Source organism: Rhinatrema bivittatum, chromosome 18 (genome assembly GCF_901001135.1).
Source record: "Rhinatrema bivittatum chromosome 18, aRhiBiv1.1, whole genome shotgun sequence".
Lineage (NCBI taxonomy): Eukaryota > Metazoa > Chordata > Amphibia > Gymnophiona > Rhinatrematidae > Rhinatrema > Rhinatrema bivittatum.
In genome coordinates this window covers 50,231,236-50,303,324 of record NC_042632.1, presented here as the reverse complement: position 1 = coordinate 50,303,324, position 72,089 = coordinate 50,231,236, and the positions used below count along the sequence as shown (strand labels likewise).

Sequence of the window (72,089 nt, the reverse complement as noted above, 5' to 3'; positions counted from 1 at the left end):
ATGCAATAAATGAAATAATAATAATAATAAATATAATGGTTAGATAAATATAGTGGTTAGAGCAGTGGGCTATGAACCAGGAGACCAGGGTTCGAGTCCCACTGTCGCTCCTTGTGACCTTGGGCAAGTCACTTTACCCTCCATTGCCTCAGGTACAAAAACTTAGATTGTAAGCCCTCTGGGGATAGGGAAATACCTACAGTACCTGAATGTAAACCGGTGTGATATCTCAGATCAAATGTCAGTATATAAACAACAATAAATAAATAAATAATACCGTTTGTTATATTTAGGGTAATATAACTGTCCATCCACAGGAGCATTTCCTGCCATCTGATATTTCGAGTTGCAGAAATAGAAGTTTATTTTATTACTTGTAAAAGAAAAATAATTTCCAAGAACTATCGAAACATCTTCTATAACATTTTTCAAAAGGCTGTTGTGCAGTGTGGATTAAGCCTATCCAGGGCTTTCCGTTTTAAACACCTTCACTTAACTGTGATGTTTATTGACAGTCTTTTAATGTAGTACATATCAAAGTATAACATTAACCTGTTTGCTTGACATGATTCACTTTACATTAGACAGAACATCTTGGGTGCTGGAAACGTATCCTGTTCTCCTCTGTCATGACGTGAAACCAGTATTCTGGTGACAGATCTTCTTTAAAGGCGTGTCAAAAGTGAAAAGCATTTCTAAACTTGAATATGGGAATTACCACTAGCTTTGTAATCAGATAAAAGATTCCATTCTGTCTCTTTCCCCTGCCGGCCTATATTTAAGCTTTTATCATATTAATCATTTCCTTCGGCATTGGTATCTGTGTGTATATATAAATTCGATTTAGTGTGGCTCAGACAAGAGCAGTTGTCCAATCTGAAATCAAGCCTCCAGCTTGGAGATCCACGCGAGCGTCCCAATGGCTTTCACACACATCTTCTTTCTTGGTTTGGTGGTGTACTCCTGCTGTGCCCCTATTCAAACAAATCTCAGGGAGACGATTCAGCTGGTCAAAGCGTTCCAGGTGAGCTGTTTTTGGTTTTTGTTTTTAATTTTTTTATTTCTCATGTCTCTTCTCTTATCACGTTAGAATTTCTGACCCTCACTGACAATATCTCCAATTCTCCATTGTTTGCAGGCAGACCAAACTCATCAAGGCCTGTATCTTAAGACACCAGAAGACGTGCACGATGATGACACGGTAGGAAATGAAGCTCCACCCATTTGTGTTTTAATAAGATTCAGATGCATTTTTAGCTTTATGGACTGCTGCTGCCATTAAAGATGATGTGCTCAGTAAAAAAAAAAAAAAAAATTAATTAACTTTAAAGTCTTTGTATCCCACACCCTCCAAAGTTCGAGGCGGGTAACAATAGCACATTCGTAAAAAGCAATATTAAACATACAGGACATATACCAATTATACAATTAACCTAGCGTATCATGGGGGTGTGTCTGTCAGAGGGAAAGCTCCAGTGACTGCAGTGTCAGCTAGTAATGTGAGTAAATATAGACACAGAACCATCTGATGGAAGATAAGGACCCTCAGGCCATTCTAGCTTGCCCAATTTCCTTCCTGTTCAAATACCACAGATTCTCCTCGATTTCTAAGTCTCCCTCTGTGCTTTCTTAAATTCTGTTATTGGGTGTGCCTCCACCACCTTCCTCGGGAGGCCATTCCATGCATCCACCAACCTTTCAGAGAAAAAATATTTTCTAATATTACTTCTAAGTCTACCCCATTGGATCCTCAGGCTCAGATCCCAGTGAAATCAACTCAGCATTTCACCTTCCTAAGGCAGATTAAATGAGGGTGAGTTGAAAATGTGCACTAGTTGTTTAACTTGTCTGTAAACTGTCACGGCCAGCCTTCCCTCTCTCATGTCAGGGAGGAGAGTCCCCTCCAGTGATGGTCCTGGGCAGGAGCTTCCTTCTGTCCTGTAGTGCCTGCCGCCCCAGGCGGATGCCCCTCTTGTCCAATGGCCTTGACTCTCACCACGCAAGGAGTTCTTAACCTTTTTTTTTTTTTTACGTGTGCTTCTCCTGTCTCAGAGTTTCAGCTTATGTATCTATTTATATTTTAGTTCTTGTTTTTAATAAAAATCATTGAAAAATATTCCGGAATGAGTTAAAAGTAATTTTAATCTTAGCATTTCCTCTTGTCGGAATGCTTTCCTGATTTTCTTTCCATTTTACTTTTTGTTACATCTCCTCCTTTCTGCATCGCTCCCTTCCTTCCCACTTCCCATACCAACATTTTCTCATTTTGCTCTTCTTCGCCTCTCTTTCTGCTGTCCAACCCCCATTCAATTCTTCCCACTGAATCTCCGGCTTTCCTACCCTTTCGCGTTCTCTCACTGCCATCCTTTTGTTTGCCTTTCCCATTTCTCCTCCTCCCTGGAACTCAACTTCCGCTAAGCTCTCTCTTTCCTGGTCTTCCGTCTTCCCTTTTCAGTCCCTTCCCTGCCTTTGCCCATCTGTTTTCCTCTCTCATCTTCTTTTCCTCATTTCCCTCCTCCAGTGCGCTCTCCCAGCTTCCCTCGCTCTTCCTCAGTGCACCCTCCCTATCTCAGCCCCCACTCATCCTCCCGCTCCCAGCAGCTCAGGCACGTGGGTTTGCATGAGCTGCTCCTCCTCCTCCTCGTCTTCTTGTGCTGGTGTTCAGAAGCCAGAGCCGAGTGTAGAGGTGACCGCTGGACTGCCTCACAGGGATGGTGAGCGTGCGCATGCGTGCCATGCATACCTTCAGTAACCCCGGGGTGCAAACTGTCGGCCATGTCCTGCCCTCTGAGAGGATTATTGAGGTTGGGCAAGGAGCACTAGCAACTACCGGTCACTGCAGCCACCATTCCTGCTGTAGGAGGAAAAGCCCATTGCAGTGGCAGTGGCATTTTGGGGGAAGAGAGAGAGAGAGAGAAGGTCTGGGGAGGCCATCCTGTGTGTACCTCCCATGACCTATTCGATTACCTCTAAGGGTACATCCAGTTGAAGACCCCTGCCCTACACTATCATCTTCATTAGAAATGAGTGAGAAGAGCAAATCAAACCCAGCCTGCACTATTCCTGCTCTTCCAGTGCTGAAAACATCTCTCCGGCAGAGACTGGCACTGCTGCCACCTTAGTGAGCAGGAAACTGATTTCACCTGAGTTCTGAACAAAAAAATTTGCATTCATGGCCTAATCATATCTTTCTTTTAATGCAGTGAACACTGCGCAGAGGACTTTGATTTATTTGCAAGCGTATAATTTTTAAAATCTAATAAATGTTCCTTTTTTACAGTTAGAAACAGAATTGCTATTCTAAAATGTGTATGTACGATGCTGTGTGTAACCAGCTCAGCAGACACATTATTCTGGCTTATTTACGAGTAGCCAGGCCGAGACGGCGACGTCATTTCTTCTCCTGTTAACATGGAATTAGCATAATCAGTTTTTGGTTATTATATTAATGAACACTGAAAGGGCCACTTGTACAATCAGGTTATTCCTTAGGAACTATAGGGATTTTGAGGAGGAATCAGCAACTTTAGCAGGAACAGAGCACAGACTTTCATTAATATGAGGATTTGCAACCATATGAAAAAAAATCCATCTTGTAAATGATTTGCAGCTGCTCTAATTCATTCCTAGACTCACCTCTTGAGTTCCCGATTTGGAGCTTGATTAAAATTAAAATGTGTGCATCTGACCAAATTTAAGCATCCTTTATATTTTCTGTATAGGTGTATTTTCATTGTTTAAAAATACTTGATTGTATATATTTGAAAATATTATAACTATATAAAAAAAACATGTTTTATTATTTTAGGTCCAGGCCAATTTGAAAATATTTACTGAGGAACTGGGGAGGATCGCTCATGCTGGACACATTGCAGAGAATCTGAAAATGTTATTAAACCACACTACCCATTTGAAAGTAAGTTTTGTTTAGAGCTTCTTTCGTTCTTTCTCTCATTTGACTGTTTAACATTTGACATTCCTGAGTGAAAGCAGAACTGACAGGCAAGGGGAACCTTCATTAGTTTCACAGCAAGAAATGGTTTTTTTTATAAAGAAAATAGCAAAATAAGATGCAGGAAAGAAGGAGGAAAGAACAAAGTTATCAGCACAAAAGTGGAAAACAAAATACAAAAAAGAAACAGTGACTGAATATTAGCGTTGATCTTGGTACCTTGGAATATTTATTCTAGTTCCAAATTTTGCTTTAGCCTTCAAGGCCTTGTTATACTTTTCTATTCTTAGCTGGTTGTAACTAATAGCATTTAGTGCAGTTGGCTGGAAATGCCGCAAATTGCTGTGAGCAATTCCTGGACAACTCTGAAAAACATTGGGATTGCTTCTAGTTGTCCTCGCTTGGATGGATTGCCTGCAACAACTAATGAGGCGCTGTCATTGTAAAATGACAGAAAAATATCAACGATATTTAGTATATTGTTTTGTGCATTTTCCATCAGAAATGACACAAAAAAACTAATGAAATACCAGTTTTGTATTTATGTTGATTTTATGTCCACTAGTTGCAAAATCTGCCAAAGTATGTACATTTTAAAAAATACAAGCTTTATAAAAAAAAAAATACTGCACATATTAAAAATGAAACGAATTGAAACAAATGATACAGATGGGAACAGGAAACAAATTGAAATAAATGATACAGATGGGAACATGAAACAAAAATGAAATAAATTGAAACAAGTGATACAGATGAAAGAAAAAATGTTTTTTCTTATGCTCTGTGTTAACTAATACATGAATCTACTATTTGCTTTAGAAGTATTAGATGTACTCAAGGAAAATGTGATTTATCTGTAACAATTCCAGATGTATTTATTTATTTAGTTGATTTAGATGATAAACTAAGGTTAATCAAATTCCTACACAAATCAGTTTACTTGAGACTTGCACAGGTTGCATCTATTGCCAAAAAAAAATCTGTAAGATAATTTTGCATATCCAAGTCAAGCACTGAAAATGTGCTGACTATCAAAGTTTGCATGAATGGCCTCTGAAGCATTTTATCTTTGTCAGTCTTTTCTGTTACATAAATACAATAAACTGGAGTTTCTGTTCTATGTGCTCTCATTCTCTCTGAAATCATTTCCACAGTAGTCATAAGCACAGAGTACAGCTAGGAAAGGATATGTCACAGCAGATAGCAACTGTGCTTGTTTGCTGTAAATTATTTTTAAATTTTGCTCTTCAAATTGAAGAAAAAGGCTTGCTGAGAAATAGCACATGAAAGATGTTCCCAGCTTACCTCTCCTGCAAGTTGGATAGCTCCAATTTTATTTTATTTGTGAAATTTTGAATTACTGCCTGTAAATCACATTTATCAAGCGGGAATACAATAAAGCATAAAGGAAAAAAAATTGTGCAATTCAATAAACAGGGGAAAAAAAGAAACAAATTACAATAAAGCATAATACCATTCTAATTAAAACAAAACTCAGTCATTCCTTAAAAAAAACCAACAAAGCTAATACAAATAAAATGGCAACTTACATTGTTATTTGGAGATGGTAAATGCCTGTGTGAAAAGCAAGGTTTTAACTGTTTTCTTAAACTTTGCAAAATTAACTTCAACACGAAGGTCAAACGGTAACATTTCCACAGCAATGGTGCCTGATAACTAAAAGAGTCTCTAGTTGAGTCAATAGTAGAACACAGTTGGCGAGGGTAGAACCGACAAACCTTTTTAGGAAGAACGAAGAGAGCCTACAGTTACATAAGGAGATAACAATTTAGCGAGGTATGATGGAGAACCTATATGTAGTGCATGAAAAGTGAGATATAACATTTTGTATTTAATAGGATAAATGATTGGGAGCCAATGCAAATCTGATAAAATAGGAGTAATGTGACCATATTTCTTGAGTCCATAGATCAATCTAGCTGAGGTGTTTTGAAACAGTTGTAATCTTTTAAGCTGATAATTTGGCCAGACCTGACAATAATGAATGACAGTAATCAATGACAGAACTGCCGCTGTGTGATAAAATCCCCATACATTTGAATTCCATAGGTCTTGTAGCATTGTATTCATCATTTGTTTTCTCATCAGAATTCTACCAGCGAAGTGAATGTGAATGGGGAGAAGTTTGAAGAATTCAAGAAGAAACTGCTGGCATTTCTACAAAGACTAGCCATTGGAGTTAGGCAAAGGTGATTCAAAGCCAGGTTCAGATTTCTGAATGTTTGACTTGACTTTACTTGGGTTATCGGAGCTAGCTTCAATCTGAATTTAAAAACCAAGCCCTACGTTTTTCTGATAAATTTTGATATATGCAAATAATCACAGCTTTGACGTCATGGAAGATACTTCAAACACAGTTATAAATGGATCGGATTTATTTTACACAAAACACCAGCATTCATAAAGTTCTTAACGCTGGGGGACTTGTTTGAAAGAAAAGCAACTAAAGGAAAGTCATTTCTGTTGCTTTTTGAAGCGCATTAGAAACTTAAAAAATACTTGGACACAATCATAATTCTGGATCGATGATTCTACCTGACCAGTTTATAAATTGGGTGAGCTCCACACACGTTCTGATGGTCCTTAAGAACATAAGAACTTGCCATGCTGGGTCCATCAAGCCCAGCATCCTAACCAGGCCATAAGAACCTGGCAAGTACCCTTCCTTTTGCACACTGATGTTTTGTTTAACAAGCAATGTTAAGAACTTAATGCTTGTGTTTTGTATATTGCATTTTTGGTGCATTAATATTTTTGACTCTCTATTACTTGGGTGGTTCAGATTTATTTTAGACAATTTGCAGTCTATCCCTGTTTGACTCTGATTATCCAGTGCCCCTGGTTCAGATTTCATCTGGTCTAGTTCACCCATGCTCTATCTGATACAATTAACATCCTCATATCTGTGATTAAATTACAGATATGATGTTGCTATGCACCTCATTGTTCACATTGTAGGTACCATCGGTGTAGGACAGCCTAAAATTAAAACAACCACCTCAAGTTTTTATAGCCCTTTATGCATCTGATACCTCTGTTAGAAATACTTTGAATTTTATTGTATTTATTTATTTATTTCTGGGGTTTTTTTGTTTTTTTTTATTTATTCACTGTCGATCTGACTCTGTATCAGTAAGTTTGGGTGGTTTAAGGCAGCGCTTCTCAGCCGGTGCGTCGCGTGCTCCGGGTCTCTCCCGCTGCTCTTCCTTCCCCGCTGCCGTTGCCGCCGGGCTATCAGCGCGTTCAAGCCCAGCGGGAACGGCAGCGGCGCTAAAAGAAGCTGTGGCACTTGTGGCTGGGCCTTTTCTTCTTCCCGCGCCCCCCCCCCTCGTGACCCGGAACAGGAAGTGATACGCGCGGTGCGCGGGAAGGAGAAAGAGCCGGCCCGTGCCGCGTGATAAAGTAGCAGCGGCAGCAGCGTCATCGGCCCCCGGGCAATGGAAGCAGCCGGTAATCAAGAAAGGAGAGAGAGAGCAGCAGGAGCCTCCCGCGGCCGATGGGATTCTACTTTCTTGGCCTGCGGGGGCTGGAGGAGGAGGAGGAGGAGGCTGCTGCAGTTTCCATTTGTGCTCCGGAGGGGGAAGGAAGTGAGTGAGAGAAAGAAGCAGCCAGCCTGCGTGTGATTGAGAGCAGGTGTGTGAGTGAGAGAAACTGGTCAGAGAGCTGATGTGGTGTAAATGTGAGAGACAAGGAAAGTGACTGCTCAGGGAGGTGACTGATGTGTATGTGAGAGTGGGAGACATTAATGACTGATGTGTGTGTGTGAGAGACAATGAAAGTGACTGCTCAGGGAGATGACTGATGGGTATGTGAGAGTGGGAGACATTAATGACTGATGTGTGTGTGTGTGTGTGTGTGTGTGTGAGAGAGAGAAAAAGCATGGAAGTGAGAAGTCTGGGTATGTGAGAAAGCATGGGAGTGAGAAGCCTGATTATGTGAGAGAAAGAGCATGGGAGTGGGAAGCCTGTGTGTGTGTGCATGCATGAGGGCGAGAGACTGGTTGGTAAGGTGACGGGGTGTGTGAGAGAAAGAGACTGGTGTGTGTGAATATGAGAGAGAGAATGTGATTCAGGGAATGAGAAGCCTGTGCAGTGGAGAGCGAGCATGGAAATGAGAGAGAGACTGGTGTGTGTGTAACAGAGAGAAAGTGATTATGGGAATGAGAAGCCTGTGCATGTGAAGAGAGTGAGCATGGGAGTGAGAAACCTGGGTGTGTGTGAGACACAGCATAGGAGTGAGAAGCCTGTATATGTAAGACAGAACATGGAAGTGGGAAGCCTGTGTGTGTATGCATGAGAGAGATCAGGTGATTGGTGTGGGTGTGTGTGTGAAAGAAAGTGATTATGGGAATGCGAAGCCTGTGCATGTGAAGAGAGTGAGCATGGGAGTGAGAAACCTGGGGGTGTGTGAGACACAGCATAGGAGTGAGAAGCCTGTATATCTGAAAGAGAACATGGGAGTGGGAAGCCTGTGTGTGTGTATGCATGAGAGAGATCAGGTGACTGGTGTGTGTGTGTGTGTGTGTGTGTATGAGAGAGAGAAAGAAAGTGATTATAGAAATGAGAAGCCTGTGCATGTGGAGAGAACAAGCATGGGAGACTGGTGAGTGTGTGTGAGACAGAGAAAGTGATTATGAGAGTGAGAAGCCTGTATATGTAAGTAGAACACGGGAGTGGGAAGCCTGTGTGTGTGTATGGCATGAGAGAAACTGTTCAGGAAGGTGACTGGTGTGTGTGTCAAAGACTGGGAGATGATTAGTGTGTGAGAGACAGAAACTGGTCATGGGGGCATGACTGGTATGGTGTGTGTGTGTGTGTGTGAGAGACATGGGCATTAAGGAAGAGGACCATGAGTATAGAGCTTAGCCTCTACTGCTGCTTCTGCTGTGTGCTACGGCCTGCATGGAAGAGGAGCAGGAGAGCTGCTGGAGGGGGTAAGTAAAGGTGGCTTTTTAAGTTTATTTTTCTTGATTGACTGCCATTTTAATTATTTAATATTATGTGAGGTGTCTGCTTTTTTTTGAAATATTTTATTGGTGTTTGGAGAATTTTTTAATAGTTTTTAATAGTTTTTAATTGTTGGATGTTATTCTGTTCATAGCTATTTAGAAACATTTATTCTGCTTATTAGTATAGTTTTACAATTATTTCTGTGTGGGGATCTATAGCTGCTTGCTAGTTCTGTTTTCCTAATAAGAGGTGTATTGGTTTTTAGGGCCTGATTTAATATTTATATTGTTGCCTTTTCATAGATAGGGTTGCTCCTATTTGAGTGTATTCCATAATACAAGTGTAAATGTGTGTGGATTAGTTTATGTGCATTACTACAGATCCTGGGAGTATGTTAGGTCGGTTCTGTGTCTGTTACCGAGATGAAATATTTTACTAGCATGTAAGCGTTTGTATCGGTCTTATTTGTTGTGTTTTCTCAAGAGGACATGCATTGGTGGTAAACTGCTGTCTTTTCATAAGTAGGGCTATTGAGCCTGGAAGTAGAAGGAGTTTGAGTTGCTGTTACTGAGATGACACCAGAACCAGAATATCTTTTTTGTAGGGTGAGTTGTATGGGGAATGTCATAATTCTGCTTTACATCCATTATTGTGGGTCAGGGGGGTTCCCGTGGATGTAAACTGAACTTTTATATCTAGCCCCGTGACGATCATGGGTCAGTGTGTCACGCATGTGAGAACCATCTGTCAGGTGTGTCCCGACAGAAAAAAGGTTGAGAACCACTGGTTTAAGGCATCAAGAAATCCTAAACTCTCTACTCACTGATTGGTGAGATATTTCCAGCTGCCTGGCCCACGTGAATAACTGATGCAAGGACAAATATTTCAGATTGAACTGGGCAAATACAAATGCTTGTACTGTAATCTCTTGTAAACTGTGATGTGCAATTTAGAAGGTATTTTGACTGGCAGGCTCAAAACACAGCAGGAGTTTAAAATACTTCCTTAGGTTGAATAGCATTGACCTTTAATGTGTTACATCGTCAAAAGGAAAAACATTCCTTCAATGGAAAGGAATTGGTTCCATATCTTTGGGAGAGAGGTTGGCTTCCAGGTGCCCCATTGCCCTGCAGCTCTATAAAGAGTGTATCAGGGAGCCAAGCACTTCTCCAGGGCTTAATGAAACTGCTTTCTTCTGGCATCTACCCAGACTCATATAAACAAAAATGGTTCATGGGAAGTTGTTCTCTCTTCATCTCAGGGTGTATAGTGCCATGTTTTTTTTAACACTATAAATCTGGACGTTAGCATTTCCACAGTCAACACCCTAAGTCTGTTCAGTGAAAACTTAGGTTTAATACAATATTTTGCTCAGTTTCGAGGACTATGTATTAATATTTTGATGTAATTAAATCTAGGTTCTTTCAATATTGAACATTATAATTTGCACATCTATCAATAGCCTTAGAGTAGCAGCGCTCTGAGCTACACTAGTGACATGGGTTGTATAGGTCTAGGACATTTTCAGCTGCGGTGCTGCAGAGGAAAACCTGACACATCCCGGAGCAATAGTATCAGGTCGCGTTTGCATATAACCCATGTCTCTGCTATATGGCGATGTGCACGAACTCAGTCAGTACTGATCTAGTCAACCAAAAGGCAAGCATAGTTTCACAGGACTCGTCTCCTTTTCTAGAGGTTTTCATTACGTAGAATTGAAATAATACTTTATTTTATAAAATGTGTAAAAAGTGGAAAGTTTACTTGTAGTGGCAGGAAAAAATAAAATTTCTATTAGCCCTGAGAGCTGAATAATGTGGCATGGAAGTGAATGTAGAACCAGAGATGCAAACAGTGAATGATGAACCATAATTGTAGGGGGGGTGTTTATGTACCAGGAAATGGATTAGGATCACAAGGTCGTGCCATGTGGGCCTCTAAAGAATGTCTAAAAATGTGAACAGATGGTCTTTAAGGGTTACTCCAGACTGCTGTCTAATGCCTTAAGGAATTTGTCGATGAGTCAGTATTTTCTAAAAGTTGTGTGTAGATTATTTATGACTATTTATAACTTATTTATTTTTATATTATATATTGATTATTTAAAATGCATTTTCTAGATTGTTACAATATTGCAATATTAACTGTAACATTAATTGAAATGAAGTCTATGTATTGCCAAGGCATTCCATGTGATATACAAAATCTTTAATAAATCTAACTTATCAAAATTAAATACATGTAAATCGTTTTCTTTGAATACATATTTAAATGTTTTGAAGGCTTTTATTCTGTTTCCCGCCTCCCCAAATGGTTGGAAGAATGTTTTCCCTGGCGCTGTGTCATGTGGGTTTTCTATGTGGACTGATGAAAAGCTGTCATACGGTGCTCCATGGAGGCTGTTCCCTGGTGTTATACCTGTGCTGTAATGGCCAGGTACAAGCATTCAGGCCAAATCATGAAGCAATAAATAAATAAATATCTCTCAAAAACATATTATGATCGGACCAAGACACTCCTGTCCATGATGTTACTTGGGTACTGCAGCACATACTTAAGGGGAGTGTCTCACAGAAACTCAAAATATAAATATGAATAATATATATTTCGCATATATATAACAGGCGTACATTCAAACAAGCTAAATTCCAGAGTATAATTATTCTCCCTGTTTACTTTTATTTTAGAACCTTGGAATTAGTCCATGGTAGTGTTTATTTTACTTGGAATTGTTTTCAGTTTATTTAATACCATTGTAACTCAAAATTTTGAAAGGTTGTTATTTTGTTATTTTATATTACATTTTATTTTTGGGCAATGTATATTATGTTTTAATTTTGTTTTATTTGATTTTATTGTTTTGAATAACTATTTTAGGAATTATTTATGAATTGTTTTAGAAAATTGTAAACCGACTTGAAGTTATTATGAAAGTTTCAGTATATAAAAATGGTTAAATAAAAAATAAATAAAAATATATATACAGTATAAATATAGAGAGTGGAGGAGTAGCCTAGTGGTTAGAGCAGCAGGCTACAAACCATGGAAACCAGAGCTAGAATCCCACTGTTGCTCCTTGTAATTTTGGGCAAGTCAATTCATCCTCCATTGCCTCAGATGCAAATTTATACCTGGATGCATTAAACTATGATGGGTTTTTTTTTTCGAGAGATGGGGTCTCACTATCATGGTAGGGGAGTGTCACCATGATAGTGGGGCCCCTCCCCCCAAAAAACATCTCAACTCTATGGTTCTTTCTTTTGTCTTTTGGTCAAACACCCCCGGACAAAAGAACACTGCTGGTGGCCCTTTAGGTGTGATGGTGGCCCCAACCTCAAGGGACTGCTATCACCTTAAAGGAACGGCCACTTAAAAAGTAGCCATGAAAAAGTAACAATTGAGTGGGGGCTCAACCTTGGGGCTGCCGCTCAAGGCGGCCCCCGACTCCTCAAAGTAAAAAAACAAAATGTCCGTTACATGTGCGGAGACAGATCCCTCACTCTCAACAGGATACAATAAAAATACATAGTGGTCCACCACACCCCAATATTAAATTAAAGTTGATGGGGTATGGTGCCCTCCCAACCAACCCCTCTCCCGCAAAGGTATAAAAATAATCACTGGGGTTCACGGAGCCCCACACCCCCTGATCCTCCTCCCGTACCCCCAATTCTTTAAAAATAGAAGGCCCTGTGATGGGGCTCGGGGTGCCCCCTAGCACCCAGCTAGGTTGATGGTGTCCACCTGACCTTTCCTCTGTCATGTGATAGGGGCAAAGTCCAGGGATTGGCCTTAGGTCCTGTGACAGGGGCAAGGTCAGGTCATCACCATTTTGAAAAATGGCATCAACTGAGCTGGGTGCTAGGGGGCGCCCCAGGCCCCATCACGGGACCTTCATCTATTTTTAAAGGTTTAGGAGGTCGGGGTATTGGTGTGGGTGCCTAGGGGGGTAGAACCCCCTGAGCATTAATGACAATTTTTCATACTTGGGGGAGGGGAATATACTCACTGAAACCCAATGATTATTTTTATAACTTTGAGGGGGAGGGGTGGCCAGGGGGGCACCCCACTTTGACAACTTTAACTTAATGTTGGGCTGGGGGTGGGGGTTACCCTTTGGGGGGTGGGGAGAGCCGTCACCATGCATGTAATGGACTTTTTTTTTTTTTTTTTTTACTTTGAGGAATTGGTGGCCGCCTCGAGTGGCAGCCCGGGGTTGAGCCGGGGGTCAGCCCTGACCCCCACTCAAATTTTCTTTTGTGTCATGGCTTTTTTTTGCATGGAACTTTAAATGTAATGCGAGAACCTCAGGAGCCTCGTTAGGCTCCTGCATTACATTTATCAAAATCCCAGGAAGTGTTGTTTTATCACGGCTAACCACTTTCTCGGTTGTCCACGATAGATTTATTTTATGTTAATATTTTCTCCATAGGCTTAGGAAGGATGGTATATAAATACCTGTAAATAAAATAACTACATAAATAAATAATGATCTTCTTTGCATGTATTTGCATTATTCAAGCATGCAAATCACATGCAAAGCAGATCATTGTAATAGGGAGGGAACCTGGGTAGGGCCATGCAAATTATCACATATATTGTGCGATATCACCTCGATAATGTGCTATTGTTTGATATGCACGACTTGATGCATCACACAGTTAGATTGTGAGCGCCCTGGGGATAGGGAAGTACCTGCAGGACCTGAATTATTCCGTTCTGAAGTGCTTGAAAGGCAGAATAGAAATCAGATAAATAAAATGGTAACATAGTAAATGATGACAAAAGGAAATCATCCAGACTGCCCAGGATCCATCCCAGCTGTCAGTCACAGTGTGGATGCTTGCAAGGTATCTTCTTATTCAGGATAACCTGTTTTGTGTCTTGTGTTCCACTTAGATACTAGAGCATATACGATCCCCAGTTAGTTCTCTCTTATCTAACCTTATATCAAATCTGTAATAATCTAAAATGCCAGCAGTATTAGTGTGGTAAGGGTCAAACCTCTGGCCTCCTGGGTACCCTGTGTGGGCTGCCAGACAGACCCAGCTGCACGAGTGCCTGTGTTCCCTCTAGGAGTGGTCTAGTGCTTAGAGCATTGGGCTAAAAACCAAGAAACCAGCATTCAAATCCCATTATCCCCGTTGATACTCCTTGTAACCTCTTATAAATCACTTAATTCTGTTGTTTCAGGTATCATTTAGAGTGAAAGCTCTTTGGGACATGGACTTTATTGTAGCTGAATAATAATAATAATACTGTAAGCCACCTTGAGCATTATTTGGAAAGGCAGGCTAAACATCCAAAATCCAAATATGCTCTCAGAACTTGTAGTCTGACAGACAAATCTAAATGATAGTTTGATTCTGCCATCATCACAACCTGATGTAAATGCAGTAGCTACTATTACTGGTGAGTCCTCCAGGTCCCCTGCGTGGCCTGCCAGAAAGACCCGGCTAGGTGAGTGCTTGCATTTCCGCTAGGACTTCTAACATTTGGGATTAACCACTCTGTCATACCTTCTGGCAACTCCCAACAGCTCCTTGTTGTTGAATCACGCCATTAGTTTCTGTTTCCTGCCCTCTTCACCGTCCTCAACTAAGGGTCATCCGAACTTATCCCAGACCGACACTGTTTTAGCCGCCACCACCCAGCCTGGGAGAGCATTCTATGTTTCCGTCACCTTTTCTGTGAAAAAATACTTGCAGATGTCACTCTTCAGGCTGCCCCCTCGAAGCCTCCTAACACGACCCCTTGTTCTGGACAAAATGGATCTCTAGCCATTTTCTGGCATGTTCTGCATTTTGTTGCTCTTTTATTTTTTTTAACTCTTTCTCATGGGAGTACTGTTTCCCAGAGGGCCATAAAAGAATTTATTTCTTGGGGCTGTCTTCATATTTCCCCCTGCCTGCATGTCCCAAGGTGTGGGTCCTTTCTATGGGGAAAGGCTGACTTTCTAGGCCCAGGCAGTGTCGTGCAATCCCTTCTGTTGTGTGCTACTGTAATGTCTATTAGTGGTAGTGCTGCAATTAGTGGTAGTGCTGCAGGGAGCAGGCAGGACACAGAGTGGGACTTGGACTTCAACTTTACTGTGATTCTTCAGAATAAATAGATAAACAAATGTCCAATCATGTAAATAACTGTCCCTTTACATCTGCGCTCTCACTGGGGGATTTACAGTGCAGATTCTTCTTCCTTTCCTCTGTGTATGTGTCCTCAGTACCTGGTCCTGGGTTAGAGCTTATTCCTCAGGGAGTGGGAGAATAAGATATCCCAGATGGGCAGGGAAATCCCTATGTGTGGAGGATCCCCTTAGTCTCAACATCATACCTGAGGTCCACATGAGTCCGGTACATCCTCAGCCTGTGGCCTGTGTCCCAAGGATGGAGATCCAGATGGGGGTCTCCAAAAGGTCTAGCATCTGCTCCTCGGACTCCTCCTGATGTGACCTCTCATTAGGAAAAGTCTGATGCTGTGCAAATTAAACAGGCCAATATGGCCCAGCTTCAACCGTGAGGAGGGATGGCACTAATATCCTTACAAACCAGGAAGAACAAGACACTCCCAAAGTCCACACAAACTTCTCTTCTGAGGAGAGACGTCACTATATCCCTTCCACTTCAGGGGAAGGGGTATACAGATCTTCTCACCCCTGACCCCATGGATTCGGGTCTGTTCCCTCACCAGAACCAGACAAGGGTCTCACCCCGATAAACTCGGAAGAACTTCCCAAAGTGTAACCAAAGTCTCTTTTCCCCAAGAACTGGAGGCAGACCCTGACTGGTAACTGGCAGGCTGCAAGGATCTCCTAAGAAATCAATCAAAACTGGCTCCTTCCTCTCCAGAAGCCAAGTCAGAATGGCCACTAAGGAGCTACCATTCACAGCCAGCCTCAGGGGGAACTGCTGCCCAGCAAGCTGGAAAACCCAGGGCAGGGATGTAGGGTGGAGAGCAGGCGTTCTCTGCTTTTCCTTAGCCTGGTCGTTTCCTCCTGCTCAGTTGCAGCCGGCCTTTTCAAGGCTCTATAGGCAACAAGCCGGGGAAGTTTCCCCATTTTTACTTTTATACCCCCCCCCCTCACAATTCATCCCAGTTGTCAGAGCCTTGGCCAGCCGGGGGGGGGGGGGTGGAACTGAGGCTCCTTCCAGAATCTGGCAGATATGCCCCCTGAGTCTGGTTGATAGGTGTCACCTTTGAGCTCTGGCCGAGTCTTCCTGCTCCCTTCCTCCCCCCAACAGATGCTGTGAATGCTCCCCCCGGAGCATCCTCAGCCCCGGCTGGCCCGGAAATCAGATCCTGGTTTTCTGCCTGGCAGTGAACAGCACTTGCTACTGAATCCCCAAGCCAGCCCCAAGGCTCCCGCTGGCCCCAGGGCATTGAGAATAATTGGAGTCCTTTGATTTCTTATGGGGTAACTTCCTATCACCAACAGAAGTAGAGAGAGATATCTCCTTTCTGAATAAGGCCAAACGTGTCCAATGCTCTGTCTGGTATCATAGAACCAGATTAAAGGACCCTAGCTGTCAAAATATAGTAACATTGAGATCTCCAAAAAAAAACAAACCCCAGTGTCACCAACAATTTATCTGCTGATCTTTATTTCTGAGGGTTAGTCAAACAACCACAGTACTGCATTTGGGTGATCCAGGAAAATCTCCTCTTGATTTTACTATGAGTGCTCTTCTATCTCTGATCTCTGGAAAAACCAGCAATTTGCAGATTTATTGTGGTGAAAAACCATGGCAATACTATTGTTCTTTGCTTAGGAAATTATGAGCTGCTGTTTTCCATATTACACATTTAGTTCTGCTAATAAACCTTTAGCACAAAGATGAACTTTTGTTATGAATACTGATGGAAGGTCCCATCAAAAAATGACAGAGGCAAAATGGTATAAAGGCACAGAGAGTCACTCCCCTGACCTCCCCATCCCTACCAACACTACGTTTCTCTGCCACAGAACAATGATGTGTGCTTGGCTGCATTGACAGTTTTTCCCTAAAATGCTCTCCCCCTCCATCACCCTCCTGCTTCTCCACTCATTCCCCCTTTCTCCCTATCTCCTCTCTCCCTCCTGCTAACCTTCTCGATGCTCCTTCATTCTCCTCCTATCCCCTCTCTACTTCTTCTTCCTGGTCCCTTCCCATCGATCTCCTTTTCCCTTCTTTCCCCCTGCTCCCTCTCTTCCCGTTCTCTTGCCTCACTTCCCCCTTTTCCTGCTGTCCTTGCTCCTCTCTCCCCTTCCTTCTCGCTGGCGCCATTGTTAATGTTCGTTGGCCTTGGCTTGGTCATTTCTAAGCTTGTCACCAGTGGGGCAAGAGCCCATGAAGAAAAATAAAAATACGGTAAGAGGGTTTGGGGGCAAGATCAGAGGGGAGGGTGTTTTGTGGCAGTGGCAATGCAATACTAAATGAACAAAAACAAGCAAAATTGTTTTGTTTTTGTTTTAAAAATGAATTGAAATGGAAATTTTCATTAAAAGTTTACTTTTCCTTTCAAATGAATGTACATCCCTATATAATGTAAAGAACCTCATTTTTCTTCATTAGCATTATAAAGCAAATTTAAAAAAAATCAGGCATCAGATTCTCTCACTTTAGCTACATAATGAGCTCCATGTTCAGAAATAAAATGAATCTCCTCCATATGCCTATCAGTAATACTGTGTACTGCACAGACTTGTTCTGAATTTGCTACAGCTAAATTTGTATTTGTGAAGAGCTCCATTTCACAAAACACATCCACGCTCTGTGAAGCTCTTATTGTCTCCAACTATAGTTTGTATGTAACTCCCAGACAGCATAAGGGCTGATCTGGATCAAATCCATGTTGTGAGTATGTGACTCAAGTATACTCGAATAATAAATCATCTTCAGTCCAGTTTGAATCTCTCTCTTTTAAATTATTGTATTCAAATTGGCTCAATTTCATGTGGATATTTACAGATTCAAATGAATGAAGTCATTGAAAAGAAGCAAAAAGCTTCAAATATTAAAAAATTAATAGCAAAGCTGACAATATCTGATTCTAAAAGATCTGAGCCGGGTGAAGATGAGGAAATTCAAGTGGAGCTGCAAATGCTTTGGATGTATTGAAAATTGTTTGCAGCCTGTCTGGGTTCTTTTACCCAATTTGCCCTTTCCCTGAGTTTGGATGTAGGTATCCAGGTATTTTACCCAGTGATAGGACTGTTGTGGAAATTAACAACTGGGGATCTTTACTGCTTCAAATAATTCCCTTCAGCATTTTTGTTTATTTAGCTGATGTTATATGCTGCTTTTTGACACTTAAAAGCAGATTGTAGTCAGGTACTGACCTAGCTCTACAGGGCTCATTATCTAACAGGCCCTCGGAGCGCACTGTTAGCCTGTTATTGGACACGCATCCAACCCGCGGCACCTAATAGCACCCTCAACATGCAAATGCACATTTTACTTTCAGAAATTAGCGCTGACCCAAAGGTAGGCGCTAATTTCTTCCGGCACCGGGAAAGTGCACAGAAAAGCAGTAAAAACTGCTTTACACCTACAGTTAGTATCAGAATGACATCTGCTTTCCTGTTGTTCATGTTCATTGTGTTATCATCCACAAAGGATAGCAAACGTTCACCCTATAAACTAGAAATGAGGTAAAATTCATCAATTCTTCCTCAAAGTATGTGTCTTTAACTGGATCGCAGCTCTGTCAAGATAGTAATCCTGCTTTCTCTTTCAGGGAGCTGATGTCACTGCAAAGTTTTGAAGGTCTGTCTTTTATGATTGATAAAGCCTGGGATCTCTTGGTCATTGGTATCAAACCAGTCTTGTTTTCTCCTTTTCGAGTACCCAAGTATTTCCTGACACTCATCTGAAATAGCTAATTTCAAATGTTAATAACTAATAATGATCCACTGCTATCTGGACATGCAAAGATGAATACACTTATAAAAATGTTAAGTGACACCTTCATATCTCTCTTTCTTGCTCTCTCTCGCTCTACATTGTCCTATTGGGTCAAACCGAGGGTCCATCAAGCCCAGCATCCTGTTTCTAACAGTGGCCAATACAGGATACAAGTACCTGGCAATATATATATATATATATATATATATATATAAAAACATAAAAAAACATAAAAAACTGAACAGCAAATAACTTGTATATGATGTCTCTTTGTTAACAATCATTTGAACCTTTTTTAAAACCTTGTTAACCTCCTTAACCTTGTAAACCTTGTATTTTTTGTAAACCGTTATGATGGTGAAACCGAATGACGGTATAAAAAACTCAATTAATAATAAATAAATACCACACCATAAGCAAAAGTTTGATGATCTTCAGTTCATATTTCTTTCACATTGGAGAAGATTAACATTATAATCATCAGTCTCCGTGATGTCTCTATTTTATACTTTTATAATATACGTGTAAAATCCACTCATGTAGCATTTTACAGTTTATACTTCTTCATTTTAATAATCTTGAATAAACATCAGCAATCAAATATAAACTCTCACTTATCTTCTTTTCAACAACCCAACACTTATCAGGGTTTCAAATCCATTTCTGTGTCAGGAGAATATGTCCAGACAGTTTCACTCCCAAAGAACCTCTTCACTCTCACTAAGCAGAATTGTCTCCTTCACTGAAGAGCATTGTGTGACCGCACCTTGAGTATTGTATGCAATTCTGGTCACCATATCTCAAAAAAAGTTATAGTAGAATTAGAAAAGGTACAGAGAAGGGCAACCAAAATGATAAAGGGGATGGAACAATTCCCCCATGAGGAAAGGCTAAAGAGGTTAGGGCTCTTCAGTTTGGAGAAAAGACAGGTGAGGGGAGAAATGATAGAGGTCTATAAAATAATAAGTGGAATAGAATAGGTGAATGCAAATCTGTTGTTTACTCTTTCAAAAAGTACAAAGACGAGGGGATATGCAATGAAGTTACTAAGTAGTACATTTAAAATAAATAGGAGAAAATACGTCTTCATTCAATGCATAATTAAGCTCTGGCATTCATCGCTAGAAGACATGGTGAAAGCTGTCAGTATAGCGGGGTTTAATAAAAGATTGGACAAGTTCCTGGAGGAAAAATCATAAACAATTATTAAGGTGGACTTGGGGATATCCATTGCTTATCCCTGGGATAAGCAGCATGGAATCTATCGACCTTTGGGCATCCTGCCAGGTACTTGTGACCTGGGTTGGCCACTGTTGGAAACAGGATGCTGGGCTTGTTGGACCTTGGTCTGACCCAGTATGGCAAATCTTATGTTCTTATTTTCTTATGTCTCTCTCTCTCTCTTTTTTTTTTTAATATGATTGAATTATGAATGTATGCAAAAGGTATGCAAATGGACAGTAGCCAGGGTGGAAACCTTGACGATTGGTGCTACTGCTCACAAGTTTCAAACTTATGCTAATTCAACCTCTTTTTGTGTCTATACAAGCCTCTTTTGCCCTGAATAGTGAAGGCATTTCTTCTCTTCTGCTGTCTTCTCCCCTGCTCACCTGGGCACACTTGTTGTGGCTTTGTCTGTTGCTGTGTGTTGCATCTGCTGGTCACAGCCTTGTATCTCAGAGCAGCTCAAACTTCAAGGATGCACAAACTAGCACTGCACTCTGGTGCCATCCAGCTTTCCCCTCTCTAAAAAAAAAAAACGTTGGAGGAGTGAATGCGGTTCCAAGGGGAGTGCAGCAGTAATCCACATCAGTTATTTTAAGTCATAAAAGGAAACTAAACAAGAGAAAATGATGAGTTACCCATGAGATTTGCTGGAAATAGAGTAGGTAGATGAGGAGGTGGTAATTGGGGAAGGTATGACCTAGAGAGATGGGGAAAATGCTGTTATGCTGATCATGCATTTCCTATTCCTATTTCCCCCTGTTACCTCCCCTGCTCTTCCTACCTCTGGAAATGTCATGCTAACCTCTGCCTAAGATAAATCTCCAACCGAATTTCAGCAACCTTATGTTAATCTTCATATGTCTCGCTACTATTTTTAGTTCTCTCCAGTTGTATTCGTTTGAAATCTTTCTTTCTTCCAATGCCCATGTTTAGGCTCCCTGTTCAATGTAACTTTACCTTCTATATAGTTGTTAATTGGCTTCCCCTAGTTCCATTGTAAACCGGTACGATAAGACCTCGTCTTGAGCATCGGTATATTAAAAGAATTTAAATAAATAAAATAAATAAATATGCATCATGCAAAATGAGATAGAGACGGAATAATGACCACATCTTAGTGTTTCAGGAATGGCAATAAAGGCCACGGCTTGTTAAATCCATGACTACCTGATTATATTTCACCTGTCAGCTATCTCATTGGACTTATGCTGTTACTTTGTATTTCCTTGGAAGAAAAATCGAAAAATCCACAGCTCTACAAATTTCATTTAGATATAAACTCTAAAAGAAACTAGCATATTTCTCTTGCTTGATTTTATTTGTTATGCTTTTCTGGGCAATTCTTTAGTGCACAAACTGGAGCGTGTTCATGCCCACGTTGATAAGCAGAACATGTTGGATGGTTTTCAGGTCTTGTTAGATTAAACATAACCGGTGTCAGTGGTTCCCAAAGTGATCTTATTGACGACTTGTGGGATTTTCAGGACATGCAGAATGAATATGCATACATTGGACACCCAAGGCATGTAAATTTATTTCATGCATATTCATTGTGGATATCCTGAAAAGTCAAATGGCTGTGGGACCTGTATGACAGGTTTGGGATCCTATGTAAATCTCTAATGGGAGAGAAGAGAGATCATGAAGAAATCATCTCACAGATTCCACACCCTGCTCAGCAAACAATCTGTAGGTGAATCCATACTAATTATTGAGTTTGTAGCAGACTAATTTCCAGTTGCTTAAGATTGTTCTATGTTTAAATGGGCAAAAGGTAAAAAGGAAGACACTGGATGACTGATGAATCTTTGCATGCAGCACTATGGTGTATGTTGCAGAATCTGCTTCTTTTCATTCAAGAAAACAATGGGGGTGAATTTTCGAAAGCATTTACGTACAGAAAATGCAATTTTCTGCACATAAATGTGTTTTTTTTTTAATTACCCTGGGGATTGTACACAGAAAAGTATGTGCAAAAGCAATTTTGCTTGTAACTTTTCTGCCTATTGCAAAGAGGCATTCCCAGGATGGGGGTGGAGCAGGGAATTTTCAGAAGCATGGATGTAAATATTCTCTTGGATATTTATACCTGTTCTCTAGCAGGCATTAATGTGCGTTCTTATACTGCATTCAAGTACTCACAATCTCATTCATTTTCCAAATGGACTTATGCAGATTATGTGGGCTGTAATAAAACTGGACTCAATAAGTTAAAAAATAAACATGAAAAAATAAACCTGGAGAGTTTGCTAGTGAGGCTACAGGATTCTGTGATGTCATCTACTTTGCTAAAGCTGCCTTCCCATTGGCTGATGTTTCATAACATTTAGTCTACATTGGAAGATTCAGACACAGTTATAAATCAAAAAGTTTGATTTTTTCATGATCATTCCGTAGGAGACATTGCCAATTGCTGTTTTTTGCACTTGGCGAGTTTCAGCACCCCTTTCTTGAATGTCTGGTCTGGATCAGTTACACCTGTCTTGAGGGCCCGCCACTCCATCAAGTTTTTAGGATATCCATGGTGAATATGCATGAAATATATTTGCATGCTTATCTTATGGAAATCAGGTGGTTGAAACCAGGATTTACTCACACTATTCCTGATGGCCGGCAGTTATTTCATAATCTTGCACAACCATATAATCCTCAGAAAATAGCAAATTCTTTCTGATAAGCCTGTGTTCTCCCTTGTGCTATCTGGGGAGAGATGAATGCAAACCAATGTCAATTCAAGAGTGGTAGGTCTTGTTACTCACCTTTAGTTCTTGATCCTGAACTCTGGCCTGTGTTTAATGCTAAAATAAATATCTTCTGCTGGTAGCTGCATAGTAGCATTTGACTATATGCTGCAGATACAATGTACCAGTGATGTGCTGCACAGTAATTATCTTTTCTGCTCAGCTTCTTCCAAGGATGGGTTAGACTGATGCTTGTTATCTGTATTCACTGAAATGCAGAGTCAGATGAATACTCTTTCTATTCAGTATGAAAATAACACAATCTGGAAACCAATGCCCTTCATCTTAATCCCAACATTGGTAATTACATCGTACATAGGAATTTTCTCGGAAACCTTTTGACTAAAGCAAGAACAGGAGAAGGGCTAAGGTTGGACAGAGCAAGTAGCCAATGTTTGATTCCTCAAAAATCTCTTAAGTCAAACAAAAAATGGTTTTTATATAAATCCTGGATGAAGTGATGCAACTTTAGAAGAACTGTATCTTTATACAAAAGTTTTCACATCTGCATACTATTATACACAAGCTGACAAAGACCTGGATGTGTTTTAGAAGTCGGCAGCTGATCCTGCGCCACAGCTGGCACAAACAGCATTAATTGTAATTAACAGCATAACAAACGCTGCTGATGCTGAGCGCAGCTTCGGCATACATCAGCTCACATGCTCAGAAAGAGGACGAGGACTTTCTCAAGAAAATATAAAAAGGATGGTCGCAGTGTATTACAATTCAAAACAAAAGTGATATTTCAGAGTTAAATGTTTGTAACATCTTTATTTGATAAATAGATGTTTATAGATAAATTGTGTATTTGAATATAGTTTTAATATTATTTTAAATTAATATGAAAGGTTTTCAATAAAAATGTAATTTTTTTTGTATAGTAAAATATGTGAAAGTTTATGCAAAAAAATGCAAATTTGTCACATAATTGCCACATAATTTGCTGACTTTTGATGCAAAATCTTGAAAAATCTGCTTCAAGAAACCAGGGGATTTGAACAATCCTATTCTGAAAATGCAGTTGCTGCAGGCTGAATGATTTTTTTTTCACTTTTGGCTAGATTTATAAGTTTAATGGAAAAATTAGGGTTTTTTTTTCAGTTTCTTATCCTAGTAACCATAGAAAAAGGTATACAAATTAGATACTTACAAGCCATAAATGATCAGGCATGTATGGCATCTGAAATATTTAATGAAGAGATGGAAAAGATCCTGCTTAAGTGCATTTTTTTCCATCAGCCTCAAATGCTGCTTTGTTTATAGTTTGTTAGTCTTTGTTTCTTGGTCTCTATCCAGAACATGTGTTTTGTTTTTTTTTAATTTATTTGAGCTGTAGTGTGGGGTGCTTATGCAACTATAAGAGAGACTCATGCATGTAAGAAACTTAATTTCTTCCATATGTTTTCCACTAGAACACACCAAGAGCTCCTCATCCCCTCCATGACAGCTCTGTAAACCCTTTTCTCAGATGGAGATCTGACCACACTCCCTCAAGGTTCAGTGCGAACAGAAGTTGCAGACATCCACAGCTGAGCATTTCTCCAACCAAGCCAACTTTGGGTCTGCAGTATTCAAATGCTATTTAAATGTAATGCCAGTCTCAGTTTGTATGCCAAAGATATTGGCCAGTATTGGCAGTAAATTCCAAGGTCTATGCAAGTAGAAAAATCTCTCTGAGAATTTTGGAAATTTAAGCTGAACAAACAGTATCTATGGCTAAAGATGCATGTAATCAACACACAAAAAGTAGTAAAGAGCAGAGGATTGAAACAGTCCGATACTTCATAGATTGGTAAACAAAGTTCCAAATTATTATTTGTCCATAACTTCAAAGCGGCTACTCCAAGAGCTCAAGTGAAATACAGAAGTTTTCCACCAGGTCCCGCCACACAGACCATGTTTCGCTTAGAGCTGCGTTGGGAGGGACTGAGTACAGTGTATTATTTCAACCACTTCCCTCAGGTCCGATTTAGAATCAAAGGAACTTTGTTTACCAATCTATGAAGTATCGGACTGTTTCAATCCTCTGCTCTTTACTTTTTGTGTGTTGATAACAATTGGAGAGCAGATTCCCTCCTACTTTAGTGTTAAAGATGTGTGTAGCAAGAACATGATTTGGTGCAAACTCTACAACAACCCAGAAGATTGTGTTTGATTTCTAGGATAACCTAGAATTTGATCTGCATTTTGGAAGAGTTGGCAGCTGTGAAGCATTCAGTATTCCACTGCAATGAACAAAGCATATTGCCAAAATATCACAGAGCAGGTGAAGTTTGACAGTAATTTTGTGGAAGATGCTGGACTTTTCCAGAACACTTTCTTACCCATGAAACGCTGCTTTCAAGTTATGACCTGTGTGCATCTCATAAACTGCTTTTAGAAAATCAGTGACAATATAAATATATATATATATATATAATATACTGTACATAAAGTTTTGAACTTTCATTACTTAACACTGTTCAGCTGTAAAGAATTGTATACATCAATTCCTCTCTAACTGGCAGTGCTTCTCTGTCACTTTTTCCTCACCATTTTTAGCACATTTTTGCTTTGTCTGTCTGTCTGTGCACACATTATCTCCAAACTATTCAACCTTCAGCAACCACATTTATAGGACAGGCACAGCTTTATAAAAGCTAGAAATCAAAATAAAATGTTCCTCCAGAAGTTATGGCACTAACCTGCAAATGAAGAAAATGGCCTGCGTAAAACATGCAGAAGCAGGATCAGCTCAGTGGCTCATCACTGGTTCTGGGTACTGCCATTTACGGGACCTGGGTTTCATGCCACAGAGGCAGTGCTCACAGGCCCTGCGCATGGGACGTCTGAACCATTGCTCAACAGGAACACTTAAGAGGCCAGACGTAGGGACCATGCTAGCTGAGCTGACGTCTGGAGGGAGCTATAGTTGGTAGCCTCTGGGCGAGGGCTGTGCCTGTGATGACTGGGCTTTCTTGGGGGAGGAATATTAAAATAGGAGGAAAAAAAACCCCATTTCCTAGGTGACCAAGACTGAAATCTCCTGGTGCCATGATGGAGTCTGAGCTGGAACCACAAAGGAGCAGGAGGAAACCATTAAGCCAAAAAAACCTGCAGAAACAGAAGGTTCTTTGGTGGGTGACCGTCCATGGACAATTTGGGTTGTCATTAAAGCAGCTGGCATGTGGTAGCTGCATATCACCAGCAGAGCTATTAGGGTGACAGGAACCGGGTGTATTGATGGCAGCTTGGTATGGTCCCTACCTTTGCTTTCAAAAGGGATCCCCCTTCATCTGACAGTCCATTGCAGCACTTTCATTCGCCCATTACAGAGGCCATTCATGTGCTTTACAAATAATTCCTGGCAAGAAAACATTACACAAAAAAACACTCAAGACTTTTTTTTATTGTTTGACTGGAAAGTTGTGGTGCAATTAGCCCATCTTTTAATTTTTAAATTTCAGCATCACGAAAAAACTTGTTTAATAGAGGGAATGCATAGTGCTGACTAAGCTCAGCTACACCACCCCATTTACAAGGTGCTTTCTAGAGACTATATTTAGAAATAAAAGACAAAAAAAAAAAAAGGTAGAGGTGACGGCCTAGCTAGTAAAAAAAATAAAATAAATGATAAAACATTTCTGACGTTTTCAAGATTGTTATATTTGATTTTTCCAGTGTTAGTGGTTTTGCTCAGTTTAACTGCTTGGAAGCTTTTTTGCTTGCAGCCTTTTCACCCTGCAAACTTCAACAGCTGTTAGTGGAATAACTTTGCAGATTAATGTAATTTTTCCCAACAGATTGTGTTTTGGCTCTAGATTTGAGTGCAATACATCATAGAGCTTCCCAAACTCGTCTTTTTTTTTTTTAACAAGTTTGTAAGTCTACATTCCTAGAAACTGGCGAGCACATTTGGCAAATGCTGCTGGTACTCCAAAACCTTTAATGCCGTATCAGTCAAACAGCTCAGATATTACTTATTTGGAAGGGTGTGTGTGAGGTTACAGTCATACGCCTTCCAATAGTAATCTTTCCTATGAGCTTCTGAAAAAACTTCCATATAATTATCTCCCTCCTATCCCACCAAACAATCGACAGATCAGTTGGGTAAAGAAGTCATTTTTTATGAACCTTTACAGATTAATCAAGAAATGGATCTGTGGGGGGATGGTGATCCTGGAAAATGAATAAATGAAACTGGCAGCGTTAATTACAAGAGCCTCTTGGTGGGAGAAAGCTCTAGGAAGCACATTTAGGACCTCATTCACTGCCTATAGGAAAAAAGTATGAAATCACATCCTACATGTCGAGTGTTTTTATGTAAATGTGCAGGTGGGTGTGTATATATATATATATATATATATATATATATATAAAAATATAATGTAATATACATCTTACCTAGGTGTTTTATTTAAATATGTGGGTAGGGGGCAAAAGCACTTTTGAAATTGATTTTTTTTTTTAACTACAACTCTTTGGGGGTAATTTTCAAAAGGAGTTACATGCGTTAATGTAGCTACTATTGTAGCAATTTTCAAAAGCCATTTACTCAAGTAAAGTGCACTTATGTGAGTAAATCCTATAGACAAGTCAATGGCATATATTGTAGCAATTTTCAAAAACCCACTTACTCAAGTAAAGTGAATTTACTCCAGTAAACCTGGTTTTTACTAGAGTAAATGCTTTTTAAAATCAGGCCCTTTATATGTCTATCCACATATACAAGTATAAACAATAAAAGACCACTTAAACCTAACCCAAGGTTATTCTGACAATCCCTTTGAGAGCATTAGAAATAATGTCTCACACACAAGAAAATTAGGTCTTACCTTAGTTAATTTTCGTTCCTGTAGTACCACGGATCAGTCCAGACTCCTGGGTTATGCCCCCCCTCTAGCAGATGGAGACAGAAGTTTACAAACAAAACTCCGCCTATATCTAGGCTGGTGCCACCTACAGTCTGGCAGTCTTACTTAATGTCAAAGCAGATGAAGCCCCCAAAATCACTACAAACGAACTATATACAGGAACCTACCAACCAACTAACGGCTCCACTATCCCCCAAATGGGACCAGAACCAGAGCCATCGATAACGGAGAAAGAGAAAACAGAGATAGAAAGGACAGAAAGAAAGCAAACCGTCTCCCCCAGACTCTCCGTCAAAACAGCAGACTCGACGGGCGGGACTCTGGACTGATCCGTGGTACTACAGGAACGAAAATTAACTAAGGTAAGACCTAATTTTCTTTTCCCTGTACGTACCCGGATCAGTCCAGACTCCTGGGATGTACCAGAGCTACCTTAACTAGGGTGGGATCCGGAGAGTCCCGCTCTGAGCACCCCTGCCCCGAAACCGCCGCTACCTGGTGCATGAACATCCAGGCGATAATGACGCGCAAAGGTATGCAACGACTTCCAGGTCGCTGCCTTACAAATATCCTCCGCAGAAACCTGACTGCACTCCGCCCAGGAAGCCGCTTGAGAACGCGTAGAATGAGCCTTGAGCCCCGCCGGGACCGATTTGCCCTGCAACAAATAGGCGGAACCAATGGCTTCCTTCAACCAACGGGCAATAGTAGTCTTGGAAGCCGCCTGCCCGCGCCGCGGACCGCCCCACAAGACAAAGAGATGATCCGACCTCCGAAAGGGGTTCGTCACCTCCAGATAACATAAAAGGGCTCTCCTTACGTCCAGGCGCCGCAAGTCTCGATAATTCGGAAGCGACCTATCAGCCTCAGAAAACGAAGGCAAATCTACCGTCTGGTTGAGATGAAACGCAGAAACCACCTTAGGCAAGAAGGAAGGCACTGTACGAAGCGACACTCCCGAATCCGTAATCCTCAAAAAAGGCTCCCGACAAGACAAGGCTTGGAGCTCCGACACCCTCCTCGCTGACGCGACTGCCACCAGGAAAACTACCTTCAGCGTCAAGTCCTTCACCGTAGCTCCGCGGATGGGCTCGAAGGGAACGGAGCATAAAGCCTTCAGAACCAAATTCAAACTCCAAGAAGGACACGGAGAACGGAACGGAGGCCGTAATTGCTTAGCTCCTCGAAGGAAGCGCACGACGTCCGGGTGCGCCGACAATGTCCTCCCATGGACCTGTCCACGCAGCAAGGCAAGGGCCGCAACTTGCACTCTAAGCGAACTGGCAGACAAGCCCTTCGCCAAGCCATCTTGGAGGAAATGCAACACCTCCGGCACAGAAGCCTGCGTGGGCCGAATATCCTGTGCCAGGCACCAAGTCTCAAAAACCGTCCACACCCGCACGTACGCCAGGGAAGTGGAAGGCTTGCGTGACCTTAGCAAAGTCGTAACCACCGCATCAGTGTAACCCCGCTTCTTCAACCTACGCCTCTCAAAAGCCATGCCGCTAGACAAAAGCATTCGACCTGGTCGAAACAAACGGGACCCTGATGTAGCAGGTCCGGCACATAAGGAAACCGAAGGGGAGGCTCCAGCGCCAAGTTCTGAAGATCCGCGAACCAGGGTCGCCGCGGCCATTCGGGAGCAACCAGAATCACGGGCGATGGATGAAGTTCTATGCGCCTCAGCGTCCGACCGATGAGGGGCCACGGAGGAAAAACATAGAGAAGCACCCCTGTCGGCCAAGGCAACGCGAGGGCATCGACCCCTTCCGCCCCCGTTTCCCGGCGGCGAGCAAAAAACCGCGGAGCTTTGGCATTTTTGTACGTCGCCATCAGATCCAGAACAGGTGTTCCCCACCTGGCGCAAATTTTCCGAAACGCTACGTCCGCAAGTTCCCATTCGCCGGGATCTAGCCGATTGCGACTCAGGAAATCCGCCTGAACGTTTTCCACGCCCGCAATGTGCGACGCCGCTATGCATTGCAGGTGCCGTTCGGCCCATGTCATCAACTGTCGTGCCTCGGCGGCCACTGGTAGACTTCTGGTGCCGCCTTGCCGGTTGATGTACGCCACCGTGGTCGCATTGTCCGATAGAATCCTGACCGCCCGGCCTCGTACCAACGACAAGAACTCCCGCAGGGCTAACCTCACTGCCCTGGTCTCCAACCGATTGATGGACCACGTCGCCTCCGTCGGGGACCAGGTGCCCTGCACCGAACTCCGGAGACACACCGCGCCCCAGCCGTACAGACTGGCATCCGTGGTGACCACCGTCCACGAGGGCACATTCAGCGATATGCCCTTGGTCAAGTTTCCGGTACAGAGCCACCAGGCCATGCTGGAACGAGCCGAATGCAGCAGCGGCAACGGAAGACGGAACTGCTCCGACACCGGATTCCAGCGGGAGAGTAAGGCCAATTGCAAAGGCCGCATATGCGCGAACGCCCAAGGAACCAATTCCCGCGTGGACGTCATGGATCCTACCATTTGTAGGTAGTCCCAGACGACCGGCATGGGCTTGGCCAACAACTGCCTGGCTTGGCACTGCAATTTGACTCTGCGCTCCTGCGTCAGATATACCATGCCCCGCCGAGTGTCGAACAACGCTCCCAAAAACTCCAGGGATTGCGACGGTTCCAGCCGACTCTTGGCCCGATTGATTACCCAGCCAAGGTTCTGCAACAAATCGACCACTCGCTGTACCGCCAACCGACAGAGACGCTCGGACTTCGCTCGAATCAACCAATCGTCCAGATACGGATGCACCAGACACCCTTCCTTGCGAAGATGAGCCGCTACCACCACCATGATCTTTGTAAAGGTTCGCGGGGCTGTCGCCAGACCAAATGGCAGCGCTTGGAATTGAAAATGCTGCCCCAACACTGCGAACCGAAGGTAGCGTTGGTGGTCCGCGCGGATTCCGACGTGCAGATACGCCTCCGTGAGATCCAGAGTCGCGAGAAACTCTCCTTGTCTCACGGACGCGATGACCGATCTTAGCGTCTCCATGCGAAACCTTGGGACCCGCAAGCACCTGTTGACGCCCTTGAGGTCGAGGATCGGACGAAACGTGCCCTCTTTCTTTGGCACCAGGAAGTAAATGGAATACCTGCCGCCGCGCAGCTCGCGGAACGGCACCGGCACTATCGCGCCTAGGGCTAACAGATGCCGGATTGTGTCCCGGAACGCCTGACGCTTCTCTGAGAACCCGCATGGCGACACCATGAAACAGGGAAGGGGCCGCTGTGCAAAATCTAACGCGTAGCCGCGACTTATCACATCCAGCACCCACTGATCCGACGTGATCTTGGCCCACTCCCTGGCAAACTGCATTAACCTGCCGCCGATCACCGGTACCGGAGAGTGGGCCGGCCGCCCATCATTGTGGCAGTTTCCCGCCCGGGGTTCCGGACCCGGTCCCGGGTCTGCCAAACCGGTGGCCACGAAAGGACTGCGTGTATGACTGCTGCCTAGCCGCATTGTGGCGAAAAGAGGAGACCGCCCCTCGCGCATTACGGGGCCGACGACCCCCATGGAATCTACCTCGCGTGGACGGCGTCCCCCTTGATCGCGGCCTGTCCTCCGGCAGCCGATGTATTTTGTTCTCGCCCAAAGACTCAATCAAATCCTCCAGTTCCTTACCAAAAAGTAACTTCCCCTTAAACGGCAATGAACCTAACCGAGCCTTCGACGAGACGTCCGCCGCCCAATGGCGGAGCCACAACAAACGACGAGCCGACACCGCGGAGACCATTGCCCGTGCCGACGAACGGAGCAAGTCATGAAAGGCATCCGCGCTATAGGCAATCACCGCCTCCAGACGAGTCGCCTGCAGCGCTTCCTCCTGTGACAGACCTTCGTTAGCAGAAAGCTGCTGGGCCCACCGGAGCCCTGCCCGGAGAGAGAAACCGCTACAGATCGCCGCCCTTACACTGAGCGCGGAGACTTCAAAAATTTTCTTAAGCTGCACCTCCAGCTTACGATCCTGCAAATCCTTAAGAGCTGTCCCTCCTGTTACCGGGATGGTGGTCCTTTTGGTGACCGCCGCCACCGCCGAATCTAGTTTTGGAATCTTAAACAGCTCAAGCGCGTCCTCTGTCAGGGGATAAAGCTTATCCATGGCCTTGGACACCTTCAACCCCAGATCAGGAGTGTCCCACTCCTTAAAAAGTAAGTCGGACACCGAAAAATGCAACGGAAACGCCGGAGGTCCCCTCAGCCCCAACACCACGGGGTCTGTACGCCCTAAGCGAGATTCCGGTCGTGGCAAATCTATCGCCAATTCCTCGAGGATCGCCGGAATCAATGGCGCCAACTCATCGCGCCGAAATAGACGCACCACCTTGGGGTCATCCCCCTCGGTGGCGTGGAGTCCACTCGCCCCACTGGCTCCCTGATCCCCTTCTCCGTCAATGCCTCGCGGCTGTGACTGCGGATCCGGATCCAGTTCCTCCGGATCCCCGGATTCGGACTCCGTCTCGGCATCCCCCCGCGGAGCCCCCAAACGGAGCGGGCGTGCTCCCCCCGGGGGATCCGAGACCGGGAGGGACCGGGCGCGTCTCTTAGGGTCCGGTCCCCGAACCAAATCCGGCGCTCCCCGCGATCTTTTCCTGGCCTGCCTGCTAGCCTTAAAGGCCTTATGCATTACCAGCACAAAATCCGACGAAAAAGAGTCAGAGGAGCTGCGATCCGGATCCTCCTCCGGATCGCTAAGAGCAGGAGTCTGGTCACCCTCGGGGACCCGCCTCTGTGGGGACAGAGCGGGAGGAACGTCCTCCGGTCTCCCCGGCGACGGGGGCGCCTCGCAACCTGGCCCTGCTGAGCCCAAAATGGCGGGTTTTCCCGCCGCTGAAATTGCCGCTGCCAAAATGGCGTCTGTTCCCGCGCTTCGCGGGAACGGACCTACGGCCCCCGATTTACGTCCCGAAGCCTTCGGCAGCCGCTGCCCCTCTGCGCTAGCGCCCGATGAACCGCCCTCGCCGCCCGAGACGCAGCCTGAACAAAGGCTGTCCCGGGAGAGGCGACGGGCCGCCCCGCAGGCCCTGCAGACCGGCCGCCGCGGCATGCTCTCCCAAGCAGAGCAGAAAAAACCAGAATAGCAGCTACCCGCGGCGCCGATCCCCTTCCCCCTCGCGAACCCAACGAACAGGAGAGAAGAGAGAAAGCAAGAGAGACAGCGCAGAAAACAAACCAAATAAATAATTTTTTTTTTTTTTTTTTTTTTACCGTTCGCCACCGGCTCCGGGACCACCTGGGGGGAGTGACCCGAGCTCCCCGGTATCACCCCCAGGCTAGGAACGCTGGCAAGGGCCCTCAGCCCACCCTCAGCGAGCTCAACTCCCAGGAGGGAAGGCCCCCGCGGGACCTCACCCCACCTCGGGAGGAGACGAGTTCGGACCTGCAGGCAATCAACTGCGGTCCGAGCCTCACAATTTTCTACCAGTCAAAAACAAACAACTTATCAAACCTTCCTTTTTTTTTTTTTTTTTTTTTTTTTAAACTAGGCCTCAGCTCAGACTGCAGGTTTTGCACCCTCTCCACCTGCTAGGAGACAGAAGAAGACTGCCAGACTGTAGGTGGCACCAGCCTAGATATAGGCGGAGTTTTGTTTGTAAACTTCTGTCTCCATCTGCTAGAGGGGGGGCATAACCCAGGAGTCTGGACTGATCCGGGTACGTACAGGGAACTGACATTATTAAATGTGTTTGCTTTGTAACTATACAATGGTAAACCTAACCACATGGGACGACTGATCTTAAACAACCACCACAATGTGCGAGAACAAAAACACCAAATTGTTAACAAAGTGTTTATACAAACAAATAAATGTTTTATAAACCTCCCATTTAATCGTGGTATGCTAACAGAGAAACGCTGGAAGGTGGTGTTCCTTCTGGTATACCTTCTTCCAGAGTTTCTCTGTTAGCATACCACGATTACATGTGAGGTTATAAAACATTTATTTGTTTGTATAAACACTATGTTAACAGTTTTGTATACAGCAAACCCAAAAGGAACACCTTCTCCCAGAGCTTCCAGGGAGCTTGATTTCAGTGCTGGGAAAAATTGTGGAAACTATTCATAGAACATATAGACAGACATGGTTTAATGGGACACAGACAGCATGGATTTATCCCTCACCAATCTGCTATGTTTTTTTGAAGGGGTTAATAAACATATTGGATAAAGGTGAGCCAGTAGATTTAGTGTATTTAGATTTTCAGAAGGCATTTGATTAAGTCCTACATGAGAGACTCCTAAGATAATTAAAAAGTAATGGGATAGGAGGCAATGTCCTTTTGTGGATTGCAAACCGGTTAAAAGATATGAAACAGAAAGTAGGATTAAATGGTGAGTTTTCTCAGGGGGGACAGGTAAACAGTGGAGTGCCTCAGGGATCTGTACTGGAAGTGGTGCTTTTTAATATATTTATGAAATGATCTGGATAGGGGCACGGTGAGAGAGGCGAGGAAGTGCAAAGTGAGGCACATAACCTATGTTGTAGTTACAAAATGTTAAAGTTTCATATTAGGAGTTACCCAGGAAAAAAAGATTTAGGCGTCATGGTGGACAATACATTGAAATCATCAGCTCAGTTTGCTGCAACAGTCAAAAAGCAAACAATATTAGGAATTGTTAGGAAGGGAATGGTGAATAAAAGGAGGATGTCATAATACTTTTGTATTGCCCTATGGTGAGACCGCACCTTGAATACTGTGCGCAATTCTGGTTGCAGCATCTCAAAAAAGGTATAGTTAAACTGGAAAAGTTACAGAGAAGGGTGACCAAAAGGATAAAGGGGATGGAACAACTCCTGTATAAGGAAAAGCTAAAGAGGTTTGGGTTGTTCAACTTGGAAAAGGAGATGGCTGAGAAGAGATATGATAGAGGCCTATAAAATTAAGAGAGGACTAGAATAGGTAAATGTGAATTTGTTATTTACTCCTTTAGATAATACAAGGACTAGGGGGCACTCTATAAAGTTATCAAGTAGCACATTTAAAACAAATTGAAACATTCTTTTTCACTCAATGCACAATTAAGCTCTGGAATTCATTGCCAGAAGATATGCTAAAGGCAGTTAGAGTAGCTGGGTTTAAAAAGGGTTTGGATATGTTCCTGGAGAAGTCTATAAACTGCTATTAATCAGGTTCACTTAAGGAATAGCCACTGCTTATTACTGGAATTAGTAGGATTGGATTTATTTAATGTTTGGGTACTTGCCATGTATTTATAACCTGGGATTGGAAACAGGATGCTGGGCTTGATGGACCCTCGGTCTGACCCATTATGGTAATTTCTTATGTTATTAAATTATTGATAGTTCTTGGATATTGATATTTTAGTGTTTCATGTCTTGCAAAAAAAAAAATAAGCACTTTATTTTCAAATCAATGAGACACTTCATATCTTTAAAAACATTTATTATTGTGCTAAAACAGAAATCCAATACTGTTAAACTGTGAAAACAGGACTTTGGTTCAACAAAATATTTAATGATGAAAACAGCTGAGGTTCAGAAAGGCACAAGAAAAGGTGTTGAATATTTCTTGAACCTGTACCAACCCAGCACCACCGAGTGCAGTACAATGATAAAGACGGATGGTACATAAAGCAGCCAGTTTCTCTAACAGTTGTGGTAACATCTGTTCCAGGGTTCTTTCACAGCAGAAGGATCACTCCTCAGGAGCATATCCTTGTATATCAGCAGATGTCAGGAGTGAACCTGAAGGCAGCACACACAGAGAGAGGGATAGAGAGACGGAGAGAGAGAGAAGTCTAACAAGAGAGAATTCAGTCGACTTCCGTTAACCCACAGGGCCTCAAGAATTCCTGTCCTCTCTCGTGGAACCATTTGTTCGAAACTGTGAAGAAAAACACAACACACAATTACAAGTGCACCCAGCACAATCCAAGAATACCTTACAGTTTAGAAATGTGGAGAGTCTGACATGAAGCGCCTAGCAGCATAAATCAAGCCATGAATGCTTCAGAAATAGTGACGGACACCTGGACACAGAGAGAGAGAAAGAGAGGAGCAAAGCTTTGTGAATCATTAAGGCAGCACTTCTGTCGTCAAATATATACCCAGCAAAAAAGCATTTTGATATTTTATTCGATAAGCCTTTCTGAGATAATGTTCATAAGCGAAGAATAAAGTTGAGTTTAATTACAGTACAGTTCAGAGAAAATATTGATTTATGGCATCCGTAAAGCACCAGGCCTGGCAAAAATTTACTAAAAGACATTTAGAGGGTAATTTTCAAACATCCTGCACACTGCTAAAGTGTATGGGCCTGATTTTCGAAAGCATTTACATGCTTAAAATTGTGTCTTACATGTGTAAATGCCCTTTACCCGTATAAGTGGGCTTTTGAAAACTGGCACAATATCCAGCTTTGAATTTCAACAATTGTCAATAGGTTTTATGTGTGTAAGCGCACTTTATACAAGTAAATGGCTTTTGAAAATTGCTATGTTACCTTTACACATGCAACTCCTTTGAAAATTAACCTGTGTGTGTACACTGTACATGCAGACCTTACCAAGAATCTTCAAACGAACTCTAGCATGCAAGTTCACTTTGAAAACACTCAGGTAATTGGCCGAGAACTCGCTCACATGCATTCACATCTGCCTCCTCGGAGGGCATAACTTACACACATACATTTTAAAATCAAAAGGTCGGCACACCAATTGCCAACACCCTGTGCCCCTCTCTTCCCGCCTCCGGAGCACGTATAAGCACGTGCAAGTATTTTTATGCACGCAAGCAGGGCCAATTTTAGAAGAGCTATTTACACAAACTAAACCAGGTTTTATGCACGTGCATCACTTTGAAAATCACCCTTTTTTTTTTTTTTTTTTTAACAAAGCCACATATCTTTGGTGGTCTTCTAGTGACTTAAAAATAGTATGAAATTTGGTGGGAAAAAGTGATCAGCGGTATGAATTGGCTTGGTGGCAGAGCTCTGTGCGGTCAGACTGCAGACCTGAGCCCAGCATGTGCTCGTCGGGACCGCCTGACGACATCCCAGCCACTGCACAACGTGGACAACCAGTGGCCAGGCTCAGGGTGCCCGGTACCAGGCTCTGAAGGGAGGCGTGGAGACTGGCAATGAACAGCTGGGCTGTACAGGAGTAGAGGAAGGGAGTCCCAAATAAAGGTTCATGGTGCTGTTACCCATTACAGGCCCGTTTCGATTTGCAAACCCAAAGCAAGAGAAAACGGCCGAGCCCCCCCCCCCCAAAAAAAAGGGGGGGGGGAAGATAGTGAATCACGGGTTGTTCCAGAACTCTAAATGAATGTAACGACAGCGGGTAAGATCCACATTTGCAACGCCTTCTCCACAACCCACCATTGTGCCACGTTCCTTCGCCTGTTAACCCGCATCATTCTGCCACAGGAATGCAATGAACCCATATCACCGATGAAGGACACCCAGTGGGAAAAATATAGTTAGTGAGGTTCCAGCGGTTCTCAAACCTGCTGCCAGCTGCTTCCACAGCCGCTCCTGTACGCAGGGCTGCAGGCACGCGGTACAGCTTTGGAAATCTGCGCTCTCCTCCTGACACATTTTACACGGGTAAGAGACGCACAGGCTTCACGCGGGCTCTCCAACCGCTGAGCGCGTGACGTTAGCTAACGAGGCGAAGCAGTCACTCACCCCATTTGCTTCCGACCAAGACCGGGCAGGCCGCGTGCCGTGTTCTGTAGTCTCCCTCCCCGCTGCGGAAAAGATTATACCAAAACACCGCCGTGCCCTGAAAGCAGACGGGAGACTTTTTTTAAAATTATAGCAAACAAAGAATCCAGCCAGACTTTCATCTTCTAAACTGTATTTAGAAATAAGGACCGACAAACGAGCTGTAGGTGATACATTTTCACTGAATCAACTCAAGAGGTCTGTGACTAGCTTTTGAGCAATATCCTCCTGTCTTCAAGTAGGAGAACGCTCAAAAGCTTGTCAAGGATGTATTAAGTTAGTCTCAAAAAAAAAAAAAAAAAGGTATCCCCTATAACTAACATTTGCTGATCCTTTTTTCTACCCATGCAAATGGACCAACAGCTTTGACCTTCTAAAGCAAAATAGCAAAACAGCACCTGAAAGGCAAAGGCTTCAGGATTTTTCACACAAGACAATAAGGCATTTTGTATCAGCACATACGACAGAAACATTTGATTATAAAACCTCAAAAGCTTAGCTATACAGTACAAGGCCTTAGGACAACTGGACTAGCAAATATATTTTACAATGATCCTGCTGATAGTAATGAGAGCAAGCTAATTAGATATCAATTTGAAGTTTATTTTCAAAGATGAAATAAGTGCTTAAAGTTAGAAGGCACTTTCCAGTTTAGACATATCCCATCAGAATGATCTACGCACATCGGGTACTGTGGTGTTCATTATCAGAAACCTCGACAATGCTACCCCGATAAACCTTAAAGACGCATGGAAGGATAATTTTGGACGGTTAGCTAGATCCCCGGAAGACTTGGTAGCGTGAATAGAGAGCTATGGATCAGAACAGACTCTAACGAGTGATGAGTAGGAATCAATATAGTGCATATAATTTAAGTACAAAGATTGTATAATGGCATGACTCTAGCATCCTTTGTTGCCTTCATTCCTGAGACATTCTGGCAACAATGAGCTGATAAAGAGCTGGTATGGCCCCAAGGAACATCTCTGGGAAGATCAAAGGCTAAAGACCAATGAGCTGAGAAGAAGTTAAAAAGGTTTGGTGTCTTTTACCAAATGGGAAATCAAAAGACTGGTGCTGAAATGCCTTCCTGGGTGAAGTGCAAATTGAAACGCAGAAGGAGATATATAACGCATTGCATTTGCTTATTTTAGTTGGGTGAGCTGAAAGTGAGCCGTTCTTTTTCAGAGTCCCCGGGCCCGCGTCTTCCAGGTTTCTATGAACACTGGCTTAATACAGAGGAGGGCATATAAGGGAGGTGCTCTGTTCTTTATTGTTCTTTGATTAATATTCTATCTTTATTTCTGTCCATTTTCTATTTACCTGTATTGATTTAGGTACGGCTTACTGTGATACTGTATTCAATTTTGATATTACTTTGCTGATTTATTATCCAGATATTTAACTTAAATTTAGCAAACTAAATTTTGCTTTACTAGATTGTGTGTAGAGTGTTCTATGACATAATATAAAATATACCCTCTCGCGGCCACTGCACACAGAAGGGATACGGTGTAAATAGCTAAAAAGAGAACAGCAGTGCCTTTGAACACTGCACATGTTTTTTGAATTTACAGGAAGTGGGTGTGGAGAGGAGAGAGAGCAGGAAAAAGTAGTTTTCTCCAGCCTCTTATCTATATGTATATTTACTTACAGACAGATATAAGATAAGAAAAATGGCATTTTTTTCCCTATGCCCCCTCCTCATCTTGTCTCCTAAGCTTCCTGCACTGCATATTATTGAATAAGTGCATTGTAATTCAGTTATTGCAACTGTTTTTTTACTGGGCCGGTCTAGGAGTAAGCGCTGTGCACTGCCATGCTGAGGAGCCCAGATTCGAATCCAGATTCAGGCTTCTGTTTCCCGGGTCAACTGGGGATGCTGTGGAGGCAGCACTCACAGCCACGGGTGGGAGGAGTCAGATACCATTCAGTGGCGACAGCTATTGGCCAGCTTCAGGGTACAGTTGAAGTGCATTTATTTATTTATTAGCTTTTATATATCGACATTCGTGGGTACATCATGCCGGTTTACAATATAACTGAAGGAGGAAATCAGCAGAGCCCATGGTAATTAATCTGCCTCAGGATGGGGACAGAACTTGATTGCAGTGGCAGGCTGGTGGCCCAGAGTGAAGGGAAAGCTTACAGAAACCAGGAACACCATTGTTACCTTTTTGGGCCAAATTGCAGCCCCCAGATCTGGAAAAACCGTGGCTCCCCCTGCTTCCACGTCACTCATCTGGAAACAGCAAGACACAGATATTTACATGAGATCCACACCACAGGGGAAACAACAAACTAGATGCAGCATCAACACTGAAAGAAAACTGTCAATTCAAATATTGTCCTGACAAAATTCTGCTAAAATTAAATTTTACGGAGTGGCCCAGTGGCAAAGCTGTGCACTGCCATGAGGAGAACTTGTGTTCAATTACCTGATCAGGTTTTTGACTCCCTAAGCCAAACAGGGTTGGAGAGAGGCTGTGGGGGAGGGGAGAAATGGAGTCAGTCATAATGGTGACCCCTTAGTGGCGGGATTTAGGGCTCTTGATTGCAGGAGAGCCTTGGTGTGTGGCACCGTCTGAAAGACTGAGCTGGATGGGGATACGTAGGGGCTCAGGAGCAGCAAAGTTGACCATATTTTCTCCGATAGAAACGTTTGCCATACACAGCACCATAACGAGGAAATGGCATCGGGAAACCACATATTCCAGGGTACTAAACCCCATCAAACATTTACGGTCACCTCAGGGTTTACTTATCCTGCTAATATTTAGGTAGTTAGGACTCTGTTCAGTACAACAAAAAAAAAAGCTCTCCTGTATTTAACAAAACCCCCACGAGAAGAAAATATTATATATGGCTGTAAATCTGTGTGAATTCCTGAACTGAGCAATCAGAGTTAAACTCAAGCTCTTGCAAACAATAAAATTGTCAAAATCTTAAATAGCACTCTCAACAGTCCATATATGAGAGGGTTAAAACAGAACAACATTTAAAAAGCATCTCTGCCTATAACAAGCTACTCCCGAAATGTTTCCAGGGCAATGCACAGCAAACACTGCAAGGACTTTCACAAGAGGTGCGATATCAATCTATTCCCGCCCGTAGGTCAGAAGGGTCATGAAAGAGACTTGGCCTGAAAGGCTGGCAGCATTACACACCATCTTTTTCTGCTAGGGAGCTAGGCCAGCTCCATACACCCTGAATGCCTTCAGACTCCACGTGCACGAAAATGCGTTTTGTTGAAGAAATCGAGGATTTTCAAACATACAGTTACAGATTTTTTTACTTGTATGTGAAGTTCAGGACGCATCGTGCTACTCCATGTATGGGTCGAAGAACCACCATCCGACTAAATGGCAAGCTCTAAAGACATTCATGCCATGGGTTTTCCTTTTTATAATTTTGTTTTATTTTTCCGGTGACACAACCCTTTTTTTTTTTTTTTTTGCTGCCATACTTACGTAGTTTAAAAAAGTGGCCACTCGATTTCCTGTGCCTAAACTCTTGAAAACATCAGGTTCCTCCTTCTAGAAAAATTAAGAGTGGAGAGAAACAAGGGTACAAGGGTACTTACATAGTTTAGATACGTCGCAAGCCTATTCCCCTCTGTTTTGAGATTTCTGTCAAAGGGACGCTGCAACAGATAACAACTTTAACCCAGATTCTAAAACGAATCAAATCAGCCTCATTTTAAAAAGAGAAGAAGTGACGTCATCTTTTTAAAGATTATTTAGCCGCTTTACTGTGCTCGTTAAATTAGTAGTTTTAAAGCTATTTCATGTTTTCTTCAGTGCAATTCTTCTTAATTAAAATTTAGGTGCAGTCAAATTTGTGAGATTATACCTTTTAGCCATGACAAACTTGCAAACACAAAACACGCACAGCGGAGCATGTTGTGTTGTTGCAAATCTCTCTTTTCTACTGTAATACCCAATATGACCCAACTGGAAAGCAAACAACACAGTGCAACTTCTATTCTGATTTGGTCATCAACGGGGGTGTCTGGGGGCTAACTGGGCTTTGTGTTCTCGGAGGTGAAAGGCCAGCCCAGAGACCAGTTCGAAACACACCACATGGTCTTTGGCTCAGTCACATGGCGTCTGAACTGAGCTCCAAATCCCTGAATGCTCACATCGGATGGAGGTGTTCCCAATAACGCAAAGTATTTGCTTACAGCAGCAGTTCAAAGCATGGCTCCCGAGGTCAAAACAGTGCCGCGTGGGGTTTGGCGCTAGCACCAAACGTTCAATTGCTTTATGCTAGCAGGCTGGGTGGTGACCTGGGGCCTCTGTCTTGGGAGACTCAGTAATTTCCACATGAAGAGACAAGCAGCAAAGTGCAAGACCGAAGGTAACACATTTTCACATTTATTATTCGGCGGGGGGGGGGGGGGGGGGGGGGAAAGAGTCAATTGTGCAATTTTAAAAACCAGACCAAAACCAAAAAGCCCACAGAATGCCTCCAATGAACTGCTGCTTCAATAAGTATTATGATATTAATATCATAATAACTTAACTTCAAGGTGGAAGAAACACCTCAGCATTAGTGAAAGTTGGTTTATGTGTGTAAAGTCATCACAGGTAGAAGGAACGTCAGCCAGCAGGCACGCTGTTACTACAGGACAGGAAACAAACAAGGAGGTGATGAGAGGAAGAGAAATGAAGGCACAAGGATGAGCTGAAATCCTCACTGAACTGAAGCCTCTGGGGCTTTGATTTATGAAGCGGGCCTTCCTGTAGCTAGGGGAATAGGATCATCCTCTCCTCTGTAATGTGCTCACGTGAGAGCAGTGACACCCACCTCTTCTAACATGTCAGGCTTCAAGCAAAGCCTCAAAACAAACAGCCCGAGGTTTCAGTTCATAAACAGGATTCTGCCCACTAAAGCAAAGCATTACCGTATACAAAAGGCAATGGCCGAGCCTCGCATCAGAAAGGGGCTGCTCATAAGGACTCCAGAGAAGCAGGGCTGGGTTCCCCGTTGCAGCCTTAGTTCACCAAGCACTGCAACAGGGTTCCCCCTCCATCGCAATGTCCCACAACGTCAGGGGCGGAGAGGGTAGGTAGGAAGGAGGGAGCTGCCGGTGACATGCAAACAGAGCTCAGGAAGAGGCGCAAGTGAATATGGAAAACAAGATATTAGTCATCATCTCCTGCTCAAGCAGATCATGGAGGAAGGTCATCAATGGCAATTACCGCCAGTTCCTTTTCACTTCTCTGCCTGAGATAAGCTGTAAGGTTCGGACCATGAGCTGAGAACAGTCCCCTTCTCAGCCTTTTGGCTGAGATTAATGCCCATTCGGGACACGAAAGCAATTGGACCCCGGCCAAAACTCGGAAGAGTAAAGCAAAAACCATAAAACAAATAAAACCCCTGTCTGCATCTTATGCAAAACTTCACCCCTTGCTGCGGGCTCTGACGCACAGTTTTGGGCTCGAGTACTTAATCCCTGGTTTTAAGTTTCCATCTGAGCAAAACCCAAAATACATGCTCCGGGGGGGGCGTGCCACTTAAGATGGAAGAATTCAGCCCCAGCTGGATCATAAGAGCATAAGAACATGCCATACTGGGTCAGACCAAGGGTCCATCAAGCCCAGCATCCTGTTTCCAACAGTGGCCAATCCAGGCCATAAGAACCTGGCAAGTACCCAAAAACTAAGTCTATTCCATGTAACCATTGCTAATGGCAGTGGCTATTCTCTAAGTGAACTTAACAGCAGGTAATGGACTTCTCCTCCAAGAAAGCAAAGGCGAACAGATGTCATCCCAAGATCCGGGGTGTGCAGTCGTCCTGCCATCTCTCCAGGCATAACGCAGCAAGAAAAACAGAGGAAATAGGCAGCTCCCAGGGAGCTGCTGTGCTCGGACACGGAGAACGTGCACCCTCTTCCTTACTCCACCTCTGAACCGAACAGGAGGTGACGACGATTAACGGGTTCTTGAGGCTAGAGTCACAGAAAGATATTATGCACTGCTATTCACTGCATTGGGCGCTATTTTAGCAATAAATAAAAGAGGACGACTTGTGTTTAATCTTGCACGAGTGACCAAATTAATTATACTTGTATAAGGCCCATAAACTTTGGCTATAAAATAAAGGACCAAAATACAACTGCCCAAAAAAGGCAGGTAAGAGAGGGGGAAAAAAAAAAATCTGTGAAAGCAGCTGCACTATCCTTGGCAGAGTTCACTTGTGTGTGACCCAAATGAGCTCCCTGAACCGCATTAATTGAGATTAGTAGGGAAATGCTACAGGCAGAATTAGTTTGGCTAAAAGCAGCTATCACCTAACGACACCGCTCAGGTTTCCAAATTCTCTCTCATATTCAATGAATAAAACATGAAAGTTAACCGCTTTATTGGTTTCTGAGCAACCTTGAACGTAAGAATGCTACAAGTAAAGCACTAGGGCATGCTATGGCTTAGAATCACCTTGCTTTTCTGGGTGTATAGTACATCCTCATCCTTAATGCTATTTTTAACGCTTTTGTGGGAACCTAACAATTTAGAGGGCAATGGAAGCGACAGATGCTTACCCGTGAAAAATCAAAGTGTGGCTCATATTGACCTCCCATACCATAATTAGCAACCTGGGGGAAAAAAAAAAAAAGCAACAATTACATAGTTCATAAAGGAAAACTGGTTCTTACCTGCTAATTTTCATTCCTGGAATACCACAGATTGGTCCAGATGAGTGGATTTATGCATCTCTACCAGCAGATGGAGGCAGAGAAACAAAACTTTGAGGCCCTGCTACATAACTGAGAGAGCCACCTGCAGTCCCTCAGTATTGACCTGTACCCAAGCCAAGATGACGACACCACTTCAGAAGGAGTGCCTTCTGCGCGCAAATGCCCATGGCACCAAGATGCAGCGTAGAAGCCATGGACCCTAGCACCTGAAGATAATCCCAGACTTTGGGGACCCGACAGGTCCTCAATCAAACCACTTGCCACTGCAACTTGAGCACCCTTTCTGGGGTAAGATACACCTTGCCTAACCGGGTGTCGAATCTAAGGACTGGGACGGTTCCCGGTGGCTCTTTGCCCGGTTTATCACTCACCGAATGGAACAGAGAAACTCCACCTCTGACTTCACCCAAATGAGCCAATCATCCACAGTATCCCTTCTCTTCTAAGAGCCGCAGCCACTACCACCACCACCACCTTTGTGAACGTCTAGGAGCTCCATCTTCAGTCTTCTATCTTCTCTCTAATACCAATCTAATCTTATTTTACTTTAACAGACTAAAGGTCTGCACCTCTACCATCTGCTGGAGACACAGAAATACTGAGGGACTGCAGGTGGCTCTCCAAGTGCCACCAAGTTTTGTTCTCTGCCTCCATCTGCTGGTAGGGGTGCATAAACCCACTTGTCTGGACTGTTCGGGGGTATGAACAGGAATAAGCATTGAAAGTGGGGCTGGAAAAAAACCAGTAACCAATTTAAGAAAACCTGGGAAGGTCCATATTCAGACATAGCCGGATAGCAAAAAGTTAGCTGGGTAAACTACTGAGATATACTCAACAGTGCAGCCACACCACTGAAAATGGCCGGCTAACTTTAGGTCAGCTCTTTGATCCGATCAGACTTAGCCAGCTAAGTCATCCTGCTAACTCTGAATATCTGAGTTAGACGATGAGTTGGATGGCTAACTCAACCTCTCCCAGTTATTCCCCTGGAACACCCCTAACTTATTCAGCTCAATTCTAGCCACCTAACATTAACTGGCTAGACTTGAGCTGGATAAGTGCCCAGACATTCACTGAACTGGCTAATTTCTGAGTTAGTTAAATACTTTTGAATATGGACCTCAGGACAAGTACAGAGAATCATTAATAGCAGGGAAGCAAGGGTAAAGAGGGAAATCAAGTGGGGACTGGGATATTGCAGTAGGCAGGCAGGATGAGCACATGACACGGTCCGGTGGGCCTTATCTGCCTCTAGATTCTGGTTCTGGCAAGAAAATTATCTGCCTGTGCACAGAAGCAATGCACAACGATCTTTAAAACGATCTCAGCACGCACTGACACACCGAGCTTTCAGAGTCCATATAAATTATTCCAAAGACTTGGGACTGAAAAAACCCAGCAACTTTTTGGTCTAAAAAGGTAGCATCTTCCACTAATCAAACAAAAGGGAAGTCCATCTCCTGGCAGAGCAGGTGCAGCCATGTCCTCGCCTACAAAGAGAGGGCATCAGTGCACGCATCCAACTGTTCTCTCAGGATAAACACGCCTATTTTACAGACCGCCACCACCACCACCACGCATGCAGCAGTGATGCATGCTGGCTTTTTCACGACCTTTCAGAAATGCTGCTTGGAACCAAGGGCCTTGCACACTCTTGATTCTGATAAACTACACCACACATGCATTGAGAGATGAGAGAGATGAGAGCGCGAGAGAGAAAGCGCGAGAGAGCGAGCGAGAGCGCGCGACATGCTTGAAACTCCCCGGTTGTTCAGGCTCTTCCTACTATGCCTCGCTAACCCACTCTTCTGGGGTCTAACAGCAGCCCACTTCCGAGGTAGGCAGTCAGGAATGCGACGCCCGACACAAAATCTGAGGAAATGCCGGTTTTCCCTGAGCGCTATGAAAACAGTGATACGCCCGCAAAAGGGTAGAGTCTTAACACGGACTTTCAGCTGACCCGATCAGTAAGGAAAAGAAAAGGCAAACCTGAAATACCTGCAGTAATTCTGCTGTGTCCGAGGTTAAGCCCGTGATGGCCTGCATGCGTCGATTTACCCGAGCAATGATTGGGTCATCGTCTTCTTCCAACCAGGCGCTGGGGGGGGGGAAAAAAACAACAAAAAACAAAGAAAGAAAGAAGTTGCACAAGCTCCTGTCGGAAAGGCCGATGTCCCCCAGAAGATTACGAGGTCGGAACTGCCGGTTTTCAAACGCAGCCCCTTACCATTCATATTTCCAGCACGACCTCGGTTACCTCCAGGCCCCCATTCCTTGTGGATAAACTGCCGGTTTTGGTTCCTCAAACCTGACAGCAAGGTAGAGAACGGAGCCCTGGCTCTGCCCAATTCCTGAAATAGCTACCTTTTTCATAAGGTCACTGCCATGCAATGACGCGACCCCCACTCCCCAGGGAAGGACACAATGAGCATTCAGCATATCGCTGACGAACATGCAGGGTTACAGGAGGGGGCGGCAGAAGAAACAGACCCGATAGGAATTTGGGATTTTCAGCCGGCCTTTCCAAATGAGCATTCAGATACAATAAGAGTGGACCAAATAAAAACCCAACACGTCCAGGTGTTAATGAGCAGCCCATGCAATTTATTCCATAAAGGATTTGCCTGCTTCTTTCAATATTTCAGATTAGGGGGAGAAACCTGTTTGTGGCTGTGATTTTTTTTTTTGTAATGAAAAGCTATCAGGAAATTGTTTTATTAGGTAAAAGGAAAAACAAGTTTGTAAACTTCCTAGAGTCAAATTATCTGATTCATCTGTTTTCACACTGAGCTCCTTTCCCTGCACACCTTGCATCTTAAGAAAGATGACCTGGGACTCTGCATGCATTTTTTTTTTTTTATAAATAGACCCAGTACTGTCTCTTTCTCCTCTAGCTCAATCAGAACCAGAACTGGGATCCTGACACCTTGACCTTTCATTCACAACTGCCTGGGGATTTTTTCTCCTATTTTAATACCCCGCCTACCATTCATTGCAGGGCTCCTTCCTGAACCCTGTTACCACGGGCACTAAAATCCAGCCCAGCCCAACACAGATTTAGAGACTGCTGCAGTGCTCTGCTTTTTCTGAGGTCTTTAGTGCAATTAGTTATTCTCAATGTGGATGTCTTCCGGAAGCGTCTTCCATGGGTTGGCCATGCAATAAGATAAGCAAACACAAGCTTGATCAGCAGCAATGCAACAGCAAGCAATCAATACTTCTTTTACCAGAGCGCTAGACCATCGCTTGCATAAGGATTAGTCAATGAGATTTCGTCTGCTCTCTCAAGCAAAACAAAGGGAAATGGGTTCTTACCTGCTAATTTTTGTTCCTGGACTACCAGAGATCAGTCCAGACAAGAGGGTTTATACATCCCTACCAGCAGATGGAGACAGAGAAACAAAACGTTGAGGCGCTGCTACCTAACCGAGAGTGCCACCTGCAGTCCCTGAGTATCAACCTGTACCCAACCAATATGTAACCCCAAAACCCCTTTCTCGGACTAACAGGGAAAGCTACAGGGTTGGAAACCCCCAAAAACTGGATCCCAAAACAATCCCAAAAAACAATCTGAAAAAAACCCCAAAAGCCTCCTCCTGAGTCACTTTAACCCCCAATTCCTCCAAGATCTGGGGAATAAGAGGGCATAGTTCCACTTTCTTAAATAAACGGACATCTCAAGGATCATCCTTCTCGGATATTTCATCCAGATTCGGGTTGTCCTTAGCTACAACCGGGTCCACAACCTGATGCCACAGTCAGGTCAGCATCTGGAACCACCCCCCTGGTGGTCCAAAGGCACATCCAGCAGATCATCCAAGGAGTCCCCCCCATCCCTGGGGTCCACCTCCAACCGAGGCAGTCCCAGACGATGCAGGTGGTCCCCAGACCCACCTGAGGCCCTCTTAGGCTCCTTCGCCTCCTTCCTTGCCAGGAAGGCTTTAGGCATCAAGAGGATAAATTTCGGCAAAAATCCCTCAAGGCTGTCGTCGGAGTCCCCCCCCCCCTCATCAGAGTCCCCCTGAATCACAGGAAAAAACAGGGGAGGGGAATCTCTGAGGTCCCTGCTTAAAAAGGTCTCCTGCCCATGGCCCTCCGCAGATCCAGCCGCCTCGCGAGGTCCCATGGACCCCTCAGCTGCTGACACAGATGTCCCCGTCCCCCCCGAAGAATGGGAAATCTGCTTCCCCATCTGCTGGAGCCAGCGAATTACCGAGGGACTGCAGGTGGCGCTCTCTGTCATGAGGCAGGGCTTCAAAGTTTTGTTTCCCCCGACTCCATCTGCTGGTAGGGAGGCAAAACCCTCTTTGTCTGGACTGCTCCGGGTTATGGTTCAGGAATATCCCTTTCACAAGACTGCGGTCGGAGGAAACAGCAGAAGCTCAAAAAGGACAGAGCAGCCCTGGAATGCAGTGCACGTCACCGCCACCACCCGACGCGCTCCAAGAAGCAAAGTAGGTCTCACCTTCAGCCCGGTGCACACACACACGAGGATACGTTAAAAGCCGACGACGAGAAGGGTACATGCTGTACGGGATTTACCCTGGAACATTTCGGCGGGTTGCAGGCACACAAGCGAGGAGCTGTACACCAACGAGGACATGCAGGCTGGGGGAAACCTTCAGCCACAGCCACCCAGCTTCAGTGCAGCCTTTTCCCCTCCCCTCCCTCCCCCCCCCCCCCCCCCCCCCATTAGAGCAGAGCCTGATCTTACCTTTTGGACACCCTGTAGCTGGCTACCGTTAAGACACCTGTTTTAGGGTCACGTACCGTAGCTCGTGCCAACTGTGCCAAAAGAAATGCCAGAAGATAAAAGAATAAGTTGGAAAAAGTAAAAAAAAAAAGGAAAAAGCGAGTCCTCCTAACCCAGAAGGATTTAAAAACTAATTCTTGGGTTTGTCATCGGATGCTCTTCAAGTGTGACATTGACACGGTTAATGTTCAACTGAAGCCAACATCCCTGACTGCACCCCCCGCAAACATAGGGGCGAGAGAGGCAAGAGGGCTTTCTGCTAGCTCTGCAGTATAAGGAGAGGCTGCTAGCGTTGGCTCCCAAACCTGTCGGACTTTCAGGATGTCCACAAGGAATATGCAGGAGACATCGGCACATACCAGAGACCCCCATACTTGCAAATGTATTTTGTGCATATTCGTTGTGGATATCCTGGAGGTCTGTCTGGCTGCAGGGCTCACATGGGCAGGTTTGGGGACTTCTGTGCTATGTTCGATTTTTGGGGTGAGAAAGCCCATTTCCCCGGTTTCTAATGTAGTAGGACCACCACCAGTCCTTTTGCTGTGCTCTAAAATGCTGTTTCCCTCTTACATGGGCAGCTACACCTTCCCTCATGTTGGGACTGGACTCCGTATCAGGCACCCGGCTGCTCATATATAAACATATCATTGGCTAAACGTTTGAGACCCTCGAGTCAGCATCTATGTGCACGAGCCTTTGGGCCTCGAGGTGGCGTTTAAGTGCTGCATCTTATTCGTTCTCCCTCCTGAACACTGCTCTTTTATCACAGGCTGTGGACTGCAAGCCTTCAGTCGGAGGCTCGTTCCGGCCGATCTCTGGATTTTCTCTCCTTGTCCTTAATGCAAGGAGTTATTCCTGCTGCGCATGGCTCGCCTGCCACTTTGCCTTTCCTGGGATCTGTGGACAGGGACCACGTGCCAACTAAACTGCTCTGTGTTTGGCCTGCGACATTGCTTTCTAAACTTCCCGGCATGCCTCTGCAATTCCCTTAAGCTCTCCATAGGGGCTGCCTTCTGCCGTCTCCTGTTGCCCTGGGGAACAAAACACAGGCAGTTAAAATAAGGCCCGCCTGGCACAGGCTCACAGGCCCTTCCAGCTCCAAGAAAATTCCTCCCTTCTTAGGAAAACCTTGTCTTACTGCCTTTCTCTCCCACGCCTGTCATATTCTGCTCATGAGCAGCACAGCCAAATCGTTTAGAAAAAAACAAAACCCCACTCCAGCTGTTTTACAAGTTAAGAAAGAGTCCTTTCAGAGGGAAGGACATACAGCCGGAGCGAGGCAGGGTGGCTGTGATCTCAGCGATGCAATCAGAAGGCTTCGTTTACAAAGGGGCACCTTATACGATGGGGAAAAGCGTAACGAGATCTAGGATGCCAGTCCCATGTGGCAGATGCACCTATCCCGGGGGCGGCCAGTCAGATCACCCAATTCTAAAAATCCCATCACCAAGTAGAGCTCTAAATACAGGGCGTTCATCTCCTCTTCACTTGGTTTTCTTTTACACTTCATTCAGCCTGACCAAGCTGTATATTTTAGCACATAAAGAACAGTGTAGTTCCCCCCCTCCCCTCCCCCCATTCTTTAAGCCTAGCTATGTAATCTTTGATGCTCAATTTGGGAGGAGAATCGCTGGGGAGGCAGGCGGAGGCTGTGTTGGGGAGGGAGCGGTCAAGCTTGTGGTACGGCCAGGAGTGGCTGCGCAGACTGGTCGTTTTCTGCCACCATTTGTGTTACTCTGTGATTGACCCCCTTTCAATGGCAAAGGATTTACAGCATTAAAATATCGCAACCTGCAGAGTGTGTCTTTAAATAGAAAATAACTTTGCAGGGGCCACTTTATTTTCAGGATTTCAGAAGAGCAGTGGCAGACAGTGCACCCAGGTTCCTGGCCACCTGCTGAGGAGCACCAGAGGTCAGGGTTTCTGATACTACCCAGGAAAGATCAGAATATTGCCTGGGAACAGCCGGCGTAGAGAGAGTGTCCTCCACCCCCCCCCCCGAGTTATGGAAAGCATTTATTTCAAACCTTGAAAACCTCATAAAGAGGTCGGAGATTATGATATCCCAATGTAGCACGTGGTCAAGAAAGGACTTCAAAAACAGACCCGCGCTCTGGTTCTCACAGATGGCAAACAATGCTAAGAGGTTGCCTGTCTTACCCGCCAAATCTATTTGCAGAAATTTCCAACGTGTAACTCAACTTTCCCTTCCCAGGCACACTCGGTTCAGAACAGAGTGAAACAAACGTGGATAGTGTCCATTTTTTTTTTTTAATGTTTGCCTCTGTTAAATGACCGTGCTCCCTGTGAAACATACCAACCATGGGCCTGATTTACTGAAGGCTCTTCTATGGGACAAATCTCAGTAAATCAGGCCTCAGGGCATCTCGCGTAACAGCAAGGCTTCACCCAGAAAACGTCATTGCATCATGCTTTACCTTCAACAGCTCATCACCCTGCAACCTCCAATTAACCCACTGAAACTGGGTAATTAGGCAATGACGACCAAAAGGAAGGGCTTTTTCTAGAAATTAACACCCTGTCTGAAAACGGTACAGTTCAGACTCAAAAAGTAGTCTGCATTACTATAACAAACGATGGCTAAACACGCGACGCTTTCAGCTCTGAGAAATCTCCGCTGGATGTTCAATCATCGCAACTACTCCCAGGTACATAGCACTGCAAGGTGCACGCAAACCAGAAAGCGGGATTCTCGTCGGAGCCCTCCAGCCAGTCCCCCCAAATCACGGCAAGTTAAACCGCACGCTCTTTGGTGAAGAGGCCAACTCGCGCAACTGGCGACACTGAGAAGAATGAGAAGGCAAAGGACACCATGCAAGGAGGTCTTTACCTCAATCTCATTTTCCTAGCAAGGCTCACCATCTGCAATCACCTGACAGTGATATATATATATATAAATAAAACACACACACACACAAGTGAAGCTGTGAAAAGCAGATCCTGCAACTTGTTCACACCGTCCTTCCGGCTGAACGGTAGGTGCCGTGCGTTCCACACGCCCAGAAACACATGCCGTGGCCATGGTCTCTCATCACGCCAGTACCGCATGTCGTCACACAGGCACTGGGCTGACTGCAGTTACAAGGCCATTTTACGTGCTGCGAGGGCATTTCTGGCTATGGTTTAGAGACAGAGCAAACATGAACGAAGGAAGAAAAGGCCATGACGGGATTTGCACCCGGAACTGCAGGATTCTGCACACCTGTCACCCCTCCCCTGAGAGAGAGGGCTTCCTCATGGTCTATGGGACAACAATGAAATATGCCATTAAAAAAAACCGCAAACCCAGCAGAGAGAAGCAGCTACCCACCTTTGGCTTTGCCAGCTCTTTGATTTTCTCTATTTCTTCATCAGATAACACATCGTGGTATCGAACAATGCGAGGGCTGTCCCACTCATCTTCCTCTTTAACAGGAGCAATGAGCAGCTGAGGATTCAGGTTGGCGTCCTGGTACCTGCAGAATAACCTCTTCGCCCTCCGAGGAGTCTTGGGGGGGAAAAAATACAGGCGGAATAAAAATGGCTCTTATGCTTTGGTCTCAGTAAGACAAGGGTTTTAGTTCTCTGAAACTGGTCGGAAGTCGAGTGCTGGTCGTCTTACAAGCCCAACGAGGCGCAATACGTTATAATGCAAGGAATGCGTACTGCCATGGGTTTTTCCCTGTCCTCACAGGACTCACAATTATGGACTAAAGGGATTTCCTGAGTTTGTACCCGAGGAAACCCAGAGCAAAGTGACTCACCCAAGGTCACAAGGAGCAGCAGTGGGATGTGTACCCTGGCTTCCCTGCTTCTCAGCCCCCTTGCCCTAACCAACAGGGTACCCCCTCCACTCAACAGCAGAATTATTCCTTCAGAAACTGCTCCGTTTGGTACGATCATTTTACCATGACCCCAATCAGAGCACTCTTCCAACTACTGCTGAGTTTTAATGCATTACATTTTACCTTTTACATCTGTTCTCACAGAGGTGCTTCAGGCAGATGTTACTCCAACCCGGAACCCATGAGAGAAGTCCATACATTCAGAAAAGTCCTGGCTATCACTTGGGCCATAAGTGCAGCTAACCTGTCTGCAATGGGTTTCTGCTGGCTGCATTAGGATCCACGGACAGAGGTCACAGGCTCCACGTGCAAGGAATGCTCTACACAGCGCACTGATTCCTAGCAAATGGGGCAAAGCTTATCTACGAACACTGCAGTCTACTGCTCAGAGATTTAATTGGTAATGCACCCGATAATCTAACCAAATCCACTTAGCAAAACAGAACATGGGATTTCACTCCAGCCCTGCAGATTCAATGCAAGACAGTCAAGTCGAAAGAGTTTGCCCCTACCATTCGCACTCCTTCCCCTCTGCAGAGCGCCTCGTACACATCGCGTTCCGGCAGGTAATCTAGGGGTCTTGCATAAATTCCATCCGAGACTGCTTCTGGCTCAGGCTCTGAAGTATTATTATTATTATTTGAGTTTTCTTTACTTTCTTCATCAATTAGCTTCTCAAAATAACGCAAGTTATTTCCTGCTCGTTCGTGGTTGGAATCTGGGGGAAAGGAGGAGCAAACGGCACATTAGGTGAATGTCACATGGTTACTTCAGTGGCCTCCAAGAGTGTCATTCCACAGCTAAACGTGTAGCAACATGTACAAAGGCTTTCAAGAGAGTAATACTGCTCTGTGAGAACAGCCTTTACCACCGACACAGGCTCTCAACCAGTTCTTTAGCTGGGGGCAAGGAAGAACCATGAGCAGATAGCAGTCATACATGCAAACAAAGCACAGCATAACTGTGCAGTGCAGCAGCTGCCTCTGGCCAGACAACAGATATTGTATCATTCCTAGGGATGGGGAGATCGCTGACAAATGTGCCTCAACGCTAACCTCTCATCGCACCTGGATCTGACAGCAGGTGGTGGCAGCTGGGTCACAAAACGGAGAATTCAGGGAGCCCTGGAATCAGAGACAGCATCAAACATCCCCCTTTCCCCTCCCCCAAAAGCCAAAACTAAGAAAAACAGGAAAAAATGATGAATATTTTACACTGGAGTGCACGGAGAAAAGGTCTATGAACTACATGGATGCTGCTACTGAAATCTAAGACCCAAATCAGCCCTAAATGAACTAAGCTGTACGTGGCAAGATCTTGAATCCACACATTCTGGCTGGAAAACAAAAGTCTAAATCCTTCGGACATCTACCTGATGGGAGACTGGAGAAAGCAGACCATAAGAAAATAGAATAAAAAAGAAACACAAACAGACAAAACTCCGTTGCTTCCGGAGGCAATAAAAAGGCCAAGTCGTTCCTACCCAGACTTATCAGCCGCTTCGTGAGCTCCACTGCCCTGTGCAAGTCGCCGAGCTGGAAAACACCGTAACTGAGGTAATCCAGCGCGGCCACTTTACTGCTGCTGGCGTCCTCCCCCTCGTCCAGCTGTTTCAGCGCCTGCTGCATCCAGAGCACGGTGTGGTAATAGTCCCCATCGTTATATGCAACCTTCCCCATGCCGAAGCAGTCATCAGCGGACAGAGAAGAAATGTACTTGGTTCCTTAAAATAAATATAAGCAGAGGCAACTCAGACCAAGACGGTGTAAAAGACTTGAACTGTTTTTATTCTTACAGCCAGGGGTCCTGTTCAAAGCAAAGCTAAAATCTGCCAAACCAAGAAGGTCGCACTTACTGGGATGAGGAAGTATCACTGCAAGGTCAGTTTCCTACAGCAATCTTACTCTGGGAAACAAATGTGCTGTTTCTATTTATTAACTGGGAGCCAAGAGAACAGTCAGCAGGGCCTTCTGGTTTCACCTCCGAGCAAGTGGCCCAGTGGTTAGAAGACCTGGGTTCAAATTCCACTCCTGCCAAGGACACTCATTATGACCTTCAGCAAATCAAATTCTCTTTCATTGTTTTAGGTGACCCAACTTTCACTGTAAATTCTTTGGGGCAGGGACTCGTTGTTCAAAATAATTTGCAGTTCAGGGCATTATATAAATACCAAAATAAAAAGAAATAATCCTAATATGTCTCTTAAGGTGTTACTCCCAAAGCGTCCACCTCATTAAGTCTTTCGGGCCTCAGTAAGGCTGTTCCCCCTATGCACAGCAAAACTTATTTTACCAGAAAGAGAAAAATAAAATTTCAAAAGGTTCACCTGAAAAAAAAAAAAAAAAAAAAATTCAACCTGACATTTCAAAAGCCCAAAACCTAGGTACGTTAATTCTTCAAATCTCTTACTTTGTTGTGTCTATAGTAGTGATAAGATGCATCATGGCACAAACCGTAAAAGACAGGAATAAAATAAATGAATTATATCCCCCATGAGGGAATTCCATGCTGGGAAGTGTTCACAAATCAGCTTTCTGTGCACTGACAGTGGGCTTAGAAAACGGACAACTCCCATTTACAAACGCCAAAAAAAGAAATTTTTTTTGGCTACGCATTCATTTTGAAACATATTGCAGTCAAAATATCAGAAAACAAATAGCCAACCCAAGGCAGCCTGCGTCCCTGGAAGCTGGAGAACCAAGTGGCCCCTTTGCATCCTTACCTGGAAATCTGCCTTTAGAAATGGTGTCCGAATCCAGTTTGTAGGTGTCCTGCAGGCGCATTAAAGCTTTGGCCGCTCCCTTCTCATCTTCCTCGCTTGGAAAGAACTGCCGCTGAACTGTGAGATTTGCAATAAAACCTTTACAAAGGGGAGAAAAATAAAACAAAACACTCCTGTCAGCCAGCACGCAGAGTCTGGGGCAATAAACTTGTGAATGCTCTGAGGTGCAACCGTCTGCTCAGGCTCCCCATCCGTACTGTCAAAGGCTTAATCCTGAGCAAAGATCCCGAGGTAGGGTACACACTCACTCCACGCCGTAATATACACAAGCATCTTTCATCCAAAATTGGGAGCCGATTACACAAGGGGTAAAGGTGCGGACATCGGCCTTCCAGGCGATGCAAAACCTTCAGCTCAAGAGGGCAACAATTAAGCTCCTCGAGGAGCTTGCAAGCTAACTGTTCAAAGGCAAAGTCTGGAAAATTCGGGCTGCTGCTCTCACCGGCTCTCACTCGGGCTGCTGCTCTCACGCGGCAGAAAAGCGCGCGCGCAATGAGACTGCCGTGCAAGCTCACCCCCAGCCCTGCACCCGGGACCGCTCCCTTCCGGCCTGGCGAGGAGAATGCATGCCTGGCGAGGAGAATGCATGCCGGCACCCAGTCTGCGAACTTTCAGCTGCGTTCCCAGGGGAGGGCGAGGGACATTTAAGCCCATGTAAACAGTTTTCATTATTGGCCATTGAGGATATTTTTTTTTGGTCAGGCACAGACTGGACTAAATTCTTTTACATATCTGGTCTGAAATGTCCTTTTTGGAAGTCCGGTTAAAACAGAGCAGGTATATTAGCGTCACCTCGTTAGCACCTTATTTCCTTGACCTGGAAATAAGCTGCCGGCAGAACCTAGTCTGTCATCCTACATCTTACCAGGACGGTTTCCACCAGGGAAGGTTTAATACTGGCACTGAGGTACAAAGAGCAAAGATCAAAAACCTGGTTTTCATCAGCAGCTAGGCCCAACTCTGCAGTAACTTACAGCAACAAACTTTTAAAGTGAAATAAAGCCCTGGAAAGAACGTGTGTCTCAAACTTCCAGCTACCTAAGCAACCCTTCTCATCGAAAAATGCCAGAATATAAACCGGAGCGAGCACATCTGATGTACTGCACGCGCAGAAAGCATGGACATCCTATCTGAGTGAAACGTGCTATCCAAAAACAAGTTATCACACGGGCCAAGTCACTGAAATGCCAAAAGCGTATGCGTCCCGCCCGTGCGAGCGGAGGACAGCGGTGCACGAGACTTCACAGCCAAGCCATAACCAGGCACGATATAACTCAGGCCTAAAACGAACTTCCCTGCCACAGAGCTTAAACATAAGCAGAGGGGAAGAGCAGCAGGCAAGGTGCAAGTCCGAGGAGACGGTCGACTGGTCTCAGTCTCGGGATGCAATGAAAGCACACGGTGCTAAGTCAACTAAAGGGTTTTCCCTTAGTACATCCGGGGGAAAAAAAAAAAAAAAAGAGGAAAATAGATCCCCCTTTCATTTTTTTTTGTCAGTTTGCAATTGGATCAAATGAAAGGAAACGAGTAAGACAATGGATGACTTCATTAAAGTTGACCAGACGGTGCTATGAAAGCAGAGCAGCACTCTCTTTTCTTGTTTTCATTCAGGTTTTGTCTTAATTCCAATCCTAAATCATCCCGAGTGCTGTGATTTTTTTAATTTTTTGACCGAGACTACAAATCCAGATATTCTTTAACAATAGGCAAGGCCACAGCCAAGCACCCAGGTGTTCACGAAAGCCACGTCTGGTCGCCCTTCTGCAGCGGCTGGGTCAGAGCGTGTTTCTTCTACCTCCCCCCACCCCCGCCCCCCACCCTCGACAAATCCTCTTACCGCGGGCGGAGTCTTCAAGAACGAGATTCTCCAGCGCCACCCAATCAGAGTTCAGCCGTTTTACCAGCTTGTAGGCGTTCACCGGGTGAGCGAGATAGCCTTCCGGATCAGAGCTGGATTTCTTGGTCAGTTCTTCTATTTCTTCGGCCCATCTTCAATACAATCAAGGCAAAGCACGTTTAGAAACTTTAAAGTGGCAGTACTAGCGGAAATAAAATGGTTTTTGAAGGTCAGGCAGTAAGCGGCTGCAGCAGCGTCAACACGACCCCTTTTTATGTCCCGTCTCGCCTCCGAGCCCTCAGAACCACGCGCGGACATCGAAGGATATCGGTGCATGAGTAACTGAAGGGCAGCGTCAGAGGGACATGTCCACCTACCCTACTGCCCCCAAAAAATGTCATTATGTAAAACAGAGATTTATACACAAGGCAGGAGACCTAGGAACAAAAACAAGAGGGATCCGGTAAAGGCAACAACGATGGTTTCGTGGTGATGTGAAAAACCTAGCTTCAATGCCCACATGTCATTATGGATTACCAGTCGTATTTCAGCCTTGCTCGTTTCACTGTCACTCGTCTAATTACTTTTAACCTCAAAACAAACATTTTAATTAGACAGGCTCTCGCAGGCGCTCTGTGAAAATGCCCGGCACGAGGCTCACGATTACTTCAGCGGTCGACTGGTTTTGTAAGTCGTTCCCGGGTCCCCCCCAAGCGCCGCCGAAGACATTTCGCTGCCGCGCATTGCGGGAACCGGCAGCAGCGCAGGTAGTTACCGTCTGATTTTGGAAAGCTTGCCTTCTTCGGCCCTTATGTACTCCTTCAAGGACTGCACCAGATCTTTTTCCTTGTAAATCAGGTCCGACATCTGACCTGAAAGAGAGCAAGAGAAGATGCTACAGGTACACCGGGAGAGCGCACACAGCACCACCATTTCCATCGGCATCTGGATAGCACAGAGCTCCCCAGAGTCAAAAGATTCTGCACTACTACAAGAAGAACTGCATCAGCGTTTTCTAGAGCCATCAGATAATAAAGTTAAAAAAAAAAAAGTACTATTTATTTTACTTACAGCTTCAGAATATACGTTAAGCACTGCCATTCTTCAAGGCTGGGGTATGTTTCTTTGTTTATATGAAGTGCAACTGCTAGGTTTCTGCATCCATTCACCTTCCCCCCTAGACTTTGCTTTAAAACTGCCCTGGGTGGTCACAAGCAGGAAGTACATGGTCTGCCCGAACCCATCCCTTGGATTACCCTTCTGCGGAGACGAGCCATTTACTGCTTGTCTGAGTGCATCAGGAAGTATCCATTTTATAAAAGGAAGCCAGAATCAATCATGTTGTATGTCCAGCAGGGAGCCACTGTAATAGTTTTTACGTGTGGTGGGAGAGATGCCGTTAATACGCATTTAATTTTTTTTTTAAAAAGCTGCTGGTCGAGCCAGTTCCCAAAGTATGAAGGTACAAACCGTGTTCTACGTGGCATCAGCAGCTCATACGAACTGACAAAGGTGGACCACTGCAGATTTTACAAACTGTTATAGCAAATGAACCCTGCAATCACTTACCACAGGAGGCTGGGATTTTGGACACCACATCTATTTTTAAAACGACTTCCTTTTTAAAATAATTTTTACGTTTACACATTCCTTTGTTAAGATCCAGTGGAATTAAAAGATTTGACAATTGTCATTTCTGCATTTCCATATAAAATTTCCCTTCCCTTAGTCCACAGGCTGAATTCAAATGCATCCACCCAGATTCCAAATCTTTTTTTGTGTATTTTTAAACACGACGCCGCAACATTAAGATCTCTACTTCCAGTGTTACTGGCCAGAAGGAATCAATTACTAGCACCAAGTTAAAAAAAAAAAAACCCAGAGGGATTCTCTTTCGTAAACTGCGGTCTCCTACCCTAAGTGATTACAAGACTCATGTACAGTAATATTCTTAATGAGAAACTGCAGAATGCGCTCCCTGGAAGAGCCCAGAAGGGTCCTTTCCCATAAAGACACAGCTACATCACTAAAAAGGTTGGCAATGAACAGGTCTAGCACACAGTCACGTCGTTACATTCAGCCATTTGTAACTAAGATAATCTAAGGAGGGAGAATGAAACGGCCATGACGTGCGCTTAATTTGTACCTGAAACCAGATCCAGATGTAAAAAGCTTCACTGAAAAGCAGCAGCCAAAGCAATGCAGAAATATAACTAAATAAAATGAAAACGGCCATGAGCAAGCTGTGAGCCCCGACTACCCTAGCTAATGTCTCGTTTATTTATTTACAAACCTGGTGGATTTCCCCTACCCACCTATAGAGGTGAAGAACTCTGCCCTGGTTTGGCAGGCAAAGAGGCTACTGGCCAACAGCAGCGCCAAGAGCGTCATCTTCAATAGGTGACCTGATGCAGGAGCCTGTGAAATGTTAAAGAGGATAATTAATAGCCAAAGCAACAGATTAGACTGAAACCTTAATCCCCTTCAGCAATTAACTTCCAAGGTGGAAATGCAGGACACCTTTTAAAGGGTACATGTACGCGGGCAATTATACTTATGTGTGCACGTAACCTACACTGCTGACGAGCAGAGATTATGCCCCTTTTCATACAGAGGTTTCCCCCATTATTATAAAAATAAAGAAATCTCCAGATAGTTGAGCTCTAAGCTCCTAAATAGCTTTAAAAATCAAAAGCAATATCCATGTAGCATAGAAACAAATCACTGGCTGTTGTCCTCGTCCGATAATTTACCTTTCAGTGGTCCTCAAGAGTTTGTACAAATACGTGTCATGTCTACTCGTTATGGATAGCCTCACCAGAGCCGAGGGGGTACTGCTCTGATAAATCACCTGGTTGCATCCCCTTCCCACAGCACCACAAACTCGGGAGTGGATTTTCAAAGAAGTGGAGTTGTGCATCCAAGTATGAAGCTATTTGCAATCTGAATCCATGTTGGATGTCTATACCCTTCATCTAAATATCAGCTTGGATACATAAGTAGGACACTTAAATTCTTGGGTGCACAGAGATGTCTAATGCTGAAAGTCATTTCAAAACATTCAGTGTAAGGGTACAAACTCTGAGCTGCCTGCTTTTCTGGACAGCCAACGTAAGGCATCTAATTTTGGTTACAGGAGTAAGAATCCAATGTACTGAAGTGCGGCAGCAGCGTTACCCAGAAATGCGATGTTTAAGCGCACATATGTTAATGACAAGTGTACTTTACCTATAGACTGCGTGGCAAAAACGTCTCTAAGGTATAGACTGTGCATTAATGGGTCTGGGAAGCAATTCGTACATTTAATTTTTCACTGCACTAACATGCAAATAAGCTCTTTTTCATCTCATAAGCAGCTTTTGCAGTAAAGCCTCAAATTAAATGTACATATCCTAAACACACTTATCTCACCCTGAGGTCTTGAAAAACGTATGAAAGGGTTTACCCTGGTCCCTCTCCGTGTCTGTGTTCCTATCTTCCGTCTCTCTCATGTGCATCTCAGACAACTCCACGCACAGGTGGGACGTATTCCAAACGCCCACCACATTTCACACAACACTGCCCGAGTGCCAGTGCTGTGCCCCCTCTCTGGCCATATTCGCATCCAGTCTCAACGCTGCTTTGAAATCCTGAGCACTTCTCTCCAGGAAATACAAATCCCACAGACTCTTAGCATGTTTGCTTGTCTTGCTTAGACTGATAAGCTCCACGGAGCAGGAACTGTCTCTCATCTGTATCCGTACAGCGCTGGCTATCAGGGGTGTGCAGCCAAAAAAGATTTGTATTGATTTTTTTCATTTTGTTTTCAATTTTCTTCCCATTTTGTTTCATTTTTAGTGCCCGCTAATTTTCAGTCAGTTTGGACTAAAACACATTAATGCACTAACTGAAAATTAGCGGGCACTAAAAACCAAAATACCGCGGCACATCCCTACGTCTAGCAGCATTTTATCATTTCTGAACAACAGTAGCATTAGCAAGATTAAAGAACATGGGGCGAACACTGCCCCATGGAAATGATCCCTGTCCAAAGAACGTCTGTCTTGTCTCAATGGTTTTAACACAGAATCACCTACCGGTAACTAGAAATCCCTGAATTAAAATGCCCAAAACAGCTAGAACTTCTAAACCATATTAAATGATTTCAAAAAGCCTCAAGATCAGCAGCAATTAGAAGTCAAAATACTTAACAGTTCAGCCAAAAGAACATTTTAACTAAAAACTTTGATGCCCCTTTATACCACATCTCCTTATTAAGAGGCATCTCGGCCTTAAAAGGGCAGCAGTTTATACCCATCTGTAAGAGGCCATTCAGCAATACATCAAAACATCTAAAGCTCTGCACACGTGAAGCTCAGCTTTGGAGCCTCTGCCCATCAAGACCAGCGGGGCCTGGGTACGGACAGAGGATCCATGCAGGAAAGACAGCTGGGCATCACCCAGAGAGAGTGGGCCTCGGAGGAGGTGCCCCTCTAGCCCTCGGGCTGCCAAAAGGTACCCTCTGCTAGCCAAGCATACGATCTGGGGAGGGGGGTTGATGGAAGCTGCATGCACCAGTACCTCTGTGCGGCTCTCTCTCTATTGCCACACTTAGCGGTGTACAAATCTGTACGGCTACGGCTGGCACCGCTGCTCACGGGTTTGAAACCCGTGCCAGTTCAAACCCTTTTTGTGAAACTGTTCCTTGTAATGCACTCAAGGCCGTTTGCTCGCAGGAATGCTGTGATTCAATATGAGCTAATACATATATTGTGACATCAATCCAATTCAATAATCTTTATTGGTGAAAAATTCATGAAAAATATTCACAATTAATCCATAATACCCCACACAATAGACATAATATCTTTATAAAAACAATAGACAAAATTCACACACCACCCATACTACACATATACACATCCGTTCTACATTCAACTCCTTATAAAAATCATTTCCAATTTTCTAAACATTCAAATATAACCATTAAATATAAATCTTCACATAACATATCATCAGATGTTAATACATTTCACTTCGTAAGCAGAAAGAGTTATATTGCACTTTAATTCTTGCGTTACAAGAACGTCAATCCTTTTGTTCTCCTTTGTTCTCTCTACATGTTTCGCCTTTCCTCAGGCTTCTTCAGGAGAGTTTTTTCAAACAATCTCCCACTGCTCATGTACAACATCTATCCATAGGGTCTTCTGCACGTCCCAAAAAGGCTTGCCCAGACGCACAAATCAGCACATCCTCAACTCTTGTTTCAAAGCATTTCAATTGTTCAAATGCTCTAAACACATCTCTCAAAAGTATTCAAACTTTCTTATCTTAGGCAGAGAAACCACCTTCACCTTATTTCAAAGAGACGCCTCCATCGAGTGAAAAAACGTTTTTTCACTCGATGGAGGCGTCTCTTTGAAATAAGGTGAAGGTGGTTTCTCTGCCTAAGATAAGAAAGTTTGAATACTTTTGAGAGATGTGTTTAGAGCATTTGAACAATTGAAATGCTTTGAAACAAGAGTTGAGGATGTGCTGATTTGTGCGTCTGGGCAAGCCTTTTTGGGACGTGCAGAAGACCCTATGGATAGATGTTGTACATGAGCAGTGGGAGATTGTTTGAAAAAACTCTCCTGAAGAAGCCTGAGGAAAGGCGAAACATGTAGAGAGAACAAAAGGAGAACAAAAGGATTGACGTTCTTGTAACGCAAGAATTAAAGTGCAATATAACTCTTTCTGCTTACGAAGTGAAATGTATTAACATCTGATGATATGTTATGTGAAGATTTATATTTAATGGTTATATTTGAATGTTTAGAAAATTGGAAATGATTTTTATAAGGAGTTGAATGTAGAACGGATGTGTATATGTGTAGTATGGGTGGTGTGTGAATTTTGTCTATTGTTTTTATAAAGATATTATGTCTATTGTGTGGGGTATTATGGATTAATTGTGAATATTTTTCATGAATTTTTCACCAATAAAGATTATTGAATTGGATTGATGTCACAATATATGTATTAGCTGCAATTGGTTTGTGATATATAAATAATTAGCCAGGATTGGGTATCTTGTGATTCAATATGAGGCAAGCTGAGATACGAGTCTATAGGCACAGCAGCTTCGGCGTCAGAACAAGCTCATGAGCCTTCAGGCGTTCGTTTTGCCTGGTTGTGCAGGACAGAGAGGCCTGCTCCTCTGCTCAGGAAAAGGATCTATGTTCACGCGAGTCTATGAAAATAACACCAAGCAACACGGAACACTCTCTTGGCATTTCTCTGCAACATTCTTCTGTATTTGTATACGGTTTTTGGCAGTACTTTAAAATACATTGGAAATAACATAATATATAGGAAAATGCTGATGTTCTTTTAGCTTTAAGATGTTTCCTTTAAGAAGTAGGTGAGTATACATTCTCCAAGTTTATTCAAGCTATTTTTGGAAACAAAGAGTGGCTTAGTGTTAGACCAATGAGCTGGGAAGCAGGATTTATATCCCACTTCCTCCACCATCACTCCTCCTGATCTTAGGCTTGTCACCTTTTCTCCCACTGATACTGTAACCTCTTTTGGGAAGGCACTTATTGTACTTGAATAATTATTGCTGCATAATTCCAGTAGTACTACAAAAATGATATATTACTTAAGTTTTAATGCTATATATTACTTCACCTGAGGCAGGGGTGCTGACTCAGCTAATACCTTCAGTAAAGTAATACAGGATTTGCATCTTTTAAATATGGCTGCGCCCCATCTTTAAGGACCACCTTCCCCAAGTCCAGTCATCACTTCATATGTAACGGCTGTATAGGGTTCATATAGGGGTCAGTGCCCCAATTTACTTAGGTTTTGTAATGGTGAGTGTAGAGGAGGAGCATTTTGCTAGGGTTACAAATGAAAAGGGGATCATTAAGGACTGTGAATTCCAAAACAAAGTAAAATGTATTACGGCAAAAAAAAAAGTGACCCAAAAGAGGAAAGTGGACTTTGAGAAAGTGGCTGAGAGCTTCCTGAGATTTGCTGTAGAAGGGGCCTGTGTGGTCTCAAGCGCGCATGCACCACCATCACCTTTTTACAGGTGTCACAGCCTGGAAAGGACAAACACTACGGGTTCTAGTTCTGCCCAGAGAGGAATGAGAGAAGCCGTGCGCGGCCTCCCGCCGCACGGCCGTGTGACTCAATGCTTCTGAAAAGGGAGCCACAGTAAAGGCACGGCTCTACCTAGGGGGGGTGGCCACCAAGGAAAAGCATATATTGGACAGAGATGATAACACAGAAATTCATTATAATATCACAGGTTCCAAACTTATCAGTGAAGCCAGAGGTGGAAAAGTTCCAGACACTAGTGAAAGAAGGAATCGCATACAGAGGGAGGGATGGAGGTAACAGGAGAGACGAAGAGAGCTAGTGAAATGGGTGGGGGAAGTAAAGCAAAAGGTACAAAGAAAACCTCTGCACCCCTAAAATAATCAGAAAACAATAATACATTCCAAAAAGCAACACAGCAGGACACTGATTTAAAAAAGAGCAGACCGAAGGAACTAAAACCTTGGTTTTTTCTCTCAAACATTTGCAACCTTTTCTTTGCATTTGCTGGGGGTTGGTTTTTGTTTTTTTGAAGGTCGGCCTCTGTTCTCACTGTCTTTCTCCAGTACTGCCCTGGTCCCGTCAACTGTCTGTCTTCATGTTCACCGATTCAACGGGTTACAACGTAAACCCTCTCGTTTTCATTTGAATGTTCCTTCCTAGATTTTGTCCATCTTTCCCCTTACGCTTTTCTCATTCAGTTCCTTTTCGTTATGCAGCTCTTGGCTGTCGTCATTCTGCGGCGTCTATCCCCCTTGATGGATTATTCATCAAGAGGCTGATCCAACCCTTACCGGCTTCCTCGGGTGCTGCAGCAGAGCACACGGTGTCCATTTAAGTCTAGACCTGCTCTTCAGAGCACCATGGGAGTCACACCTCATAATCAGCTGATTCAGTCACTATTCAGGCTAAAATCCTTTTATTTGTACAGAAATTCGTGGAAAACGATGGACATTCATCAAAAGAACTTCTGGGTTTGTGCTCTAATCCAAAAAAACTCTCCTATAAGACAAGTAAGGTGAGTGGCAAGCGTGAGACCGGCCACAGGCACTGCCTAACCAGGATTCTGGACGTCCACAGATCTTAGCAGGGCTTCAAAGGGAAATGTTTGGTTATAAACAGGGAAATGTTTTACAGCCAAACAAGCATGTTTTGTGCAAACAACTTTCAGGTGCGTACCAACCATGTTTTCTGCAAACACTCTTTGGGTTAGCATGCTTTTTGGGGTTCTTTTTTTAACTCCCAATGTATTAGGATAGAATTAGATTAATCAGGAGTTACTTTTTTGGTTTTTTTTTTTTTAGCATGGGAGTAAAGAAAACATGTGCTAAGGATCAGCGCACATTTTTTACTTGCATATTACATCGGGGCCACAGAGGCTGGTTACATGGATAGCACCAGGAGCGGATTGCATGAAAATATCAGCCCAGGGGATTTTTTTCAAAACCGGCCCACGAGTTATCTGTCTGACCTCCTTGTGCATTTTCCCTGCGGACTGTGTTTCAACAGTTCCCAAAAGCTCGCCAAACTGACCCTTCATAGGTAGATCATGTGACCTGGAGCCTGGCAGAGTTGAGCCAAAAATTCTCCAACATAAATGTCACATTTTTCCTAAATACCTAAGTAGCAGAACACACCCTAGACCAGAGGCGAGCGAACAGAGCTGCGGGCTCTCTTCCATCCATGCAATCGGTTGCCATCTGCCTGCAAGTCTGGTCACATCTCAGATTCCTGGTCTGGTATTAAAGCCTCTTGCCAACCAATCAGCTCTTGAACCAGTTGCCAAGTAATGTGACAGCCACACTGCCAGCCAGGGTCAGGCACACACACACACAGTCTCTCAGACACAAAGATGGTCATACACACCCTCGCTCACAGTGTATGGGTATGTCAGAGAGAAAGTGTGTATATGTATTCTGTGTCAGGGACAGACACACCCCACACACACACACACTCTCTCTCTCTGAAACACACATTCTGTCATTGTGCGCTGCTGCTGCTGCTGGTATTCTCACACACAGCTCGATCCAGTAAAGTGTGCTCCGTCGGAGCGCACTGTCACCCTGCTCTGGACGCGTGTTTTCCCTTACCCCTTATTCAGTAAGGGGAGGAAAACACGCGGCCCACCCGCGGCACCTAATAGCGCCCTCAACATGCAAATGCATGTTGATGGCCCTATTAGGTATTCCTGAGCGATCCAGTAAGTAAAATGTGCAGCCAAGCCGCACATTTTACTCTAAGAAATTAGCGCCGCCCAAAGGTCGGCGCTAATTTCTTCCGGCGCCAGGGAAGTGCACAGAAAAGCAGTAAAAACTGCTTTTCTGTGCACCCTCCGACTTAATATCATAGCGATATTAAGTTGGAGGTCCCCAAAAGTAAAAAAAAAGTAAAAAAAAAAATAAAAAAATTTTGAATTCGGCCCGCGGCTGTCGGGCCGAAAACCGGACGCTCAATTTTGCCGGCGTCCGGTTTCCGAGCCCGTGGCTGTCAGCGGGCTCGAGAACCGACGCCGGCAAAATTGAGCGTCGGCTGTCAAACCCGCTGACAGCCGCCGCTCCAGGCCAAAAGGAGGCGCTAGGGACGCGCTAGTCTCCAAAGCGCCTCTTTTTCCTCGTTTGCACCGCGTCGCCTAATTTAAATACTGGATCGCGCGCACCGGCGAGGGGCCGGTGCACGCGCCGGGAGAGCGGGCGTTAGTCCGCTCTCCCACGGACTTTACTGGATCGGGCTGACAGTGAGTATCCCCAACCCAGTACTGCCACATGATTGATTATCTGAAAAGGTTTTGCTTGCTGCCAGCTCTTCCCCAGCCTCCCTTTCCCATTCCAGGAGACTCACTGTTTCCACAGCCAGTTGACCCCTTCAAGAGGAAAGCCCAGCCTACAGACGCCTCCCCAACACTGCATCAGCACTTCCTCTTGGCTCACCCCATCCCTTTTTGCGACTGTAGCTTGCCTCCATACCCCCCCCCCCTACTACTATTTCAGTGCATTCCCACTGAGTGCTACAGAGTCTGCTGCTTTTATAGTTCCCCAGGCTCTGTACTGCCTACCTACTCTATTACAGCAGGCCCTAAAACACCAATACAACTGATATTAGGATAACAGAACAAGCCAAGCTGTTATAGATGCCTACAAAAAAACTGCATGCTAGCAGAATACCTCTCCTCAGTCACACATGAAGAACACACAGACCCTCACCAAATATAGAATAAAGAGACAATAAAGTTTAACTAGAAACATGCAAACAAAAATTGAATTAGAAGCCATAACAAGAGACTCCATATGCAATGCAATGATGGAAAAATAGAGTCACCATTCCTCATTAAACATCAAACAATAAATTCAAGATATAAACCATCAATCATAACATTAAAACTATACTCACAAAAAGAATAAATATTTAAAAGCAGCTGATGAATAGAACATCGAATGATTAAAAATATATAACTGTTTTTGTTTAATTTTCCAATCAATAAAATATTTCAAAACAGATGCAAATACCACCCAATAATTAAAACGAAGGCTAAAAAAAATCCCTTGTGCTCCATACCTGGGAACTTTAGCTTCCAGTCACCGTCAGATTGTCATGGATTAGTCAGGGATAGGAGGTATGCACAAACTTTCTCCTCTTATATATACACACTTTCTAACATATATGCTCACTCACACAAACTCCCTTATATTCTCTCTCACATAATGCTAACTGGCTCACAAACTCTCACTCACACAAATGCTCTGCAAAACATAGTAAGCCTGACTTATGCATTGCAACAGTGGAAAAACAGAAACATCATTCCTCATAAAACATTAAATAATGAAGGCAAGAGATATAAAACATCATTCATAATATTAAAACTACACTAAAATAAAACACAGCCATTGAACATCCAGTAATCAAAACAAGTTTTTAGGAAATATTACAAACATCAGACACATGAAATACCCCCAAATTTAAAATAATAGGATTAAGTATTTCCAGCTCTCCATACCTGGGATCTTTTGATTTCCAGTCACCCACAGATTGTTGTGGATTGGCGGAAGGTATCTCACAATCTTTACCTCTCTCTCCCTGCCCAACACACACATGTTGTCTCACACACAGGCTCTCTCTCTCACATATACGCTGTCACATACACAGGCTCTTTCACTCTCTCTCTCACACACAGTTTCTCAGGCTCTCAGATAAACACAGGCACTCTCACTGTCATACATTGTCTCTCACATACACAGGCTGTCGCACTCTCATACACATGCAGGCTCTCTTGCACACACACACACACACACATGCTCTCTCATACACACACACACACGCAATCTCTCACATATAAACACAAGCATAAACACATATAGCTTTCAGGCCTTCCCCTTTTCTTCTGGCCTTCCCTTTGTCTGCTGTAGGATGGCAGCATTGCTCCTCAATACTGGAAGGGAGGAGGAAGACAACCACTGCTACTCGCTTCTGCAAGGGGGGGGGGGGGGGAAGAGTAGGGCCTCAGCTGCGGCGGCACAGGCCTCTCTTCAGGCCACAGAACGATGGGCATGGAGGCCTCTCATTAGGCTGTAGCAGGATGGGCTCTGCCTTGGCTGTGTAGGCCTCTCTTCGTGCCACAGCTGGATGCTAGATAAACCACATGATCGGCGTCACCAGCCCACTGGGGGATGGCCAATCCGCCCTGGATAGCACAGAGCACACTTCATCCCTTTCTGAACTCTGTATAGATTGTGTAACCTAACAGCCTAGTCTGGTATGCATTATTGCTTGTATAAACCAAGTGAATATTTCAGCACATAAAACATGATTTGTATACATAATTTATGCACAAATTTGTGTTTATGTGCATTGTGTGCAGAAAACATGATTCTATTGGCTAAATTTAGATTACAGGACTCCCCAACCCCTGCATCATGAACTCCATGCTCAACCCCATAGGGTAACATTAGCACCAGAAACTTTATTCCACTTCCATCCAAGAGTTAAAGTTCCTACATGAAGAAAGCAGCCATTTCTGTGTATACACCTTTACTTCCGATTTAACAAAGAGTTGCGCACACAAAAAACAGGATTCAAACTGTGTGCACTAAATTTGCACTCCTCCATGCAAATCCCGTGTTAATCAAGGCATTAGCTATTATTCCCCAATGAAGAGAGGTGCATAGGCTTAACTCATGTATAATCACAGGCACCTTATTACATTGTGGTGTAAATCAGGACTTGTTACTTGCACCTAACTGGAGGCGCCTTGTGGTTAAAGCAATGGACTGAGAACCAGGATTCAGATCCTACTTCTCCCACTGATAGTAACTGTGACCTTGCACAAGCCACTGTCTCCCTTTGCCTCCAGCATCCATACCAAATGTAAGCTCTTTGGGACAGGAACTTCTTGTATCTGAATTCTAATAATGCTGTAAATTGCCTTGAGCATCATATGGAAAGGCTGGCTAAAATGTTTTTTTAAATGATCAAATTCTTCTCTCTGCAGGATACAAAAACTTAATGTAAGGAGGATGTAGACCTGAATTGTCACATAGTTATGACACTGCTTCTATGAGCATCAATTTCTTTATCTACTGATATCTATTTATTCATATTCCTAATCACTAAAACTGTCTGTTAATGCTTCTGGATTGGTTTGGGCTGTTACAGCTCAGCTCTCAAATACCACATGCATGACTCTCTCAACATGCTTGCATCACCCATTTAACTGCCAAAATTATAACATGCTGCTGCTACTAATTATATAGAGCATTAAATAGAGCAAAGAAAAAAATAGCAACTGCTTTTGTTTTTCAAATTTATAGGAGTTTACAAGGCTTGTAATTTTTATAGCAAGTTCTTCAAAACTTCAATATGTTGGTTACTGTGGTATGAAATATAATTTAGATTTAGGAAGTGCTAGTGGTAATTTATAGGAAACAACCATAATGTTTGAAGCCCTACATACTTCTTATTGCTATTCCAGGTCGGAAAGGAAACGTTGAAACGTCTTTAGGTAACAAACAGAGTACAATGAGGTTATGATTGTGGTAGCATAAGAAATGTCATGCTGGGTCAGACCAAAAGCATCCTGTCTCTAACAAAGGCAAATAGATTGACTTGTAGAAAAATGCTTAAATTATCTGTGATACCAGCTGCAGAAAGAACTCAGCATGATCAAAACACAGACTGTAAACCTGGAGACCCCACTTTGATTATCCCTGCACTAGAGCTCCTCAAGCCAGTCCCTAGGACTGTGCAATCAGGTAGCGATACCACAGGAAGGTCACAAAGCAGGTAATACTTTCTTTTTTTTAAACTGAACTATTCTAAAAGTGACCCTTTCACCATCGGGTCACTATCAAGACGCTTATTTTACCCGGACCCCCAAGGGAGCATAATTCTTGAGAGGTAATTACAAATGTATTGTTAGCCCAATAAATCGCCCAGTATCAGCCGTGACTTGTCTGCTGAAACTTATATCCTGACATTTAAGTCGGGTACCAGGGCAATCCACTTACATCACCCCAGGCTGCGCATACAGAACATGACATGCATGCTATATACATCCCAAGCCATGCTGCCATGCACCAACACGTCAGCCAGGCAAGCGCGCCGTCACCCACGTGTGTGTGTGTGTGTGTGGACCCCCCCCAGCAGCCGCCCCCTCTTCCGGGAGCTCCCGGTCCCGGCCCCGCTTACCGTGATCAGCACTCACGCACTCGCCCCTCTCCACTCACCGCCCTCAGCGTTAACGGCGTGGCAGCCAACTACCGCCCAGCCTCCGCCCGGCGACGTCACTTCCGGCCCCCCCCCCCCCTGCTGGCGCGTGCCGACTCTCACGCGCCAGCCGCGGTGGGAGGAGGCGTGACGGGGCGCTCGCGTCAGAGAGGGGGCCGGCGGGAGCAGCCCCAGGGCACCCGCTGCAGTGCCGCGCTGGGCGGGTAGGTGGCGCTGTGTGCGACGTAGCGTGGGGAATCCCCGGAGTCGGGTTACAGTGGTTTCCGCTTCCAGTCCTTGTGCCTGCGGAGTCGGTGCTGGTTTGCAAACGGGTTTGTTTGACTTTTCATAACTTTTTTTCCTTGCATTTTCTTTATATTGCCTTAAGGAAGAGCACAGACAGCAGGGCAAGCTTCCTCCACCCTTCCAACCCCCCCATAGAACAGGCACAGCACGAGCTGCGGCAGCAGAAGCTACGCACACACAGAACAACTACCCCACCCCCAGCTCCATTATGGAACAGGTACAACATTCCCCCCCCCCCCCCCAGACAAGGTACCAGCTACCCCTCCCACATCCCCCACACACAATGTGCCAACACAGAACAAATACAAGTTACCCCCAGCATCCCCTCCCCTCAGCCCAAATTCAGTACAAGTACAAACTACCCCCTAACATCCCCGCACACACAGAACAATCCCCCCCCCCAACATCCACACTCAGCCTCAACACAGAAGAGGTACAAGCCCTCACCTTTAACATCCCCCCCCACATACACAGCCCCAACACAAAACAAGTACAAACCATCCCCCCCCCCCCCCACACACACACACAGTGCCCACACAGTACAGGTACAAACTCTCTCCCAACACAGAACAGGAACAATTTTCTCCCCCCCCCCCCAACATCCTCTCCCCACCCCACACAGCCCCAAAACAGAACAGAAATCAAGCTTTCCACCCAAGGGGGAGGCCAGACTTAGGTGCATGTTAGCCAGGGGTGGGGGCGGGGATGCTGTGATCCATGACTGAGGACGGTCTCTGCAAAGGCTGGGCAGAACTTGCAGGAGGATGTGG

The 72,089-nt window shown here is 44.3% G+C and overlaps 1 protein-coding gene across 5 annotated transcripts; it reads right to left on the bottom strand.

The window, feature by feature from the left end:
- Positions 1 to 35,034: 35,034 nt before the first annotated feature.
- P4HA2 (prolyl 4-hydroxylase subunit alpha 2) lies at positions 35,035 to 71,146 on the bottom strand. 5 transcript variants are annotated; one of them, XM_029583854.1, is made up of 16 exons: positions 70,815 to 70,862; positions 59,568 to 59,670; positions 58,028 to 58,124; positions 57,253 to 57,404; positions 55,356 to 55,493; positions 54,117 to 54,356; positions 53,146 to 53,351; positions 52,120 to 52,296; positions 48,750 to 48,820; positions 46,034 to 46,133; positions 43,880 to 43,933; positions 40,918 to 40,977; positions 40,805 to 40,870; positions 39,508 to 39,576; positions 37,296 to 37,392; positions 35,035 to 35,492 (listed from the first exon to the last, which is right to left on the bottom strand). In XM_029583854.1, exons 1-16 carry the CDS (start codon positions 70,860 to 70,862, stop codon positions 35,422 to 35,424), a joined length of 1,749 nt encoding a protein of 582 aa, XP_029439714.1. In that variant the 3' UTR covers positions 35,035 to 35,421. The 5 variants fall into 5 exon arrangements, with proteins under 5 accessions (XP_029439714.1, XP_029439712.1, XP_029439711.1 ...); XM_029583852.1 differs by lacking the exons at positions 40,918 to 40,977; positions 70,815 to 70,862 and adding an exon at positions 70,996 to 71,146; XM_029583851.1 differs by lacking the exon at positions 40,805 to 40,870.
- Between the last annotated feature and the right edge of the window lie 943 nt (positions 71,147 to 72,089).

Excerpts from the sequence above, each read along its gene's own strand:
- P4HA2 (XM_029583854.1), bottom strand. The coding sequence starts at position 70,862 with ATGTATATAGCATGCATGTCATGTTCTGTATGCGCAGCCTGGGGTGAT. Across the intron at positions 58,125-59,567 it reads AGAGTTCTTCACCTCTATAG|GTCAGATGTCGGACCTGATT; the intron begins GTGGGTAGGGGA and ends GCTCTCTTTCAG. Across the intron at positions 48,821-52,119 it reads AAGAGCTGGCAAAGCCAAAG|TTGGCACGAGCTACGGTACG; the intron begins GTGGGTAGCTGC and ends CTTTTGGCACAG.